The sequence below is a fragment of the Cyprinodon variegatus genome, unplaced genomic scaffold (genome assembly GCF_000732505.1).
Source record: "Cyprinodon variegatus isolate N-32 unplaced genomic scaffold, C_variegatus-1.0 Scaffold371, whole genome shotgun sequence".
Lineage (NCBI taxonomy): Eukaryota > Metazoa > Chordata > Actinopteri > Cyprinodontiformes > Cyprinodontidae > Cyprinodon > Cyprinodon variegatus.
In genome coordinates this window covers 332,766-390,892 of record NW_015150824.1, presented here as the reverse complement: position 1 = coordinate 390,892, position 58,127 = coordinate 332,766, and the positions used below count along the sequence as shown (strand labels likewise).

General features: G+C 36.5%; 5 protein-coding genes across 6 annotated transcripts in view; 1 reads left to right on the top strand and 4 right to left on the bottom strand.

The window, feature by feature from the left end:
• The window catches only part of creb3l1 (cAMP responsive element binding protein 3-like 1), a 47,989-nt gene extending 32,721 nt beyond the window's left edge, over positions 1-15,268 (bottom strand). For both annotated transcript variants that reach the window (XM_015386547.1, XM_015386548.1), the window contains exon 1: positions 14,906-15,268. In XM_015386547.1, coding sequence (XP_015242033.1) covers positions 14,906-15,016 — 111 coding nt within the window. In that variant the 5' untranslated portion in view covers positions 15,017-15,268. The remainder of the gene's footprint in view (positions 1-14,905) is intronic.
• Positions 15,269-25,880: 10,612 nt separating this feature from the next.
• Positions 25,881-30,693, bottom strand: LOC107092224 (ras-related and estrogen-regulated growth inhibitor-like). Its single transcript, XM_015386558.1, has 8 exons — positions 30,680-30,693; positions 30,046-30,104; positions 28,778-28,834; positions 28,622-28,695; positions 27,687-27,822; positions 27,302-27,395; positions 27,147-27,218; positions 25,881-25,989 (listed from the first exon to the last, which is right to left on the bottom strand). The coding sequence occupies exons 1-8, from the start codon at positions 30,691-30,693 to the stop codon at positions 25,881-25,883; spliced, it is 615 nt and encodes a 204-aa protein (XP_015242044.1).
• A 1,411-nt stretch (positions 30,694-32,104) lies between these two features.
• Positions 32,105-37,933, bottom strand: LOC107092218 (NADH-ubiquinone oxidoreductase 75 kDa subunit, mitochondrial-like). Its single transcript, XM_015386551.1, has 19 exons — positions 37,837-37,933; positions 36,762-36,838; positions 36,465-36,556; positions 35,732-35,839; positions 35,570-35,646; positions 35,410-35,491; positions 35,181-35,311; positions 34,916-35,101; positions 34,708-34,842; positions 34,512-34,626; positions 34,283-34,428; positions 34,068-34,196; positions 33,545-33,674; positions 33,306-33,466; positions 33,077-33,231; positions 32,821-32,996; positions 32,612-32,746; positions 32,457-32,529; positions 32,105-32,382 (listed from the first exon to the last, which is right to left on the bottom strand). Exons 2-19 carry the CDS (start codon positions 36,832-36,834, stop codon positions 32,291-32,293), a joined length of 2,196 nt encoding a protein of 731 aa, XP_015242037.1. The 5' UTR covers positions 36,835-36,838; positions 37,837-37,933; the 3' UTR covers positions 32,105-32,290.
• Positions 37,934-39,982: 2,049 nt separating this feature from the next.
• Positions 39,983-48,433, top strand: unc50 (unc-50 homolog (C. elegans)). Its single transcript, XM_015386567.1, has 6 exons — positions 39,983-40,090; positions 42,314-42,586; positions 42,692-42,812; positions 42,908-43,047; positions 43,123-43,230; positions 46,802-48,433. Exons 2-6 carry the CDS (start codon positions 42,319-42,321, stop codon positions 46,936-46,938), a joined length of 774 nt encoding a protein of 257 aa, XP_015242053.1. The 5' UTR covers positions 39,983-40,090; positions 42,314-42,318; the 3' UTR covers positions 46,939-48,433.
• A 22-nt stretch (positions 48,434-48,455) lies between these two features.
• LOC107092229 (inosine-uridine preferring nucleoside hydrolase-like) lies at positions 48,456-54,637 on the bottom strand. Its single transcript, XM_015386566.1, has 8 exons — positions 54,510-54,637; positions 52,103-52,299; positions 51,852-52,031; positions 50,772-50,883; positions 50,528-50,664; positions 48,925-49,002; positions 48,708-48,824; positions 48,456-48,636 (listed from the first exon to the last, which is right to left on the bottom strand). Exons 2-8 carry the CDS (start codon positions 52,277-52,279, stop codon positions 48,484-48,486), a joined length of 954 nt encoding a protein of 317 aa, XP_015242052.1. The 5' UTR covers positions 52,280-52,299; positions 54,510-54,637; the 3' UTR covers positions 48,456-48,483.
• Positions 54,638-58,127: the final 3,490 nt, after the last annotated feature.

Here is a 58,127-nt window from a genome sequence, read left to right as displayed (position 1 = left end):
GGCCCTCTGACCACCATCAGTACACAATGCAAGTTAAGTGTCTTGCCCTAAGACACAACGACACTGACAGTCGGAGCCGGGGCTTGAACTTTAATATGTTGGCAGCCAGAAACATGAATAAAGTGTGTGCACCCAAGGCACATGACCTCTAAAATGGCATATCCTACCAACCCTAGCATCCAAGCAGTCCCCTGCGATTGTGATATTGCACACATTGGTATAGCATAAAGGGTAGTTATTCAGCACAATGCACACCACTATATTTCAATTCACTAAAACCTTATTTGTCTTCATAAAGTTGCAAACATGTTATAAAGAAAAGAAAACAAATACAACTAATTTGCCTAAAAAGTCCATCAGACAGCTACAGCTGATCCAAAATGCTGTTGCCCATGTTCTCAATATAACTAAGAAAGTAAAGCACATCAGCCTGGTTCTGGAGTCCTTATATTGGCTCCCTGTAGCTCCGAGAATAGTCTAAGTTCTAGTTCAAACCTACTCTGCACACCAAGAACTAGAACTATGCATGGAGAAGCAGCATTTAGTTCCTATGCTCCACTTATCTGGAACAAACTCACAGAAGACTGTAAAAGTGCTGAAAGCCTGAGTTCTTTTAAATCAAAGTTAAAAACCCATCTGTTTAGAGCTGCCTTTAGCTGTTGAGTTTAACTGACGTGTTATTGGTTTAAGGTCGTGGTCCAACTGTTTTATTTGCTTTACTACCTGCTTTTATCATGTTTTAATCTTTACTTTTTATTTTTACTTTTTATTTACTTTCTATTTTACTGTTTAATCGATGTAAAGCACTTTGAATTGTCTTTGTACTGAATTGTGCTACACAAATAAACTTGCCTTGCCTAATATTAATAGCTGATCAATGGGGATTCTTTAACACATATTGATATTTTTCATATACCATTGTTTTATTTTGTTATTCTACTATAATTTTAACCTGGATGTTAATGAATGCTCTCTACTTTCGAAAATCTGCATCACTGAGTTCAGGCAAGGCATTGTGCATTATTGCACCGCTGTGTTTTTGCAGTAAAAGTCTGGGACACATGCAGCTGCCTTAGAAAAACATATGGAGCCAGCTCAGGCAGAGGGGGAGAAAACATGTGCTTAGCAAAATAAGCACAACATGACCCCTAAAATCCAATTCAGGAACTAAGGAAGTAGTTTGCATGAAGTTGCTTGCATTTACACATTTAGCACGGGAAGAAAACCCACCCACATTAAAGAATAGTGCATTTATCCTGACAGAGGTGCCTTGTAATCCTGTTGCTCAGAATGCATAAAAAGGTGCATAACCTTAAGCTGTGCTCTGCTGGGAATATGGGTCACATTAGGAGCTGCTTGCACTAGAAAAAAAAAAAACAGTGGAAAGTTCCCTAATTGGTCCTATTATGGGAGAAATGCAGAATAGAGAAAAAGCAGAAGTTTCTCTAGCCTAAAGTTATTTGATCTAAAATTAGCTTAAAAGGCTGAATAAGTCCAAAAGCTAAAGCCCTTGTGCAGATCTCAAATGGCAGTTCTCATATTTGTAGCTGCACTAGATTAATGCTACTTAGCAGCATTTGCAGCTCTTAATATTGAAAACATCTAGCTTCAGCAATGACCCTGCTTTGCTGGTTCCATCTGGGTTCAAAAGGGCCTGTTATCCATCTGCTGATTTGCATATTTAAGTTCACCTGCAGCCAAGACTTCGCCTGTTCAGGCCTAGACATGTGCATGCGATTGCCCTGACATTTCTCTGAGCTTTAACCAAAAGACAGGCGCTGTCATAATAACTAATAAGCATTTTTTTCATTTTGCATTTTGCAAAATCACAACTTTAACCTTCAACTGTTTTACTTGGATCTTCTGTGATAGACCCAGGAAACAAGTTCCACTACAGCAAAAAAGAACGAAATGAAAGCATAACTTTTAAAGTAATGCATAGATTTTATAGATTACTCATGAGGTAGCATAGCAGCAGCATTAAAATGTCATATGGGTGATAAAACACACAGAAATCAAGAAAGAAAACCTGTTAATCTGGCAAAAAAGAACAAACAGACATTCAGAGCTGTCATGAAATAGTTTAGGGGAAATAATTCATGTATGCCTAAGCGTTTTGATCAAAGTCTAGATTTTAATTTAAGATGAGAACCTTGTGAGAAGTTTTGAACAAGTAAAAGGGTTACAAAAAGGTACTTCCAACCCTCCTTATCCATGTGAGGTCCTGAATTATCTGTGAGCCAACTGTTCTTGGGTGGATGAGGGTATACAGCCTCAACTGCAACCCTGATAGATGTGATTACAGGTCACGTTGTGGGAAAGAGGACATGCACCGTCACACTGCTGTAAAGCAATGGTTAAAAATGATCCCAACATTCCTTGGATCGTATAATTAGCACAGCAGCAAAAAGGCCTCCAGTATCATTTATCTGTTGGACTACTACGTGAGGCGTGTGAGCAAAAACATAACCTCTTCAAGCATGAATATTTTCTTTCAGGAGAGATTTGCTTTTTGAAGCACATCAAAAAGGTGAATTATTTGCTTTCATGACCCGCCAGTCAATACTACCACAAAAGGTCAACTTTTAAAAACTGGATTTCCCGGATGCTAATATGCATCATACCTGCAGGACCCGAATTTCACTGCTGGGAAATTCAACAGGAAGATAGTTTGATTTCTCCTAAGTGTCTTCCTTGTACCTGTTTACTTATCTGCAATGTAAACCCTTCTGAGAATAAACTGGTCGCACAGGAGGGGCAGCCTCAGTGAACCAGAGTGGCTTCTGCAGGAACAGCTGGAGTCAGTGTGAGCAGATGCTGTTAAACTGGACCCATTATTACCTGAAACACCTCCTCTCTCCGCTGGGGGAGGGAGAAAGAAGGGTGTTAAAAAGCAAACTGATGTTTCTTTGTAGCTTACTACAGCACGGGTGTGTCATTATAGGTGAAGGATGTGAAATGTTAAACCGCACAAAGAGAGCTGGGAAAGATATATGCATGAAATGGTTATAAATGCAGAGTGTGACTGTCATGCCTGTAATTAACAAAGTTTAGCCCCGACGGATTGCTTCGCTTCTTTTTATCTACTTGCTTTTTACTGGCTCAGGTAAAGATAAAAAAAAAAAAAAAAACTTTTTCAGTTTAGATTCATGAAGATTATCAAAAATGGGTGTAGCGTTCCTCCAGCTCATACAGTGAGGGCTTTAGATGCCACCAGATTTAGGGAAAAGATCTATAAGAAATACACTAGATTACCAAGACTAGTAAAGATGCACCAATCAGATTTCAAATCGATTTCCTGTTTGGTTTGGTGATGGACTATAACAGAAACAACAGAAATAGATGTGTCGTGTCATTCAAATAAATAAAGATTACCACCACTTTAAGCATTTAAAAAATCTGTTAAAACAAAGGAAACTCTTGTTTTTGATGCCTTAAGGATAATAAATTGAAAAAAAATCAAATTTGACCTGCGGATCATGTGGAATATTAGTCGATTATTCAAACTGATTGGTGCATCTTTAAAAACAAACTGTATCTGCCTTTAACATGTAATAAGAACATAGGATCCAGATTATCTTATAAAGGCTAATAAACTAATGCATCTAAAGTATTGATTACTCAAGACTGCGGGTAGTCCGGCACTGTGAAGCTTTCTTCCTTTTTCTAAGGAACACTTTTTTGTTATTGTGATATCTTTTCTGCTGCATCACTCTTAGCCACAATTTCAGCATAACCTTATTTCATCTTCAGAGGGGTTATTTATTTCAATTCAGTTTATGTATATAGCAGCAATTGACAACACATGTCATTTCAAGTCACTTTACAGAGACAATTCAAACAGATCACATAGTCCAAGTGGTTCATTTTTCAAAAAACACCTGAGTGCCTCGACAGCAATCCCTCACATTATATTATAATATGAATTAAAAACAGAAGCATATAAAATGTTGTATAATCTCTTTACTAATGTGTAAAATGTATTCAGACAAAAACAGCTACTGTGATTAATGTGAAACTATTTAGTCTAGAGTTCACGTAATATTTGAAATTTTGATAATGAAATTTCTTTAGTTTTATACCAAATTACCCAGGAGCAGGAGGTTTATAATAATTGGGTAGATCTGTGATAAATTTAATACATGTGTACAGGGTTCACTGGACAGAAAAACATTTTTCTTTTAAAAGTGCATGTGTCACGCTATTGGTAGAGCGCCCTAAGTGGATATCCAATTCCCCGCATTTCTTGAAGTCTGAAGCTGTTTTCCCACTAAAAACACGGGTTTTTCAAAACCGGATTGATACGCTAACAATCGGCTTTTGGCTCTTTGCCCATTTGACCGTAAAGCCGAGTCTGACCCCCTGCTGATAATCTGCGTGGCCACTGTTCCCACCACGGTGTGTCTGATGACAGCATCAGGCTGGGTGGGTGTTGATATTAGCATTGATGATGTTGACACTTCATCAGAAATAAGGGAAGTAAATAATGGTGAGCAACGTGGATGGGAGCGAGAGCGAAGTCAGTGTTCTTTATAATATCTGTCCGAATCCCTCTGCACCATGTTTACGCTTATGCTGGTGAAGTTTCTCAGTCATCCAGGTCATAGTCATTCAAAAAAAGTTAAAAAAAACAATCCACTGGACTTTGTTTCCAAGTTTGAAGATGTTTCGCTTCCCATCCAGGAAGCTTTTTCAATTCAAAATGTCAGAATTATTATTATCCAAGGGGATTTTAATGCGGGTTGCTTGTTGATTGGCCCGGGTTGATATGCGTCAGTGAGCTGTTCCCATTGTCACTAAAAGCCAATTGTTTCTGGGTTTAAATGCGTATAGCTTTGAGCCCCATAGAGAGCCAAGCTTAAGGTCTGCCTTAACTAATATATAACAAGAGCATTATTTATAGATCATCATATTAATGTGTAAAACTGGCCCAGTCAAAGTCCAGAGCTAAATCCAACGGAGAATAAAAAGATAAAAAAACAGATTTTTAAGCATATTGACCATCCAATCTGACTGCCTTTTTTTTAACAAACAATGGGCAAACATATCGGTGTCTGGATGTGGTCAATTGGTGGAGACTATTACAGCAGCCACCTTCAGTCACAGAAGCTCAGTAAAAACTGCATGCTCTATTTTCAACGTTTTTTTGTGAACATTTTGGAAACCGGGCATTAGTTTCTATGCAAACTAAGTTGGTCTGTCAGATATAAATCCCAATTAAATATAATAAAAACGTTGTGAAGAATGTAGAAGGAACACATTTTTAGTGAATGTGGAGAACAGATATGGTTCTTTGTCTACTTTGAATTCATTGACTCTATAGCAGAATGAGAATAAATGGCAAGATCCCATTTGTATGCATACTAGGATGGTAATTTCAGTTGAAATCCAACAATAAACTAGGGCGGGTTAATGATTCCCAATTATTATATTTGTTTTTAAGGGTAGATATTTGGCTTTTATCTGTTGCATTATGAAGTAAATCATTTAATTTTGGAGAGGTCATTGAGGCAAACTTCCTCTTTTACAAATTACTCCTAAAGTTTATTATTAGTAAGCCCTTTTAACCTGTAGCATGCCTTGCATTCTTTTGTCATTTTACTTTGAGATAAAAATATTTCTGACCAAAATAGAGTGCAGTGTTTTTTATAGTCAATAATATGTCTTCCACATGATTGCACTCAAACTGCAGGCCATATGAAATAAAAAAAATACTTTCTCTCATTTGAAATGTGCTTTTGCAACCTAAATCCCAAGAATAATATTTTTTTTTATCAAAAGTCTTGTCAATATTTGCGGTTTTGCCAGTTTCTAACAATATTGCAGCTTTTATATAACTAAAAACATGTTATCTGCAGAGATAAGACAAAATAGGCAAAGTTCTGGGCTGCATTTTGGCTTCCTGTGGAGGTGTGTGGCTGCAGCGGGTTGGCTGCCTTTGCCTTAACTTGAGCTACACGCTCTTAACTGTGTGTGTGACACAGGAGTGAACAGTTAAAGCTCCCAATAAAACAGCAGAAGGGTATTTTTCCTTCTCTCACACGCCGCTGCTGCAGGCCGGCACACATTCTTTCTGGCATTTGAGCGACCAATGGGATAAGGGTATGCAAACAAGGGGGGCGTGGCTCCCAACAGCTGGAGTGAAGGGTCTGAATGGAGAGTAGAATTAAATAAAATAGAAAATAAATAGAGCAGATATGGAAAATGAGAGAAAAAAATGGAGATTGAGGAAAACTAATGAGGTAAAGAGGGGTTAAGTGCAAAGTGGTGTGTGGCTCACTGTTAGAGAACACCAGCCCTGTATTCTTATGCAACTGTGAGCTATAGCAGAACGGTGTCTGCTTGACATCTTGAATCTCCTGCAGCTCCAGCTGACTAAAAACAGACATACATCATCACTTAAACACATATGAATTTCCAGTTTAAGGGTAATTATTCTCAACTGTCAGCTTCTCAAAGCATATTCGGCATAACTCTGACAAAACAAGAGAGCGTCAAGATTTTCTGGAAGTACCAGAAGTTTTGTCCTTAATTAAATGTTCATGCAAAGCAACACATTAAACCTCCACTAATGCAGCCACCAACAAGCTTCCACCCAGGAATTCATATGCTAGCCTGCTGAGGGTTGATTTATAAGGGCTTTATTAAATTCATGCGGGGATATTAGATGCTTTGACATAAATTAAGTTATTGTTAAAAATAGCTTATAAACTTTCATTCTCTGTATACCTTATACCACTTTTTTAACCATAATTAGCTTCCATGCATTTTCCCCCCCAAAAAGATTGCAACATAAATAAGACTGAAAATGCTTATATTTTAAACTCAATTTCTCTAAAATTAATATCCCTACTTTTGAAATTGAAAGTTTTTTGGGCTTCTTGCATATATATTCCCTCTGGGTATACAGGCACACCCTGTGCTAGAAAAAAGGTAAGAAAAACAGAGAGCAGGAAGTTTGCGACTCCAGGATACACTGCAACACAGAGCACACCTTTATTAACCTCTAAACTGGGATGCATTCAGTTTTAATAAATGACCTGAAAACTAGTATAATGGAAGAATTATTAACTTTATAAAGGTGTAGGCATCAGGCTATGAAGCAATGCCCAAAGGTGTAGAGTTTAGGTTTAAGTTTATATCATTGAATCAGACAATCTGTGGTCAGGTTAAATTATTAAAATATTTAACCATTATATGTTGTCCAATTCAAGTAATACCACAACATTGAGTGTCTTGAAAAGAAATGGCCCCTTTTGCATTTATTCTATCTTTATTTAATTTTATTTATTTCTCTTTTTTGCCATACTTAGATATTTAAGGTGAAACCGTAGATTTAAATGAGTCAAATATAAATACAAAAATCAGTTTTTAGATTATATTAAAATGCTGGTAACCCAACTTTTTTGAGAGAAAGCCCCACTATGATTACTGAAATAACTTGAATCAGACAAAAATAATAATGAATAAAAATTGAACAAATACAAGTTAGTAAGTGCTATAAAACCATGAATCAGCTGAAAAAATAAACCCATGAAACAAGCCTGGACTAAATTTATGGTAACTCCAGAAAAGACTGAAAACAAGGTCACCAAAGGGATGGGTTAAATCAAGGTGTATCCACTAATTAGCATCATAGGTGCTTACAATCTTAAAATCAGTCAGTAGGTCTATATATAGGGCTGCAGGTAGTCATTGTGCTGTTTGGTGACATGGTGTGTACCACACCCAACATGGACCAGAGGAAGTGTTCTCAGGAGATTAGACAGACAATTATAGACAAGCCTGGTAAAGGTAAAGACTATGAGACCAACTCCAACTGGCTTGATGTTGCCGTGACTACAGTTGCACATATTTTTTTAGAAATTTAAGATCCACAGGGACTTTAGCTAATCTTCTTGAATGTGGATATAAGGAAAATTGATGACCAAAAAAGAGAAAAAAAGAGACGAATAATATGAATAGTAACAAAAGAGCCCAGAAAAACTTCTAAAGGATTAATGGTGAACTAAAAGCTAAAGGAACATCAGTGTCAGACCGCGCCATCTGTCATTGATGGAGCCAAAGTGGAGTTAATGGGAGACGATCAAGGAGGAGACCATTGTTGCAAACAAATCATAAAAGTCAAACTGGAATTTGCCAAAATACGTTTTGACAAGCCACAAAGCTTCTGGAGGAATGAGACAAAATTTGAACCTTTTGCTCTGTTTACAGATGGAAAAAATAATGCATATCAAAAAAAACAAACAGTGTCTTTACTGTGAAACATGGAGAAGGCTCTGTTATGTTCTGGGGCTGAGTAATGTGCTGTCTGGTGTCAGAAAGCATGGTCTCACTTGGAGGTTATGGGTCTTCCAACAAAATAATGACCCAGAACACAAAGCTAAAAAAAAAAATGCATCCAAGCCAACCTGTTTCTTTGTTAAAAAAAAGCTGTCACCTTGTGTTATTGGTTCACTTTCACAGGTCAGCCATCTAACTCTCAGATCTGACAAGTCAACAGAGCCCCTAAATAAAACCTATCGGACAACAGGAGTGCCCATTCTAAAACATTTTTAAGAACACATAAAAAACAAGTTCATTTAAATACATCTTGAAATGAAATTTCTCATCTGAATTAAGAAAACATGGAACAGTGACAGCCCTTGCCAAAAATACTCCAAGAGAGCATCAGTGACTCATGCAGGAGGTCCCAAAAGGGCGTGCTCTGTGGACTGACGGGACAAGACACACAACCTCTTACTGTACATCTCTTGCAGATCTAATAACATTCTATAAAAATAATACCAGTTTTATTATGCTTCAGGACTCGAAGCTATTATTGTAGTTGATGGATCCATACATTCTGCTCTCTTCCAGTGAATTCTTAGGGAGAATGTATCTTTATTTTTAATCCAAGTGCATTGTCAGTAAATCCACTGCTAAATTGCTCAAAAAGCACAAATAAAATTGCTCTGGTCAAAGTCTGGACTTTTATCTAATTGAGGTGATGTAACATGACCCTAACAAAGATGTTAATTCCCTAAAAAAAAGACAAGTTTACATTGTGCTTAAAAACAAATTTTTATATAAAAACTGGTTTGGCATAAATGTACATAATGTACATAATCTGACAGGAGAGCTTAAGAAAAAAGCTTAACAAATCTAAAACGGGGCAAATACACTTGTGTAGCCCTGTATGATGTAGAAAACCAAGCTGATCAGTCAAGTGCTTACTACAGACATCACCAAAGTCGGTCCTCGAGGGCCGCTGTCCTGCAGGTTTTAGAGGTTTCCCTGCTCCAGCACAGCTGATTTACATTGATCGTTGATTAACAGGATTCTGTTGAACTGCAATCATCAGAATCAGCTGTTCTAAAGCAGAGAAACCTCTAAAACCTGCAGGACAGCGGCCCTCGAGGACCGACTTTGGGGACGCCTGGCTTACTAGAACACTCTTCAGTGTGGAGGTTATTACAGCAGTAAGCAGTTATTTTCAGAGGGAGTTATGACTTATAATATATTGAGGGGAAACAAAATTTAAAAAGGGAAATATACATTTAGGAAGTCTTAAACTATCCTGTTGAACCTTTAACATATGCCTTTTCATCAAAACTGCTCATTTGAAAATATTTTCACTTTGAAAAGTTCAGCCACAGAGAGAAATTTGAGGCACAGAAAAGTTTGAGCATACAGATGACGCAAAGCTGTAGGAGTTTCAAAAGGTGTTGTATTGCTTATTTCTTCTCCCATCGTTGGCATGGTAACACTGTGACATAATTAAAGAAGAGCATGATTTAAACCGCTAGCGCAGGAAAGATGAGACGGAGGTCCAAACAAACACAGCAGAGAACAAAATGTCTTTGTATAAAATCCACAACTTATTGAATAGCATCTGAAACACAACCTCAACTCTGAAGCAGCTTCTTTCATAGTTGGCTTTCTGATCCTAGAAGGACTGTATGGATTGCAAGTATATCCTCAATACATCAAAGCCTTTCCTCCCCTCAGTAAAAATGGTCAATGATCTTCAACGCATTTAATAAACAGAAAAAGAGGAAAAATATTGAATTATTTTCTGCCACCTGTGTTGCACAAGTATTTCCATTTCAAATTATGAGATATCCAGCTTTTTTTTTTATGTTTTTTTTTTTTTTTTTTTACAGCTATTATAGATTAATCAGAATTGGCCAAAGCTGATGCTGGCAGGGAAAAGCTTTATGAAAAAAGGAAAAAAAGAATTCAACCACAGACTTCAGATCAGTGTATTTAACAGGAAGTTGAGCTGTTTTAAAGTTACTCTACTAGTCAGAGGTTAAGAGTTCAGTGAAAGTACAGATACAGACCTTGACAGTTAATGAGGCTGAAGCACAAATTGACCAATAGAGGTTTTTTAAGGCTGATCCCAATTATTCTGAGATCAGTCCAAATGATCCCCCCAAATATGTGACGCTGTTTTTTGGAGGGACTGATTCTTGAAGTTATATCATTCTCAATCTCAAAGCGTCACATATTGGTGCTTGGTCAAAGTCCCATGTGCATCATATACTGAGGTGCAGGGGGTAGCAGACAGTGTATAACGGGAGCTACAAAGTCACTTTGGTAGCTTTAGAAGCGTATTGTAACATGTATACTACTATTTCTTTAGGTTTAGGGTAAGGGGAGGGTTAGTGGTATGTTTTGGGTTTTTTTTCACAGCTCATGGAAAAAATTTGGGAAGTTGCTGCTACAGCCTGCCATGAACCCTGTGCATCAGTTAGGGGTATCCCCATCGCATCAGTATCTGGGGACTTGACCAAACGTCAACATGTGAAGAGATGGAAGTGAGAATGAGTTGGATAGAAATTTCAGATTGATAATAAATGCAAACTCAATTTAATCAAAAATGGAACATTTATTAAGAAATTAAACAAAAGATTAACAGCGTTTAGCAAACAGAGGAAGTGGGAATGCGTGCCCTTCAAGTGGTCTAAAGGCAGGGCTGTTGAACGCATTAATGAATTCCGATAAAAGAAAAAAGCCAAAAATATCAGCTGGTCTTTGCCTCCTGACTTTGGCTAAAACTTTTCTTTTCACATATTTATTGCTAATATATCGATCTAGTCAGTTTGATCTCTGTTTTGTTGTGATATGCAAACTGCAGTAATAAAACAATATTAGCAATAAGGAGTAAACCACCTGAACAAAATCATTTCATTTTTTAACTCAATAACAGCAGGTGTTTTTCAATTAATAGAACTGATTGATTTGTTTATTGATCTTCCATCAGCTATTATATACTCTGTTCTTCCTGTGGTCAAGAACGCCATTGATCATAACTGCTTCATTAGTTTATTTGTAAAAAGAGTTTGGCCTGGGTTTTTATTGATGAATCATTTCCATTTTATTGGTTATTTACGGTAATAAATATCTTATAAATGGCTGCAGATCGAGATACAGTTATTAAATGCAGTAAAATAGTTATTTTCCAGCAAATGTGGGCTTCAGGTACGCAGCCTGATGAGCTTACAGGATAATTTGACTGAACACAGGAGAGAAAAAGAGAGCCTGAGACAGAAAGTCTGATAATGAGCCATCGTTTCCTATTTTCTCAATGGTAGAGCCCGGCCTAGTGGCTTCACAGCACAGAGGACAACTCTATTTAGAGTGGAGACAGGGGAGGTTTAAACCACAAGCAGACTGCAGGGCTGACTCACTGACTAGAATAGAAGTCCACCTAAAAAAAAACAAAAAACGTGCTGTTTAAAAAAGAAATGGCTAGGGAACACAATGTGGAAAAAGAGAGAGTGAGGAATTGGAAACCGAGACATTCCTGCTGACATTGACCTCTAAGAGTGGAGCAGTTCTCAGTCTTTCCACCTTAACGTCATTAATCAAGATCTTAAAGCCCAACCATGCATGGCATGTCCCGAAAAGCATGGGAATACAGAGCGGCAGGACAATCTCATATTATGGTACATTTGTTTAAAAAAAGCTTCACCACATCAAAACAGAAATCAAAAGCAAAAACATAAAAGATGGACTTGTTTTTATTCAGAAAAGGGAAAAAAATGGTGGAAACAAAAATAGGACATATTAATCATAGCAGTTACAATAATGTCCTTTAATTTATTTTCAAAAAAAATCTTGATTCTTTTGCAACTTAAAGTGCTTTTGCATCACTTTGCAGCAACAGGTGGGGGAGGGCCAGCAGTGCTTCATTTGTGCTCTTCTAAGGCAGATAAAACTGTCCACACTCATATTATCTGACACCTCATTAAACAATTTCCACAGAACATTTTGGGAAGGTTTTGAAACCATAACATAGAAAAAACATTTTTTATAATTCTATACTAAAAACCAGTGAATGATTCCAAATAAAGACCAGAGCAGACACCAAACCGGATAGAAAATAGTTAAATCGCAATGTCACAGTTTCGGGGTATTATCTGAGTTCAATCTGTGTGTAAGTTGCAAAAGAACAGCAGCGTTTTCGATTTATCAGCCAACATGTGGTGATTGTACTGATTAAAAAGCATGCATGTCTTAAAAACATCCTGTTCTGCTTTACAGTTTGTCAAAAGCACCAAAATGTTATACTCTAAATGCACCAGGGAGCATTATCACAGATCCTTCCTCACAGCAGCTGTGAGACTCTATAATTACCACTATTTCCAACAACCTCAATAAGTTGTAACTATTGCACAATTTCTACCTTCGTCAGTTAAATTAACATGCTGCTGTCATTTTGCACATCTCTGATGCTGCTGCTATTTTCAAATATCCATCACTGTAAAACTGTCCACAGCTGCATATTGGTTATTTATTCCCCAGATACACAGTATTTATATTGTTAAAACACTTTACAGTACAGTATTTTATTTGCTTATTTTTTAAACTCTTCACTATTATTTTATTCTTGTACACTTTTCTAAGGTCCACATTTGTGTGACCATTTTTTCTTTAATCTTTTTGCTGCTGTAACACCAGAATTTCCCCATTGTGGGACAAATAAATTGATTTTTTTATTCTATTCTAATAAGACATCTATAGAACATTACCTAAAGCTTCAATATAAAATAAAATAATAAAAAATAATTGAAGTGGTTGTATTTTAAAACAGCTAGTATGACTACTTTTACCATATAAACACTGCATGTGTTGTATAGTAAAGGTTCCAGCTCTAACACTGTGCTTAATGTGATTGGTCAACCTGCAAGGCAAGTCCACTTCAGGCTAATTATCTGGATAACAGCAGCATTAGCTGCAGCCACTGACCAGGGAGAGTAAAAGCCTGGGGATACCTTACTGTTGCTGCTTAAAGGAGCCAGATCTGGCCTCAGCATGAGCAGGGTATCCTGTTAAAACTGTTGCTTCAGGCAATACTTATTTCAAACAGAGGAGTAGCCAGAAAATTTTTATAATGGTGGCCAGGCAATAACCAATGTAGACTGAGGGGGGGCCAAAAGTAGATAGGTGCGAGAACCTCAGGGTCAATCTACACTGTTCCAACAGGAAAATTAACAAGCAAAACATCCATATTTTCTAAATAAAGACAAATTATACTTTCCCACAGTCTTTGCTAACAAATAAGCGAATATAGTCAAACATCTGTGCTTTCTAGATTAAAGGTATAGTGGATAAAATTCTTTCAGCTTTGAGTTTTGGGCGAACATCTTTTCCATTGTCATTACTTACCTACTTTTATCAGTAATCATTCTGCATAAAATTGATATTTACAAATACTAATATCTACATAAATTGATTATTTTAATAAGTTTTTATTAAAATAGTTATTTATTTCACTGAAGACTCCTAGATGACTTCCAGAGACACTTCATTTTCTCTTTACTTCATATAACACAAAATCCATTTCTGCTTGAATTCTGTACTTATCATCTTTAATGTTAATATATTGATGTGCATAATTAACCACATTGTTTTGTTGTCAAGTAATTAATATATGAAAAATTAAAAATGTTTTGGGTGGTCAATGATTGGCTAAGGTTGGCCCCTGGCCCCCCATCTAGCTCCGCCCCTGATTTCAAACAGTGCTAAGGAACTACACTTTAACTACACTTTAACATTAAAGTAAATCCACCTGTATATAAGCCATCTGGATTGTACATATTTTTATTTTTTATTTCTTATTTTTTTATTTTTTTATTTCTTATTTTTATTTTGTTCTTTCATTGTGTACGATACATGTACACTTGCACCTTAATCCTTATTTATCTTGATATGCTGTATATACCTGTATATACTGTATATATATTGTTTATTCTTAGTGCACCTTTTTCCTCCTTGTTTGCACCTTCTTTAACTTCTATGCCAAAATGTGATGAGTGAACTTCTCCGCTGTGAGATCAATAAAGCTCATCTTATCTTATCTTATCTGAAAAAGGAATTTTAACCAGATAGTTGGGAATTTACCCATTAATACAATGTGGAATATTTTTATTTTTTTTCCCCCTGATTTAAGAAATAGCTTAATCTGTGTCCATTTGGGGAAAAAAAAAAAAAATGTTGCACATGAAAATAGTTGTCTTTAGTTATTTTTTTTTTAGCTTGTATGCACATTTTATTTTTCTTTATAAGGGAAATGGATGCAAATATACTATTTTCTAAAATAAATGCTCATATCTGGGTGCAGAGTTTTGTTTATAAAGCTCCAAGATGCAAAAATATAATAATAAAATTAAATTGCACTGCAGGGGGGGAAAGGCAGCACCTGTTAATTGAACACGCGAGTTAACCAGTAACTCGCCAGCTTGACTTGGTGCCTGATTGCGCAATAAAACGCACACAGACGCACAAGGTCTGAACCCCGGATGTGTGCCAGGATCTCATAAATCCACCACCCCTCTGAGGTCCGGCTCCAGGCGGAACAGCTGGAGCTTGAATTCAAACACAGATGATTTCCAGCAGGAAGAAACACAAAACTCACCTCATTAGAGAGGAAATCTCCATCGCCGAGTTCCTCCAGGTCCAACAGGTTGGTTCCTGCGGAGGAATAGAGTTTCTCCGCTGTTAAACTGTCTAAGATAGACTCCATCATGACTGCCAGTGTCTGTCTGCTACTCCTCTAAGACAGATGGACAGAAGAAGTCTTCAAATCAACTCATTAATAAAATAATAATAATGACAGTGCGGTTTGTTTTCAGCGGGGATGCGCGCCTCCTTTTGTATGGAAGCCGGTGAGGATGAACGAAGTAACTTGTCTCTGTGTCAAACGTGGAGATGTGATGATTTACTCATCATCATTTTTTCTCCTGCTCTCCTCCTCGCTGCAGCAGAGCCGCTCCAGATCATCTGCGCTCCCCTATCGGCTCGCGTGCGCTCCCAGCCACGCGCCAATGAATATTCAATACAGCCCCGCCCCTTGACGTCAGTTAAGGAGGTTTTAGGGAAATCATAATAACCATAGGCCAAAAAATATTCCAATTAATAAAGTTGACTTCACATCTTTAAACAATTCATTCAAAATTGAATATTTTAAAAGAATCTTCTAAAAAAAAACCAACTCTATATGGAATGTAGTGACATTTTGAACAAAACAAAAAAAAAAAAAAAATAAAAAAAACTTAAGAATTATAGGTGATCAAAGCAAAAGATGAATTTAATTCAAATAGCCACCTGATGCAGTTCACAAAGATCAAAAAGGGTCAAAATCCAGTCCTTTGCTTGCTTTATTCACCGTACAGGAATATTTTACGGAGAAGAAAGCATGTATATTGTTAATGTATGTTCTTTCTTTTTTTTTGCAATAAAAAAAATAATAATAATAATAACAATAACCATAGGTTTGTTACTATTTTTTTCAAATATGAATTATTTTAAAATAATGTCTGAATATTATTTCAGGAAAGCGCAGATAATAATGAAGTGAATTATTAATATTGATTAAGTTTGATTTGAAGAAAGCATGTATTTTGATGTTTCAAAAGGAAAAACCAAAAAACAATGTTTGTTGAAGAATAAAATAAAATACGCAGGCAACCTCCACTATTGAGGTGTTGGAAGAAGAGGCTGCAAACTGCTAAGCTTTAACAACAGGAGAGTCTAAAGATAGAATAGAATAGAATAGAATAGAATAGAATAGAATAGAATAGAATAGAATAGAATAGAATAGAATAGAAATATATATGTATTGTCCCATATTGGGGAAAAGATTGGCAAAACAGACACAATAAAGCTTAAGGGTACATATAAGAATAAGTAATCTGAACAAGAACAGTTTTTAAAGATCAGATTTACAGCAGTAAAGAAGAAAAAAAAATAACAATTGGCAAAGGAAATTTCCAGGTAGAAAAATTGAAGATAAAAAAAAAATGGAACACAGCAGCCGGTTTAAAGAGAGCCAGAAAACTGTGCCAAAAGCATGATTGTAGCACAAACGCTTGCAGATCAGATGAAAAACTATGCAAATAGTAATGAGCACACTATTTTCTTCAACATCTGTAAAACATGTGTTGATTGTAATAAAAACATTATAAACAATTCTTTATCATACCCAAGAACCTGTGCATCCAGTAGCATGTTTATAAATGTTCACTGGGTCTGTTTGGAGAAGCACAGATTAGAAATTCCAAAAGGAGCTGGGGGAGGAGGGATCTGCGGAAGTGCTCCTTTATGCAGCTGGATGCAGTAATCTGTCACTGAATGTGCTGGACCTGAATTTATTATGTTATTTTCCTTAAAGTCATACAGTTGTGACTCACTGGTTTGGCTTTTGGTAGGGGGGGTATTCCTATTAGCCATTTCTGGTGGGAACAAACCATCTTTATATTTTGCTGATAATGAACACTTTTAGCTAATCAGTGATTAAAATTGTATAAAAAAAAAACACTTTCTAATAAACAATGGGTAAAAAAAATCCCAATTATGCTTGTCTAAATCTTAAAAATTGACGTCTTTGTTACATTTATAATTCAGGTTTGAGTTCCAGTTCATTACGCTCTGCGAATTTTCCCCTTTTTACACAATCTAAGCTGCAAATAAACAGACGCCTCCGCCTTGTCAACATTTCTGTTGGTGAATCACCTTAAAGGTCAAACACTGATCTGAAGCAACCTAGTCTTGTTTTCACTCTGATCTTTGCTAAAACTGACCACCTGTTACTCTTATCTTACTGCTTCCAAGATGCACAAAGCTGCTGTCTGCATAACGACTCACTGGAGCATATCGGCTCCCTCTGGATTAAATAACCAATAGATGTAATCAAAAAAAATTAGATATCTGCCAACAGGACATCTATAAGTCTTAAGTTTTTTGTTATTATTCTTTTCTTAAACGAGTGGTGAGAACCAGACGTTTTGTTCACCATAGAATAGTTTGAATCTAATGATTCGTTAGAAGGGACTAGTCAAAGTACAGGCCTAAAACCAAAAAAAAGAACCTGTGGCAAGTTTTTAAACATGTCACAAAATACTATGCAAGTCATTCTCCTGAAATGTGTTGTTTTTTAACCACTTTAGCCCAAACAATGGTTTGATTCTATCATTCAGGTTTCAGCCTTATGGGGTTACAGAGCAGACGGTATCCGATTTGGTGAGTGTCGATTGTTAAAGTTGAGCCTCTTCAGGCTAGTATCGCTAATCTCAGTCTCACATGACCCCTCTTTTTCCTTTATGATCCATTTTCTCCTTCTTCAACTGTGTCTTGTTTCACCCTCCTTGTATCATTTTACGAAGGTCTCTCTCCTCAAGGGACAAGGTGTCCTTATTTTTCCCAACACACCTCAGTGTTGTATAATTGTGTGACCTTTAACAATCTGCAGTAATTCTCACCAGAATGTAATAAATTCTTTAAAAAATAGGTTGTTAAGATGCAAAAACAACAGGTACAGACTGGTTTCAGATTATCTTTATTTTCTTAAGGGTTTTATTGTAGTTGGTTTTTTTTTTACATGTATTTCTGGGAAAATACGTTCAATGTTAAGTCTTTGTTTGGTGATTGAAACCTGTTTTTCAGCATGCTTTGTACATGAAACATAACCCAACAATCCCCGAATCCATCCTATTGCTGATTCTCCACTCTTAAAACGAACAAGCATCACTGTTCAATTAATATTCATGTTAAAAAGCAAGAATACAATAATGTGACGAAAATGACAAATTAATTAAAGAGATAAAAAGCAAAATCCCAAACAAAAAATGTTGCACACCAGGAGTACCTTCAGAAGATGAATGCTCTGTGTTCATCACCTTTGCAGTAATTTTTCCTTATTGCTGATTGGAGGTTGGCTTTTACAGCTGTTTTAAGAAAAACAGATGTGTGATTCTGTAGGACAGGAGGCTGATAAAAGGGCTTAAACACCAACTGTGCACTTAAAACTTTTCCTGTCTGCAGGATTCTTTGTTCGGCTCTTAAATCATCGTGTGAGGATGTTTCTAATGACTCACTGTTATTACTTGGCTTGTATTAGTTTTGAACAATAAGCTTAAAACCTGTTATACTTATGTATAACATATGTATGCTAACATATGAAATAATCAAATATATTCTATCAAAATATCCTAAATAAATACAAAAAAAAGTATTTGTTTGTGTCTTTTGTTTAATGTTTTAAAGGTAGTAGAAATGGATTGATTAGGGGAATTAAATCCTTTGATTTCCAGAGATAAATGAGCAGGTAGTAAAATGTTCTCATGTTCTTTATGCTTGTCATTCATGAAGTTGAAGGTATTGTTCGGCAGCAAAACTTGTTTATAGGCTATCAGTTTGCATTTTACCAGCAGATATTAACTGACTCTGAAGGCTGAGTGGCTTATTTGGCTTTTTTATTCCTTTTTGTTGGCTTTCCAGTGCTTTACTAAAAGCTTTAAAGGGGTCATAGAATGATTATATAGGGTATTTGGTGCTGGTCCTTAAGGTCTCTGAATAGGGTGTGTAACACTGGTTGGGCTAAAAGTGGCATATTTGCTGTTCTATATGCCCTAATGCAAGCCTGGTTAGCTGTGCGCTGATTGGTTGGTTTAAAACGAGCAAAGCTGCAGAGCAAAGACACATCATAGCAACAAGCACTCACTCACTGAAACATTGAAATTGTTGAAATGGTAGGGTGATAAGACGTCCTCTTTTTCCCTGACAAGTGCTATTTAACTGCAAAAAATAGAAACCTAAATAAGTTATTGTTTCTTAAAATAATTGCATTTTGTGTTAAACTGAGGAGGTAAGTGAGACACTTTGCCAATGGAACAAGACAATTGACATTTAAAATAAGAAAAAGTATCTGCACTGTCTTATTACAAGCGTGTATTATCTAATTATCTTATTTTAAGAGTAAACATGCTCAATCCATTGGCAAATCATCATGTTTACATAATAAAAGTAAAGGTAAACAAACTTGATTTAAGAAATTTTTACTTATTCATAGATCGTTTTTGCAGTGTTTCATACCTAAAAAAAAAAAAAAGTCCAGCGGGGAATTTCAAAATGGTCCAGGATTTTGGTCGACTACAGTGCAGCAGGTAGTCGAAACTAGTGTTGCACCGATACCGATACCAGTATCGGACGGGGCCCCGATACTGCCCTAAAATGGTGGTATCGGTATTGTCAAGTACCAACAAATAGGGCACCGATACCATTTTGAGAGCCATAAGTTTATTCAACTATTGTCACCCATTCCTGGTAGGCAATAAAAAGTTCTACTGGATTCACTTTGTATTAGATTTTTTCCTGCTTCACAAAGGTAGGCAGCAGCTTGACAAAGCCATGATGGCAATTATTTTACATTATTATGGTATCGGTATCGGCCGATACTGCAGAGCCAGGTATCTGGTATCGGTATCGGGGCCAAAAAATGGCATCGGCGCAACACTAGTCGAAACACAACGGGCACTGGAACCGAGCCGTCAGCTCCGGGGCTGTTCCAGGAACCCCAGCAGACAACAGCCCCTTGTTTCAGTAAAAGAAGTTTATTCAGCTGTCTTTACTGAAGGCAGCTGAGTAACCTGTCTTCGGTAAAATGCTTAGAGCAAATGAACAGTTGAGCATCAAACTTTGCAGGGATTTTCTCATACACGAAAATAATCCATGCTGAGTCTTCGGATCCTTGGGAAGACTGTGAAAAATGTCCCCTTTCTCGATGCAGCCTGGAACACTGTATTAATGCCTGTGGTTCTGGCTCATTTTCAAAGGAGAAACTGCCTGCTTTGTAGTTCTTGTAGAAGTAAACCCAACTGTAGGCTAAACAGCTAAACTGGTGTCTTACATCTACCTCTATTCATGTCCTTTGGCCAGTGAGCCAGTGGGCTGACCTGTACTGGTATGTTTATTTCGGGGCGTGACAAAAGTACATGCCAGAAGCAAATAAGGCAACATCCCCGAAGTGACGTCAATTTGGCGCTTCGTTTGGCTTCGCCCGTTTTATGGTGAAAGTTTAGAATTAGAGAAAGGAGGTGTTGAATAGGTTTGAACTTCTCTGTACGTCCATTTCACCCACTGAACTATGGTTATTCATCTATGACAACGTAAACTCGGTTTTGCATCCTATGTCCCCCTTAACACTTATTTTAATGCTCATTTTAATTAAATCTATGCTAATTGTTTCGATTTACAAGTGTCAACTTGTGTGTTAATGAAATATGGATAGAATTAAACATAAATAGTCCCTTTAGAAGTAGATTTTGACAGAATTATCTAATCTAGTATCTTTCAATCTACCTTCTATTGATGTAGTTAACTTTTTGGTAATCTCCATTTTTGTAATTTAATCCAGCCTAAAGATTAATGATGTTCATGTTTTGATGCCTGCCCTGACCCTCAGCCCCTGATTGGCTGTCTGTGTGATGATGCAGGTGTGACTCATCTTCTATTCTGAGCCAGAAAAATAGCTGACTCGGGGGTCTTGACCTTTTGTCTCCTTGGTGACTGCCCTGATGTCATCACCCCTCTCATCCCTCTCTGTTTCACTAATCTGTTTGGGTTTGTTGCACCTTATCCGATCGGGCCAGAAAACTACTGTGAGAGCTGGAGGATGTGCAGATTATGTGCCTGAGCTTCGGTCATTGACAGCCGCTGTTCTCCCTCACACTTTCCCTTCCAGACAATTACTATTAATACAACTGACCCTGTTAACAAGCTTAAGTAGATTCACAGTCGCACCAAATCGTGCTGCTGATTATAAATTTATACTTTGACTTTTTTTTTTTTTGCCAAAGAGCTAATTAGAATGGGAACAACCAACCCCACCCTGCCTCTGTAATGTCTTTAAATGTGTTAAATGATGGACAAAACTAGATTTGTTCCTAATTCTCAAGGTATACAGGAGAAGGGGAAAACTGAAAAAAGCAACTCAATGCAATGATATTTAATTGATCTCAAAATTAAATTTAATGTTGGAGTCTTAAAGGATTTTTTCCCCCAAAAAGTTGTGGTTGATAGCTGTCAGCAGAGAGGAGCTACTGTATTGGGGGGTCAGCACATTGAACCCCAGCTTCCTCTATCTCAGTCACTAGCCGTGTTCCAAATTGCGCAAATTGTAATTATGAAAACAAATTAGCTAAGAGGAAAAACTGCATATTTTACGCTTTGACGAGGTAGTTTTTCTTGTCATATTGCATTTTTCATATTTTGCAATTTTTTTATTTTCCGCATCAGGAGCTACGCGATCTGCAACTGGACTGGAAGGACGAAGAAGACTGGAAACAGTTGGAGGATGATGGCGCCCATTACAGCCTTGGTTGAAATATGTATATATGTCATGTGTTTACATCTGCTGCTATCATGTGGCAAAGGACCACAGGTTGAATTCGAACCCGGGTCAATTGCGTTGAGGACTAAGGCCTCTGTATATGGGTTGTGCACACTAACCATTGCACCACCTGCATGCCCGGCTGCCTCACTTCTGTCAGTATGCCCCAGAGCAGTGTACCACCATGAATATCTGCATGATTGGGTCAATGACTGGATGGAGTGTATTGCGCTTTGGACTCCTCTGACTTGAAACGGCATCTACCATTTTATGATGAATTCTTCGTTGTAACTCATCAGAGGCTATAGAAGAATTTCTAGAACAGTGCCAACCTTCTTTATCAGCTTGTTGAGTTTTTAAGTCATTTGCTCTGATGCTGTTACCCCAGCAGATGATGGCGGAATAGCTCAGTCTCCACAACAGAGTTATAGAAGGTCTGCAGCATGTCGTTGGAGTCACTGGAAGATTTAAGCTTCCTTAAGAAGTACAGTCTGCTCTGTCCATACTTTTAGACAACTCCAAGGTTTCGTCTCCAGCCAAGTGTGTTGTCCAGGTGAAGACCAAAGTATTTATGCTCCTCCATTTATTCTCCAGCTTATTCCCGTTTCTTGTTCACGTGCAGGATCAGATGATTGTTTCCACATTATGCATCAAATGGGTTCTCACCAGCTCCCTGTGCTCAGCTTCTTGTCCATCTTTAGTGTACCTGATGACTCAGAGTCATAGCGCTTTCTTGGCTGTGAACATACAAATAAAAAAAAAAGTAGAATATTGGTCAAAAATATTTCCCGGCCTACTGTATTTATATCTAATTGCGATTCAGTCTTGCCGGTTGCCTCCTCAATTGACTTTGACAGACGGACAGGTGGAAGAGGGAGGGAGCAGCACCATCTCCCAGTTTGGTTGTACCCAAATACATAGAAACAGGGGAGCACATTGCATTTAAGGTGTGAGATGGAAGATTTTGATCAAAAGAGGGTTTAGTTTGGTCTTGCACACCCTTCCTGAAGGCTCTTTTTTTCTTGTTTAACAGTTCCTGTAGATCACTGGTAATCTTGGGACGATTATTGGTGAAACAGTTCACTGTTCTGGAGGGGATGGTATTATCTACAGAGAAGTTTTATATGGACAGCTACATACATAGTGTGAGTCCTTATGGCTGGAACAGTGCATCCAAGTCTGAAGCCTCAAAATAATCATATTCCGCTTCTTGTGACAAGCTTTTTACAGTTCAATAAAACAGCATTGCAGGAATGAGATGATTAGACTATTTAAAGGACTGTATCCAATCTAACTAATGTGGAAAAAGTTGCACAACAGTAATAGAGTGCACTATAATTTCATTACCTAAAGTCATGCCTCTTTGATGCAGTATTCATGCTAAATAAGTCCCAAGCTCATATTCTTAATGCTCCCCATGGATATCTTTTTCTTTGGCCAAATCTTTCTGTTTTTTATTGGTGTTTTGTAATAAAACTTCCTGGAAACAGAATTTGTGTTTTCATGCACTATAGGACATTTTTTTTAAATGAGAAAAAAAATGCTTGAAATCCATCTGTATTCAATCTGTATGAGATTTACTGTTTGAATTTACTTAGTTAAACACTTTTTGATAATATCTTAATGTTTTACTTACAGCTGTAAAAAAAAAAAGCTAAAGAAATATGGTTTGATATAAAGAAAATTTAGCCGAAAGCTCAAATCTGCACATTTTTACCATGTGTGTTTACATATGCAACCAAGAGGCCATGTGGTTTGCTGGTTGGTGGTAACAGGGTGGAGTAACTGACGTATAATAAATGGCCATGGGGGAGGACAAATTTGTAGAGCAGCGGGTGAGCACACCTCCAATTTTCTATAACAAATAGTTAGAGGCTGTTCACTCATTGTGGTTTCAATAAAAAAAGATCAAACTTTGACAAAGAAACCTCTTTTTTCATTCTTTCTGTCTGCCTTTCACTGTCTTCCCTTTTCCTTTCTCGTCCTTTCTGTGTCCCTCTGTGATCATAAAGTTCAGAAGTTCAAGAAGCTTGCAGTGAAACAGAGAAGTTGACAAGGATTGCCAGGATGGTAATGAAAACCAGCTTCATTCTTTACATACTGTTGCATCTTCTTTGTTAAAGCAGCTATTTTCCTCACAGTTCTTCTGCTGAACTCTAGCAACAGGTTCACTGCATAGATTCTAAGCTTCTCGTGCTCCAATATTATCTAAAGGTACTAAGATAATGAAACTAACAGCATAAAAGCAAGTGATTTGTCATCATAATCTTATTCAAAAAAACCTAATAAAAAAATGTGAGGATTTCTAAGAAATCTATTTTACCAGGCAGAGGTATTTAAAGAGTTCGGGTCAGGTTGCTAAGTTTACTCCACACACCTTATGACTTAAAGCAGGGGTGCTCAAGTCCAGTCTTCATGAGCTACCATCCTGTAACTTTTAGATGCATCTCTTCTCTAGACAACTGCATTAAAAGGCTCATTCCCCTCATTTGGCCCAGCAGAGGCATGGTAATGAGCCACTCATTTGATTCAGGTGTGTTAAAAATGATGGTGCATCAAAAAGTTGCAGGATAGTAGGTCTTGAGAACTGGAATTGAGCACCCCTGACTTAAAGGATTCATCTGAGGAATTGACTTGATTCTGCTGCCCTCTATTGGAAGAAAAATCATATAACAATAAGTAAGTTTGTACAAGCAAATACTACAATGCAGAGATGACAAAAGTATTAATGTTTATTACTCAAGTAGAAGAATAAATCTCACTGTTTAAAAACACTTTTTTTTAGAAGTTAGAGTATCAACTTATCAACAGCTTTTAACTACTAAAAGTACTATTTTTAAAACTACTTAAAGTATAAAAGTAAAAGTAATGAACCCTACCGTATTAAAGGAATATTTTTGTACAGTTCTGGAGAATAATTTCCTTATACTTAATTTTTTTAGTTTTATAACTAATATTTTACTTATGTAGAAGTTAGAGTATCAACTTTTCAACACATGAGGTTAAATGAAACAAAACGTCTATAAAAGTCTATATTTAAAATATAAATAGTAGAAAGTAGAGATAATTGCAAATATATATATATATATATATACTGTATATATATATATATTTCAAGAGTAAAAGTAAAAAGTTGTCTAAAAAGTATTTACTCCAGTAAAGTACAGATACCCAAAATTTCTACATAAGTAAGGTAACAAAGTATTTGTACTTTGTTACTTGACACTTCTGCTTCGGTGTTAATAAAATAATTAATTTATCCCTTTATAGGGCACTCAGTGAAATCCTTTGAAAAATCCCCATTTTCAGCCAATGGTGTTATTGGAATCCAGGACAAGACCTTATTACCTTTGGAACATTTTGATGAAAAAAAAAATTAATGTCAATGTAACAAGAAATGCCAACTTGCCTGATAATATATTCAGACAAATAACAAAAATAAGAGCTTCTATAAGAAATTCATGAAAACACTCTGAGAGTGAAAGAAACACATAGTTTTTTTGCTACAACATAACCTAAGGGGCATTAATGCTGATACTGGCACTTAGATGTTTAGTTTATAAACCTAAATATAATTCTTAACTAGGCTTATTAACTTTTTAACTTATTAACTTTTCAGTTAGCTTTTTACCTTTTTTTTTTTTTTTTTTACTTCTTTATTAGCATGTTACCTTTTTTCCTTGACTTTAAACATTTCAATTAGCTTTGTACCTTTTTTCTTTGACTTTTTAATTAACAATTTTACCTTTTTTTTACTTTTTAGTTAGCTTTTTTACCTTTTTTTCTTGACTTTTACCTTTTTTAACTTTTTCTATTAACTTTTTACCCTTTTTCTTGACTTTTTATCTTTTTAATTAACTTTTTACCTTTTTTTCTTCAACTTAATTTACAGTAGGCAATATATCATTCAAGGGCTCATCTATTTGGTCAAATGCCAAAATAAGATGTAGGCCTACAGCCATGTAGCTGTATCTTTGCTGAACGGCTATATATAGATTTTGTGTTTCTAGATCGCACTGAGGGACGGGGGGGACTCCATTTGTAAGGTGTATGCAAGTGATCTTGCCCTATAAAGGGTTAAAAAGACTCAAAGAAAAAAAACAACAACTTTTACTTGTTTTTACCCTTACAGCACAAACCTATCATGCTTTTCTTAGTGAATCTTTATACAAATTTATTATGAAATGACGCAAAAATTCTGTTCCAGCTGAACTGTTTGCCGCTGTCACCACTGCATGGTCTTTGAGCGCGTCAGCTTCCTGGTCAGAGCATGGCGGACTGTCAGCATGTAGGACCGCCTGTCAGGCAGGGGGCGCTGCTGATCCAACACCAGCCTGTCACACATCAGACAAACCAGAAGAGTGCTTACAATCTGACATAAAATGAAGAAGCAAAAACTAGGTTATAAAGATTCTTAGTTATAGAGGGGGAAAAAAACTAAAAAAAAAAAAAAAAAAAGCTTTAGGGATATATTTTATTTAGGTAATTTAAAGTATTTTCTCAACTGTTCACATGAGGTTCTTTTTCATCTATTTTGATTTTAAGCTGCGTATAAATATCACCCGGATGATTGACAATTAGATGTACCACTTATTTAGATGATCCACCCGGAAATAAAAGTCCTCTCGCTGTAAATCATCCTCTGTAACTTTAAATGCAAATGTTTCTATATTTTGCTATAATTACTGATCTAAGTGGGTCGCTCTGTAAACTAAAGGCATGTTTTACAGTCTCTATACCCCAGTCAACAATTAATTGATTACTAAAATAGTTGAATCCTATTTCAATAATAGATAAATCCGAGTAATTATTTCAGCCCTAGTTTAGATGTTGTTCTTTATTCGTTTGTGACCTCCTGAATACATTGTTGATGCGCTCTTAGAGCAATTTTGGTAAGTCTTGAAAAGGTTCACCACAGTTGCAATTGTTTTGTTTTTTTGTTTTTTCCATTTGGCTCTAACTGAGATTCTCTTCAAATGGATTGATCTTAATGAGCAGATAGAGTTCAGTTAATTTTGTCAATTAATTTACTTTAAATGACAATACCTGTGGAATTATTTAGTTTATTTTTTTTTTTTTTGTTTTAGGGTTTGGTTTGTTAAATTAATCTCAACTCTTCAAAAAATAATGGTGTGGGTTCTTTCACATAGAGACCACTTGGTATAGATAGGTTTATTCTTTTAATAAACTGATTATATGACTAAGGTAAATAAAATAAACAGCTAAAATTAGACAAGTTTTCTTAAGCAAATGTAGCTATTGTTTCAGAATATTCCATATTTTTCAAAGGGACAATAAACATATTACATTATGAATCTTAAATTTTAAGACAGGTTAATTGCAAGCTGGTTTTAATGAAATTGGTCAGAAATAGAAACTAAAATAAAGATTTCTAACCTCAAAACAAAGTTTCTATTGCATCATTACTGGTTAAGTGTCAAAAAGCAGCTTTGTGTAAAAAACAAAAGTGAATAAAAGTGCATAAACAAACCTGATGAGTTGTAAAACTGCCGCCTCCACTGATAACGCTGCATCAGCCACAGACAGTTCTCTGAAACCACATCTACACACGTTTAGGCACAGTAAGACAAGCTGCGGGGCATTTTAAAATGTTTGTATTGGCTAAAAATCATAAGCATACAAAACCCTAAATCTTTAGCGAGTCTCTGTCCCTCCTCTGTGGTCACCTTCCTGCCGATTTCCAGATCTGCCTTGTTGGCTACCAGCACTGTAGGAAAAGCTGACAAGCACAATAAAATTGTAATAAAGCAACAGTAAGCAGTATGATTCCTTGGCATGCAGTCTGCCTACAGAGCACGAGGTGGACGACCAAACAAGGAATCAGTGGGAGCTCCAGCTGCTCATGTGTGAAGGTGACAATAGACAGATGTCAGGCAGGGAGCAGATTCTCACTGGAGGGCAACATGATGAACACAGAGCGGTCAAGAGTTCAGCAGCTAAATAAGGCACATCACCTGTGAGGCTCCACGTAGCACAGATAGAACAACTTTTGATCAAGAGTAATCTTTACCTAGACTTTGTTTAGTTTTGTCAATGAGCGTCTTAAGTCGAGGGATCTCCAGGAAGCTGGAACGCTGAGTGATGGAGTAGAGCAGGAGGAAACCGTCAGCCCAGCGAATGGAGGCCTCAACAGAAGCCACAGAGCTCTGGAGCAGAATAAAACAATTAAACCAATGCTAACTTAGCCCAAATTTAATGGTGCATAATTAACATACCTTAATACAACAGCAATAACTTGTGCGATGTATAATTTGCAATTACTATTTGATACCCCATGCAATAACCTGCTTCTCTACAGTATATTTTGCCCCCAGTGCAATAACTATATACATTTCCATCTATATAAATACCTGTACAATGAACCTAAAAAACTGTCATATGTGGATGCACTGTATATACTGTACATATCCCATGCACCTTTTTCTTCCTTTGGCACCTTCTTCTTCTTCTTTGACTATTTGAGCTGATGTAACGAGAACATTTCTCCACTGTGAGGTCAATAAAGTCAATCAATCAATCAATCTTAAGTCTGTATGCTGGGTTTGAAGTTACCCTAACTTAGTTTAAAGGTTCCCCAAATAGCTCATAACTAGTTTTTTTTTTTTTATTATTTAGATTTTTACCCATTACTCAGTCAATGAGACTTAGAGGCTAATGAAAGCAGGTTTGCTTTTTTTTTTTTTTTAACATAGTTTTAGTTTGATTTTATATAGTACTTCGGTGCATGTTATGCGAGCTAAAATGCTTAAACTCTGTGAAGGCACTTTAGGTTTTTAGATATTATCATTTTAACTACATACAATTGGGTTTAATAAGAGATTCCTTGTATTCTAACTTACTCAAAGGAAATCTTTCTTTTTTTTTCAACTGTGCAACATGAAAGTTCAATTTCTCTTTTCAATAGAGATCTAATTGTTTCTTTGCTGACAAAAACTGAAAACATACCTTACAAGGCAAATCTAAGATCTCCACATCAACAGTTTCCTGGTCCACAGTTCGGCTACATCTGTATGTCACCTCTGTAGAAATACCTTAGTTATTACCGTATGCTCCAGCTATGTATCCATGTTAGGGAGGAAATAATATGTACTGGAAACTCACCCTTTTTATGGTCGTATTCTCCTATAAAACGCTTTGTTATAAAGCGAACACATAGGGCTGGTGACAGAAAACAGATATTATCACTGTTGAGTACCTTGCCTGAAATGTGACACATGTTGAAAGATGTTTGGTGTGAATATAAAGAATGAAAATTATAAATCCTGCAAATGAAATAAATTCAGGAGCAAAACTGCTTCAAATTTGCTTAATGACACAGATAGAAAAAGTTGAAACAAAAATGAGATACAAAATTAATATCAATAAACCATAGTTGATCTAAAATGAATAAATGTTTAGCAGGTTAATTAAATAATAAAAAAAAAAACAGTAAATAGTAAGACATTGTAAGCCAGGGCAATGCAGACCAAAATAACCAAGTTCTATTAAAGAAATACTTTTGAGAGGAGTGCTTTACTCAACATGGTGTAAAAGTGAGTGAAATAACAGAAATCCACCTAAATTAGCCTAAAATATCCATGAATTTCATATAGATCTTAATGTTTCATGGTTTTGTTTGCAATAAATCAAATTGAAGTAGTGTATAATTGTGAAATTGGAGAAAATATTCAATGGTTTAAATGTGTTTAAGCCTGAGATTAAATGGAACTCTTTGGGCAGCTTTCAAAACGATTATTAATTCAATAAAAACAAAACGAGACAAGAAAAAACCTTGGAGATTATCCTGAACACACTGCAGTCAAACATGGTGGTGAAAGCATCATGTTGTGTGTGTGTTTTTATGAGAATGAACAAAAAAGCTAATCAATAATGCAAATCAATAAGGCACATCATGTTGGCCTAATGCATAAAACCCTACGAAAATACGTTGAGGTTTGTGGCAATATGACAAAATGTAAAGGATCTTATTTTGCAAGGCAATGAAGGTAGAAGAAAGAAACAGGGACACACAAAAAACAGTTAAACAGATGTAGCATCTTGACATAAAATAGAAAATAGATGGAAGCATCCATGCATTTTCAATATAAACCAAAATATTAAAACCCGTTTAAAGAAATAGATTAAAAAATAACTTACTTTGCCACTTTTACTAATTTAGAGTTGAAACATACCCATGTTGTTACATCTTACAGGTACATTATAACCTGTCCATGCTCACTAACCTGATCTAATCTAGGCCAAGTTTCTAATCGTCTCAGTCTTTTAAAGAAATCACGACCAGAACCTTTCCCTAAACTTATCCTTTTAGAATATCTGTTATTCCAACCCCCTTTCTATTCCCCTTTAACGTCTTAAACTGGCTCCATTACCTGTTTTTCCAGTGTTCTGAACCCCCAGTATGAGGAGTTTAACAGGAACCATTTTCTTTCTATTTGTACACTGCCTTCCCATACAAGAAACTCCTAAAAGGGAAGCAAAATAAAGCTACACATCACCCTTGAGAATTACAAGCATCCAAAAATAATTGAATGTTTGCACACAAATGTTATGAAGCATCAACTTACAAGACGTTGAGGTAGAAAAACTATCAAATAATCCAGAGGAGTAAAAGAAAAACAGCCCGCTTCCCAGGCTGAGACAATAAACAGACCAGAGGCAAAGAGATGCGACTGTCTTCTCTCCTCCTGTGTGTCTGTGTGACTCTGCACTTGTGTTTGGATATAAGAGGTTTTTCTCTGTGAGCAGGATATGACAGGAGCCATCCGTCTAAAGGCACTGTGTCCAAGTTCAAACACTAATCTTATTTTGGCTCCATGACAGAAACATGTATACCTTTACAGTGAATTAGAACCATCCAGAACCTCTGTCTCATATAATTATGAACTTTTGAAGTTTCGGCTTTGCAGAAAACACACCAAACAGCCTGTTATTATTCTTGTTCTTTCTCTGTTTCTCTTTTTGGTTGTTTTTTTACTAGTTTTGTCAAATGTGTCCTTTAAGTACAAAGTTTCATCCATAAAGAGATGCACATATCTGTAGGCATCTCTGGCTTAAATTATTTCTCTTGGGGCAAATCCTCTGGTAGCAAGGCCACAAAACAACTATCCTGGTTGCTGAGCTGCTACGCTGTAGGCTGGAGTACACAAAGGAAAAGATTTTCAAATTGCTGGACAAAGAACAGATGGTTTGATAATGAACGGATGGTTGGATAATAGACAGATGGTTTAATGATGGACAAATGCTTGGATAAGGAATAGATAGACAGTAAACAAATGATTGGATGAAGGATATAGCTGGATAATTAACAAATGGTTAGATGATGGAGAAATTGTTGGATAATGGATGGATGGTTGGTTGGATGAAGGACAAATAGTTGGGGGGAAAAACAAATGGTTGGATGAAGGACAAATAGTTGGATAAGGAATAGATGGACAGTAAACAAATGATTGGATGAAGGATATAGCTGGATAATAAACAAATGGTTAGATGATGGAGGAATAGTTGGATAATGGATGGATGAAGGATAAATAGTTGGATAATGAGTGGATGGTTAGATGGTGGAGAAAATGTTGGATAATGGAGGGATTTTTGGATGAAGAACAAATAGTTGGACGATAAACAAAAGGTTGGATGGAAAAATGGTTAGATCATAAACAAATGGTTGATGGACAAATAGTTGGACAATAAACAAATGGCTGGATGAAGGACAAATAGTTGGACAATAAACAAATGGTTATATGATGGAGAAATAGTTAAATAATGGCTGGATGATGAGTTTTTCCTCTCCACTGTCGCTACAAGCATTCCTAGTGTGAGGGACTGCCTTCTGAGTGAATTAAATCCACTGGTTTTCCTTAGATTGAAAACTTTGAATCTTTTGACTGAATGATCTGGTGGACTGTAAAGTGCCTTGAGATGACATTTGAGTCGACGCTATATAAATAAACTAAATTAAATTCAAGGATGGACAAATAGTTGGATAATAAACAAATGGTTATATGATGGAGAAATTGTTGAATGAATGGGTAGATGAAGGACAAATGGTTTAATTATGGATAGATGTTTGGATATTGGACCGGTGGCCTGAAAATGGATGGATTGAACATGGACATGGTGCATTTCAGATCCACCTAACCTGAAGGATCATACTTCTAAAGGATTTTTCTCTAAATTCTCCTTAGATGTGAGTGTGTGCATAAATGGTTGTCCTGTTTCTCTCTGTGTGCCCCTGCGATGGACTGGCGACCTGTCCAGGCTGTAATTGCCCCTCGCCTAACAGCTGGAGATATGCACCAGCAACTCTCGCGACCCCGCTTGGGATAAGCGTGACGGAAATGGACATTTAAACATTAGTTCCTATTGCTGGATGGGTTTAATTAAATCCAATAAAGCTACATTACTACACATAAACAACACTTAGGATTGGGTAATTTGGGAATTCTTAAGATTTTATTTATCCTTTTCAGCAATATTCAACAAAGCTGCTTCGCAGAGTGAAACAATTCAAAGTATACAAGAAGCAACAGGAACAGTTTAAATTATAGAGCAATGAGTTCATTCCGAGACTCGCGTTGTGTTTGAGGACAGCTGGAGGAGTTGTTACTGTCGGGCTCTTTAGCAAACAGACGGTTCGTCAACGGCAGCAGCTCCCTCTGTGAGAGCTTTGACACACTTAGCCATGGTTTGGGAAGCTCTGCTGATGGAGTCTGGAAAAAAAAGCAGGATCATTTGTTGGTTTCAGTAGATTTTTTTCTTTTATGGTCTTTGTGCACTAAATTACCGGTCATGTAGAAGTCCTTGGCGGTGATTTGAGGCGGGACAAGAGGAGCAGCAATGAGGCCTTGATTTACAGTCTGACAAAGAGAAAAGGACAAAAATCATTTGTTTATGAGATCAGTAGGAAGAGGGACATAAAGGACAACAACCATTTCCAACCTGTGCGAGTTCATTGGCCTGTTTGAAGTAGTTTGCCTCCTCTACATCATCGTAACGAACCAGGTTAGGAGAGACCTCTGCCAGCCTTGATCGGACCTCATCCAGTGAGTCGTAGGGCAGCGTTACACCTGCCAACTGCAATCACGTCAAACATGAATAAGAATATTGCTAGAAAAAAACTAAAGCTACAAATTTGGTCAAACTCTGACCTCAGATACAGCTCTGATGATCTTCCAATCATCTCTGGCCATCCCTGGTGGAGTGACAGCCAGCCTGGTGTGCTGGCTCCTGCCCTCAGTGTTGACGTAGGTACCGTTTTTCTCCGTGTATGCAGCACCGGGTAGGATGATGTCTGCCATAGGGGCTCCCATGTCCCCATGATGACCTAGCGAGGTAAAAACTTGTCTAAACAAATTTCCAGGGATGCCTAATTCATGCGCTTCAAGTGATTCTTTGTGCGTTTACCTTGGTAGATGACGAGGCAGTCCTTAGGCAGGTCGGCTCTGGTGATGCAGCCAGCATCAGCTCCGAGCAGCAACAGGACTTTGGGTGGATTCTTCCTGATTGCTTCAACGCCGGCCTTGTAGCCTAGATCTAAGGCAGCTACCTGACTAGCCACTCTGCACGCAAACATGCAAACATTTAGTCTCATGTGCCCTATTCCACAGAGACGTAGAGCTACGCAAAGCCGTACCTGTGCAGGACATTGAGAACCTTCCAACCGTCCTCCACCCCACTGCTGGTTCTGGCGTTCTGAGCGATGGTGGAGACGGCGCTCAGGATGGCCGCTCCGTCTTCTCTCTGCAGCGCGCTGCTTCCAACAACCACCACAGGACGCTTTGCAGCTGCAAGGACCTGCAGACAGCAAAGGAAAAATAAGACCAGGGACAGGACATGTCCAAAATGATCAAAGTAAGCTTGCGCGTCGCTCACCTGGTTGAAAGGATGCGTGCCATTGGCCAGCTCCTTCAGCACTGAACTCTCCTCTCCCAGGTGCTCATATGTGTACGTCAGATCAACCTGGTGACCCACCATGGCGACACGCAGCTCATTGTGAAGCCAGCTGGGTAAAAGAGAAAAGAAAATCAAAAGAAGTATTAATACTAATGAAGTTTTCAACAATTTCTGTCACGACTCCAACCTTCCATGTATTTAATAAAACACTAGATGATTGACCAACAAATTAGAGTCTTAGATCCATCTTTAAGGGTCGCACCCTTTTTATTTCAACCCCCTGTGAGAACTTGAACATGAAGACTTCTGTGCGAAGTTTCAATCTGCTTTCGACATCCAGAAACTGAAGATGTTGCCAATTATTTTCTAAGAAAAAACTTAGATTTATTTTATTTAAACAGACTTTTCATCCCCCTTCCTTTACACAATTAAACACTACTTTGTGTTGCTTTGCCCTGATGAAGATCAATCATATCAACAGCTGGAGTTTGTCAATGCTGACCTCTTGCGGATCCTGGCGTTGAACAGCGGAGCCTCATAACGGGGGTTTGTTCCTACGAGCAGAAGGAGATCACACTCTTCGATGCCGGCGATGCGGGTGTTTAGCAAGTAGTTGGAACGCAAGTCGGTCCTGAATCGGAGGAGAAAAAAATTCAACGTTGCTAGAAAAATAAGTACAAACAGAGACTGATGATGTCAACGTAGAGCGTCCCTCACCCTGCACCTGCCATGGGGAAAACCTCTTCAGTGCAGAGGTTCTCCGAATTGAGTCTGTTGAGGAGATCTTTGAGGGAAACCAAAGCTTCTGCGTCGGCCATCCCCCCTACGATGGCTGCGACATCGTTGCCCTGCACGCTCTGGAGCTGAAGAGACATTAACGTCAGATCAGAGCATGTAACAAAACAAAAAAGAACATAAAACTACTAAATACCAATGATATACTCACAGCTCCTGCAACACGGGTGAGAGCATCCTCCCAGCTGGTTGGTGTTAGCTGACCTGATTCATCCTTCACCATTGGTTGGGTCAGCCGCTGCCTCTTTAACCCATCGTAAGCAAACCTGTGAAGCACATTTTAGTCAGGAAGGTCTAAATAAACCAAATGAAACATCAAAAGTGAAGGAAATGTATTCCTTCATCACCTGGTCTTATCAGAGATCCATTCTTCATTAATATCTTCATGCAGTCTGGGCATTACCCTCATCACCTCCCCTCCTCTAGTGCTCACCACAATATTGCTGCCCACAGCGTCTAACACGTCGATTGACTCGGTTTTCCTGTAACCACAACAGAATATTAAGGTGATAGAAAACCTTTTAACATAGTTTTAAGGATAAAAGCCTGGCCTACCTGGTTTCCCACGGTCTGGCGGTGAACGCGTAGGGTTTGGAAGTGAGCGCCCCAACGGGACACACGTCTATGACGTTTCCTGACAGCTCTGACATAAACATCTTCTCTACATAAGTCCCGATCTGGAGGTCGTTTCCTCTTCCTGTCGTGCCCAGGTCTTCGACTCCTGCGATCTCGCTGGCAAAACTGGAAAACAATTTAGATTTAATGGGAATTTAATTCTCCACTGGCTAAAAAACACCAGACAGATGTACAGCTGACTGACCGGACGCAGCGTGTGCACTGGATACAGCGCGTCATGATGGTCTTGATAAGAGGTCCGATGTTTTTGTCTTCCACTGCTCTCTTTCCTTCTGTGAAGCGGCTGCGATCCGAACCAAACTGCATGGACTGGTCCTGAGAACAGAATTGTTTCCAGTTAGACCGTCCGATCAGCCACGGGTGGTTGGATCCAATCTCTTGCTTTAGATCCTTTGACCCAGGGTCGGTTTTACCTGAAGGTCACACTCTCCACCCTGATCACAAATGGGGCAGTCCAGTGGATGGTTTGCCAGCAGAAACTCCATCACTCCCTCTCTGATAACACAAGGTCACAGCATTTATTTACTGCGTCCTAAAAGAATCTCCGCTCTAAATCACAGCTGTATCTGGTACCTGGCTTTGCGTGTTTTTTCCGAGTTTGTAAGGATGTTCCAACCTTTCATGACAGGCATGGCACAGGCTGCCACTGGCTGTAGAGAGCACACAGGGACATATGTCAGAGGGTTTGTAATAAACCACCTTTGGGTAGGCTTAAAAAAAAAAAAAGAAAAATACCTTTGGGGCTTTCTCAATCTCCACAAGACACATCCGACAGTTTCCCGCAACTGAGAGACGCTCATGGTAACAGAACCTCGGGATCTGAACTCCTGCTTTCTCACAAGCCTGGGGAGAATCCAGACTTTCTATTAATTACAAATCACATTACTTTTAAAATGTCAGGTTGTCATTTAGAGAAGGGAGCTTTTTGCCACAACTGATGTGACTTATCCTGTAAAATCTAAATGAAATAAAAAAATATGATTGGAAAGGAAAATACACATTTGAAATAATCCCTAAATAAACGTTTTTTTTTTTTATTTTAACATGAGGTCTAGTACCGCTGGAAAGAGTTTATAATGCTTCACTCAGACCATAAACCAGAATTGGTTATAATCAGTTATTACCTAATCAAATACTGAAAAACCTGACATTCTTTTTTATATTAATTAAATGAAATACATCTTAGAACTATATATAGACAATTCAATGACAGCTCCTATGTCTGGTAGCGGCAGCTGCCTGGTCTTTCCTGTATCTTTAACATAGCAGCACATCAACTGTGCTGCGCTGTTTAACTCTCTGATTGTTCTGCCTTAAGTTCCTCCTTCTTGCTTGTTTTCTAGTCTGTATGTGTTCGCATGTGCTTCATATTATTGACATTATATGACCATTTAAATCATCCTCAGCTATTACGCAACACGACATACAGCTGTTTTTGTTTGCATCATATTCATCTGATGTATCTTACCTGCAGCACTGTGGTTCCAGGCTCCACCTCTAAAGGTTTCCCATCCACAAACACTTCCACCATGTTGCTGGCAGCCCGTACAGGAGTGCGCACTAGAGATGCACACAAAAAAGGAAGGCTTAGCTGAAAATGCTACAACCTGTCTATCAAATACATAGAGAAACAATCGGGACAGCAGAAATTAAATACTTTCCCTTTTTGTTAGGTGTTTTTTTTCTCCTTCCAATATACAACAATGCCATGTTACATAATAATAATGCTAAGTCACAGTGAAACTCAAGCAATAATTGTTTTTACCAGGTGCTGAAGGAGTCAGGCTGCTCTTTGCAGCTCCGGATAGAGCTCGACCGACGGCTGGCAGTCGCAACATGATGCTGTGAGACAAAATTTATTGATTATTACGCTATATAGCGAAAAGCATGCACTGTATGGAGAAATGCAAAATGAGGTAAAGTCCTAAAACAACTTTACAGAGGAAGCTGCTGTATCCAAATACGATCATTGAAAGTTACATGAGAGGAAGAAGTTTGTTAAGATCCACAACCAACTATAGCCTAAAACGATTGCAATACAAAGCTCATCCAAGAGTTTCCCAAACTATAAACAGGTCGTCTGTAGATGTTTGTCCTCTGTGCTTCATTAAATTATACAATTTATTTTCAAGAATCAATCAAGAATCTTTATTGACTTTATGGAAAGATTGCAAACTGGTTTTAAATTGAAGCATATTTTGAGAAACCAAGTTTTTGGTGTGAACATACTGCTTAAAATGCACACCTGTTCTTATATTAATCAATAAAAAAACAGTTTTTCCTTTCCTGAAAGAATATTAATGCTTCATCGATGAAAAGGGACAAACTGGGAGACTTTTTTGTAATAATATGAACCAAAAGATATGCTTTAGGTGTTTAAAATGTAGCTAAACAGCTGCACAATGTGTAGTAAGACATTAATGATGATGGTTAAAGTTAAAATCACCGTGTTTCAGCAGCTGGTAACCGAAAAAATGTGATTAATCTGGATGAGTAGCTACCTCCTGTCAACAATAACAACTGTTTTTGTCCTCAATGCGAAGTTTATGACCTTTCACAGACACCTTGAATGTAACATTGTGAAATAAATATGCAAATATATAATTTTAAATCGCTTATTATTAGGGTTTAAAGTGTTTACCTAAAGCAAATCAAAGAGGCAGCTTGAATCTGTCATGGAGCTAATAACGTTAGCTAACACCATTCAAGGACACGGGCAGTTAGGGCTGTTATGGAAGCAGAATAAACGCGCTAAAACAATGATTTTCTCGTTCATTTTCTAACTGGATGTTATGCATTTGTGAGACTGTATTCGTGTAAATCGTGCAGCTGGTTCTCACCTTTTGCTATTTGGCCTTCTCGACCAGAACAGCGGCGAAGTTAGTTACCTCACAGGAGAAGCGGCTATGGCGTAGAAAGCGCTACGCAGTCTACTTCCGCTACAAAAATAAAGGCTGCCTCTTCACAATAAAAGTCTTCTTCTTCTTCTTTTCTATTATGGCAGATCGCAAGCAATTTTAAGGTGCATACCGCCACCTACTGTACATGGGTGTGTAGCAACATTACCTTACACCAAATTAAATTTTTTTAATTTTGTATACTGTAGATAAATAAATAATGCTTTCCTTAATCTGTTAATACCCTTATATATTTCCTTAATTTCTCATTATTCCTTTAAGACTCCACTCTTGGCCTGTCCTTTCAACCATTTTTTCCTAATTTCTTCCTTTCATGTTCATAAGTTTTACAGTTCATCAGTACATGTTCTAATTTTTCTTTTTCTCCGCATCCTTCACATTTATCATTATTTTTTCTCCCTATTAAATATAAATTGTCATTTAAATAGGTATGACTTACTCTTAATCTGATTGTTATTACTTCTTCCCTTCTGTTTCTTTTAATAATTATTCTAGTTAATAGTGATTTTTGTACCTTATATAATCCTCTTCCTTTCTTATCTTCATTCTACCTCTTTTGTAATTTTTCCATTTCTTTACTCTTAAACTGCTACGCTGCTCTACGTCCTCTTCACAATAAATGTCTCTGCACCTTCAACGTTTCATAAGGCCCTGATTTCATCTGAACAAATTAGAGAAATATATCTAAACACTTCATGCATAATAGATTTTTTTTTTACCTATACATTCATCAGTAGCTATATTACATGTTTAATTTAATATTATTATCCATCAAACCTGCACAAGTTGTTGTACAATAGAAATTCTTAAATAATCTATGGCTATTTAGGCAGCTGTTGCAAGATAGAATATTCAAACATGATTAAGTTAGGAATCCAGATGTAAGCAAACTCTTATCATAGATGACTGGATGTTAAAATTAAATCAAACAAGGGTTCAACAAAGTACAATTTTAATGCTGAATACAGGGATCCAATGATTGCATTGCACCTTTTTTCTTTCTATATATTCCCCATGATGGGTTACATTAGTGTTAAAGATGGATGGTATAGTATAAATTATAGAAAAGATGAGAAAATTATTTTATTTTGGTTCATCCTATTTGATAAAACCGGTTTCAAATGAAGATTGTAAATTTCTTCCAAATAATTTATTTAACAATCCTTATGCTAATCCTATCCAAAGGTGTCCAGTATACTTGCTAGGTATAAATATTTAGTTACTAAGTATTACCTTTTTTGGTATTAATTCTGATTATTTTTATATTTACTCACTTCATTTAACAACAAATATCTGTGTTTTCTACTCCTCATTTAATTACTTTCTCAGTAGCTTGTTACATATTTATGGCAACATGACAACATCTGCCAGCAAAAATAGAGGGATGATAAAGAGAATGTATAGAGAATCTGTCTACTTCGAGCATTTTCTTTAAAAACAACCCACTGATAGTGACATGGAAGAACTAAGGAAAAACACAGCAGATAATTTATTTTATTCTTAGATTCAAGGATTTCCCATCCATTCCTCATTTATTATATTTTCAATGTACATATTGAGTTTCTATTTCAATTATATTTGCAATTTAAATCCTGTGATTATTTGATCTCTTAAAGCAATAATCTGCTTATGCAGCACTACTATTCATTTCAATCTATATTATTGTTACCTAAATTTTAATTCAGAACAAAACTAGAAAAAATTATTTTTGATTTTCTCTCTACCAAAACGATCAACAAAAGATAATAAAAAATGGTTGCGCATTTATGTTTTTAAATAATACAGTAGAATAAAGTTGTTTTAAGGCAATAACTTCATTTTACAATGTACTCTACCTTTTTACTTTTACTTTGGTAAAGAAGTTCAGTCGGTAATTTTGCTTTTAGCTGTCTTTTCTTATAAAATGAATCTGTACTTCAACTGAAATAAATATTGTGAGTATTTTTGACACGTCTGACCCCACGCAGATGGCCACGTAATAGTTTTTATTACATATCTCTATTTTCGCCCTTTAGCAACCAGGGTTTTTGGACTACTTTTCCCATTAAGCATCGCGGGAAGTTACCGGAAGTTTCTACGTGTGCACTTTCGCGACAATCCAGGAAGCGTTTTACTAACAGTTACAGAGACGAAAGGCAAAGCTGTTCTGTTTCGAGAGGGATTCAAACAATATCAGGTAATAATTTGTTTACAAAACATTTATTTTTATTCAGTTAACTGTTAGAGTTGGCCCTGTCTCGAACAAAACTAAGACAGAGCCTCTCCAACTTTTAGAGTTTTTAGCAACATGCTAACTAGCTAGTGTTTTTGAGAAAACAAGGTGAAATAAAAACAAAATGCGACATTTAATGGGTTGTTCTCGACGGTATTTGATGTGAACAATGAATATATGTGTTGCAAACACCATACATGTTTATTTTCAGTTTTTTTTTTAAAGTACAGTACATGTAGCAGTTTTAGCTTACATTACCTCCCTGTTTTCCTGTTTACATATTACTACAAGTACCAGGTATTTATATTTTTATGGCAAAAAGCAGCAAGACGATTCAAAGTAAAAAAAGCAATAAATACATTTCAGATTTATTTTAAAACGATAAACAATTTAAATGCATTTTAATCAAATGTTTAGCATGACATTCCATAATTAAAGTTAACCATGAAAGTTATATGTGACCTTAAATGGTAAACAGGTCTCTGATGGGATCTAGATGATTGCGACCTGATAAGCCGAACACAGCTATATTTAGGCCCAATATGATTTGATGCATTTCATATCAGGTATATCAGGAGTTTATCATTTTAGTCAGGATTCATGCAAAGACATTTTTAGTAAACTACAGCTACTTAAATCTTGCTATTTTCCCTTTAAGGAGTGATAAATGCCATAGTAATCTAGTTGTAAATTAATAACAACCTAGGTCAGTCGATTAGGTGCACACTCATTCATTTTCAGTTAAAACACAAAACAATACTATTAAGTGTCTCTGAAATAAATCCTGTGATCCCAATGTGCAAAATCCCCCCAAAATTTGTCTCTTTAGTAATCAGTGAGTCAAAGGAAATGCAACCAGTACTGTGCTGACTGAGTATGAGTAAAAAAGGGGCTAAACTACTAAAAATAAAAGCTAAGTGTCCATTTTTCACAGGAATATTCTCTTGCAAAACACTTTTAATAATTACTTTATCTAGAATTATAATTTAGGTCCAAGATCTTAAACCTGCATAGTTTTTCTTTCTGCATCTTATTGTATTTTTGGTCTCTTTCCTGTCTTTTGTCTTTTAGGGCCCAAAAAAATTACTTCTGTCTTCTCTAAATTATTTTTGGGTTTAACGTTCGAATGCTATGACACACTTATCCAAACCCTTTATGGTGAATCGCTCCAACCTTTAAAAATTAAAAGAGTCATTTTGCCCAGGGTCCTGTTAGTGAAAGTCATTTAAAGCTGCAAATAATATATAACCTTTTAATAAAACACAACTTGTTGTTTTTGTTAAATATCTAATATCTTAAAATGGTTTATTTATATTTTTTAGCTTTAAGGTAAGGAAAAACATTAAAATGTTTCATAAAGATTGAACAAGAATTTTCTTTGATAGGATATTTTATGTGAAAAAACATAATAAAAATCTGAGCCAATGGCAAGAAAAACAATGCTAAAAACATGTTTCTGGTTATTTTAGTGTCACTTTCTTTAGTGATAATTTATCAAATATTCTTAAAACACATAAGCTTCTAAGAATGGTATTTTTTAATTATACTGCATTAGTTGGTTCCTTATATCTATATAAGCCACTATAAATAGCCTTTTAAGGGTCCAAACTTGTGGCTCCAGAGCTGCAGGTTGAATACCCTTGCTTTAAAGAATTAAAGTCATGTGGTGACTACGGTTGTCAAGAGTTGATACTAACATTTTACACTTAAAACTGGCAAAATGTGCATAACAAAATTAGACAAAATGTTAAGGTTATTTGAGGCATTATTCTTTTAATGTGAAAATAATCGGAAATTAACAAAAAATATGAAAACAACGCTTGTGTTTATTATCAATACCACAGCAAATTACTGTTAGTATTTGCACCCAGCATTTGAGTATTGATAATTTTAAAAAACCTTAGTGGTGACACAAACATTATAAGTTGTGTATCATCAGCGTAGATGTATTGTATTGTTGTACTCCTTACTCTGAACTAGGGTGATCATTCAGATTAGGAATAAAATTTTGTCAAAAAAGTTTCTTGGATTGAAAAATAGAGTCCAGCAATGAAGCTCAGTAATAAATAAAAAATTACCAATCAGTATTTAAGTATTAAAAACAAGAAGGAGGTGTTTGTAGATAACTTTTAAACCACATGTCAACTGAAAACTTTACTCATATAATATGTTTTGATTTAAATTCAGGCACCATGCTGCCGACCACCCTGCCACACATTAACGGCGACCCGAGCGACAGGGACGCTGCACGTCACACAGCAGGCGCCAAGCGCTACAAATACCTGCGGCGACTGCTCCATTTCAGACATATGGATTTTGAGTTCGCCATCTGGCAGATGCTTTACCTGTTCACGTCGCCGCAGAGGGTCTACCGCAACTTCCACTACAGGAAACAGACCAAGGACCAGTGGGCCAGAGATGATCCTGCATTTCTGGTCCTTCTCAGCATCTGGCTGTGTGGTAAGCTAAAACTTGCTGTTTCCGATTTTTGAGTTAAAACTACAAAAAATGGGATAAGTTAGCTCTTTGTAGCATTTTAATGTGTTGCTTTCTTTTGCTTTTCAGTCTCAACGATAGGCTTTGGTCTTGTTCTGGACATGGGGGTAGTGGATACCCTGAAACTGCTGCTGTGGGTGGTCTTTGTTGACTGCATAGGTGTTGGTCTGCTCATATCAACCCTCATGTGGTGAGTTACACTGTTGATAAAGATACCAAAATGAACGAGTGACAGATTGACAATTTTTAAATTAATATATATTTTTCTTTGATTTTCTTATCCAGGGTTATCAGCAACAAATACCTGCTGAAACACCCAAGCAAAAACTTTGACGTCGAGTGGGGCTATGCATTCGATGTTCATCTAAATGCTTTCTACCCACTTCTGGTCATCCTGCATTTTCTGCAGCTTTTCTTTATCAACCGTAAGTATTTTGCACGTTTTAGGCCTGCAAACAAAACGCTTCATGCAGTAATGTGTGTGTTTTTTTTCCCCACAGATGTTGTGGTAATAAACTCAGATTGGTTCGTGGGTTACTTTGTTGGAAACACTTTGTGGCTCATTGCCATCAGTTATTACCTCTACATAACCTTCCTGGGTTACAACGGTGAGTCTTATCTGCCCTGTTTTTTTTTTTCCTGACTTGCAGGAAACAAATGTTTTTTTTGTTTTTCTGCATAAATGTTGTTGCATCATCTTATTTTAAAGGGTGTAAAGGAGAGAGTTAAATGTCAATAACAGGTTTAGATATCATGCATTTGTGTGTGCCACATTAACCCTTAATGCCCGAAATTATACCCAGCATTTATTTAAAAAATAATGTATAATTTTTGTTATTGCTGTAAATCAGGTGTTGGATTAAATAGAATAGTTATTCATTTTAACATTAAACTTATAACTAGTGTAAATTTATGTATGAAGCTAATTAGTGATGCGAGGCATCTAGGGAACAAAAACATTTCAAAGTATGTTAACTATTAATGCTCTTTTACTCATACAAACCTTTAGCATTACTTATTTATCATCATAGCATTTCAAATTAGAAATGGATCTATAACATGTATTTGAAAAATTAGTCTTTAATTATTCAAATGTTTCAAATTAAGCTAAATACAGTAGTGATGGATTCATGAGGCATCATGAAGCGTTTCAACATATTTGCAAACTGTATTGATTCTGTGTCACTGAATACTGACACCTGCTGGACATTTAAAATCACTACAGGCAGCCTCTTTGACAGACTAAACTGACACTGATTTGATGACCTATGATATTGTATTATTTCACATATATTGAATATCATGTAGTTTGAGTTGAAAATATGTTTTAGATGCATCCATAAACATACAACGGGAAAATTTAAGTGAAAGTAGGAAGCATAGGGAAGTGTTGGCCTAGTGGTTAGAGGAGCGTGCTTGCGCTCTGAGAAGGTTGCAAGTGCCTGGTTCGATCCCCATGGACTGATACTCTGGGACCCTGAGCAAGACCCTTAACCCCACACTGTTTCCTGAGCGTCGAACAATGGCAGCCCACCTTTTCCCAAAGGGATAGGTTAAATGCAGAGAGTTCATTTTGTTGCTCTGTACTTGTGACAGTGTAAATACAATAAAAAAGCTAAAAAGAAAAATAGTGAATAAGGATGTTTGTGAACTAGGATTTCTTTATTAATATAAAATAATAACTACGGTGAGAACAGCATACAGAGTATTGGAGTCTGAGTTTGGATTCAGATATGTTGAGTGATAACTGAGAGGAACAAGATGACACAACAAGAAAATTAAAACAAACATGAGATAAAAATTATCCCACTCGACTGAAACTTCTCTTTGCCTTGAGGCTGCTCCATATTTGTTGATTAATTTGATGATGAACAACAAAAGATCAACGATTTTTCTTTTTTTGGTAGAAGCTTTGCGTTGTCGGTCAGTTCGAAGCAGCTACTGACTTAGAGACTTAGACAGACTTTATTGTAATTTTGTACACACAGAGTGTATACAAAAATACATTTTGTTCAGTACAGCTCTCAGGACATTTTTTTTTAAGTGCAACCGTGATAAAGGTAAGCAACAGTAATACTGTAAACATATGAATTTACATTACTTACAGTTAATTGCAGTTTCCTGCAATGATACCAACACTGACAAACGTATAACATATATAAGATGAGGGGAGTGTTGGCCTAGTGGGTTAGAGCAGTGCGCTTGTGCTCTGCGAAGGTTGCAAGTATCTGGTTCGATCCCCACCTCCTCCACTCTGAGTTCCTGAGCAAGACCCTTAACCCCTGATTGCTCCCAGGGCACCTCACAGTGGCGGCCCACTGCTTCCCAGGGAGATTGATTAAATGCAGGGTTTAATTTCCTCAATTTAAGATCAATAAAGTTCAATCATTATCAAAGGGTTTTGATGTTGGAGCTTGACACATGCACTTGCCCCCATCACTACTGTATACTTTGCTGCGCCTTTCCAATTACCTTTTATTTTGTAATAACAAATAAGTATTAGAGATGCAATCAAAACATTAGTTTTCTTGACAACCGTTGCTTTAATTCACCCAACGTTCCAAGGAGTTTTTAACTCATTGTTTAATTTACCAATGTTTTATCATTGTGTGAAATTATAATATTAATCATTAATTCATCATGACCGTTTTCTTTAAGTTTTATTAGATTAATTTTTGGATTATAGAAATAAACACATTTAAAAGGTACTTTTCTAGTCTCATTTTTCAATTAGGGCTGGGCAATATGAAGAAATTCTATATCGTGCTGTTGCTATATCTCTATACACTATATATATTACTATATTGTTAAAAAAACAATTGAGTGCATAAAATTGCTCTGATATAATCATTCAAACTTTTGGTTCCAAATTTAAAACATTTCTGCCCAGCAACCGAACAGGAAACCAAGCAAAAACCCAATACTAAATAAAATGCAAGATAAAAAAGGACCTTTGTGCATAATAAAAAAAAAGGAATGGAAAAAAATGTACCTCAAATTACAAAAACAAAATTGGAAGTCCAAAAATTGGAGCGTTATCGGAGAATCCCCAAACTATTTGCATTGATCTTTACCTGCTGGGAATTTTAAATAAGCACAAATAGTTGTAAAATTCAGAACATTGCCAAGTTTAGAAAACTCATTTAAATATCGCAATAAATAGCGTCTGTGATTCCCCTCCATCTCTTCCTTTTTCTCTCATATGGGATCGCTTTTTCAAACGACGAGGCCAACGTCATCGGCTTCACAGCTGATTTGTTTAATGTTTTAATTGGTGTGCGGGGAGAAGCTGACATGTGGAGTTTACAACATTCTTCATTTTGCAGCAGATTACTTTTTAGGTGGTGGAATAAATTTGTACTGCTACCATTTGCAGCAATAGTTTTTGCGGGACGTCATACAAATTGGCGCCTTTTGCTCGACGTCCTCGGCATGAAATCCAAACCACTGCCATATATTGTTATTTGAAACATATGCTGTCACCATTATTCGTTTGCCGGTTGCTGTATTGTGCGATAAAATAATCCTGTTTGGAGGAGGGGTTTATGATGCATTAAAGGCATGTGGGAAAAATTAAACTCTCACTGAAATAGATGCAGATGGCTTAATGTCGTCATGCGATTTCTACTCAATGGTCGCGATAGTCGTTTTAAATATCATGCGTGGGAAAACTCAAGCTACATCGAGTATATTCTATATATCGCCCACCCCTAATTGCAATTATAAATATGACTAATTTTACTCATCTCTATTCCTTGTTGACTGGTGAAACTAAAAAGCTTCCAACTAAAAATCCCAAATAAGTTTGGGAACCTTTGGTCAGAAATGGTCTATTCTTCAGTTGTAAAAGACATCAATACATCAATAAATTATTTTACAACCTAATTCAGATGTAGGTTATCAGCTGAATTCCACAAAGTGTATCCTTGCTCTTACATGGATCATGTTTTGGTCACACTACCAAATGCTAAATTATATAAAAATCCCATTTTATGGTATCCTAAGTGCCAGAGGCTTGGATATTAACCAACAATTGTATAATGTATAAACCATCTTTGCTGTATTTAGACTGGAAATTTTCTAAAGCCAATTAGCATCACCCCTCCATAAAGGGTTAAACTGATCATTAGTTCAGTTTCAGGACAGTAAAGTTTAACAGTTGTCTTTCGGTAATTTCAGCTCTACCCTTCCTGACGAACACCGTGGTGCTCCTCTACCCCTTCGCTCTGCTCGGCCTCATCTACATCCTCTCTTTATCTCTGGGCTGGAACTTCACCTACGGCCTCTGCTGGTTTTATAAATACAGAGTCAAATAGGAGGCTTTTTAATTTGAAATCGGATGCTAGCTGGCTCCGGCGCAGACTTGAACACAAAAATAAAAAGACTTCCACTTTCATCTGTGTGATGAAGAATCTGTTTCAAGCCGAATGTGGTTGAGAAGGACATCTGGCTGACTTGGAGAACTTGGACTCTGGCCTGATTGATGCTGAGCTGGTTCCCTGAGGTCCTGTCAGCTCTTCTGTTGAGCTCCAGCCAATGGACAGTGATGTGGTTGGATTATCCGGGAGGAAAAAGGAAAAAAATTCAGATGCGCCTTTTGTCAATGCCCTCCTTGTTTTTGAGTTACTTCTAATTCACAGGTTGTGACCTAACAACCAAAACCGTCTATTGAAAGAAACGACTGTTGACTTTTAGTTGTTTAAAATCTTCTTGTTCTTTAAGTGGAGACAAATGGGATTCAGTTGTCTTTTGTTTATTTTTCTCCTTAAAGTGTACATTCCAAAGTACTTTCAATGAAGGGTTTTGTTAGTGTTGTAGTGAAGACCACACCAACCAAGACCAAGGAGTACCGAGATAAGGCCAAGACCTTCAGAGACCTCCAAAGGTCTTGGCCTTGTCTCTGTCTCTAAAGGTCTTGGCCTTGTCTCTGTCTCTGAAGGTCTTAGCCTTGTCTCTGTCTCAGCCTCTAAAGGTCTTGCCCTTGGTGGTCTCTAAAGGTCTTGGTCTTGTCTTGGCCTCTAAAGGTCTTGGTCTTGTCTCCGTCTCAACCTCTAAAGGTATTAACCTTGACTTGGTCTCGGGCTCTAAAGGTCTAGCCCTTATTTGTCTCTATAGGTCTTGACCTTGTCTCGGTCTCTAAAGGCCTCGGCCATGTCTTGACCCTGTCTTGTTCTCGGGCTCTAAAGTTCTAGCCTTGTTGGTCTCTAAAGGACTTGACCTTGTCTCTGTCTCTAGAGTTCTTGGCCTTGTTCTGGGCTCGGCCTCTCTAGGTCCTGGACTTGCCTCTGTTTTTATTTTTTCTTCTAAAGGTCCTGGTCTTGGTTTCAGCCTCTAAAGATCTTGGCCTTGTCTCGGCCTCTGATGGTCTTGACCTTGTCTTGGTCTCAGGCTCTAAAAGTCAACCCCTTTTTGGTCTTTAAAGATCTCCACCTTGTCTTGGTCTCTAAAGGCCTTGGCCTTGCTTTGTCTTGGCCTCTTTAGGTCTTGGCCTTGTCTCTGTTTTTTTTCCCTTTAACGGTCTTAGTTTCGGCCTCTAAAGGTCTTGGCCTTGTCTCAGCCTTGGCCTCTAAAGATGTAGACCTTTTTGATCTCTTAAGGTCATGACCTAGTCTCAATCTCTAAAGGTCTTGGCCTTGTCATGGTGTCGGCCTCTTTAGGTCTTGGTCTTGTCTCTGTACTCCTTGGTCTTGGTTTCTGTGGTCTTAACTTCAACACAGGTTGACACAGAATTAGGTATTAAAGTGTACTTTGAAAGAAAAACAAAGAAATAAAGCTATATCAAAGCTCTTTATGTGTTGATGCCCATTTTATTTCCATTCAGGTAATACTTATCACGATGAACATGCCAAATGGTAATATTTCTATTGTACTGCTCTAAACAACATTTTCTTCAGCTTCTCCAAGTCAACACTCTTAATGATGACAGCCTTGTGGTCCTTCTTCAGTTGCTCCATGTAGTCCATTACCATCATGCCTCGGGTGTTTCTCCCATCCAGTTCTACTGTCACTGCCACCTGTGGGAGAAAGCACTTTTAAACTGAACTCCGCCTTCAAGCTGACGCTATTGACAATAAAGAAAGCTCACCTCTTCACTCTCAGTTATGAATCCATCATCAACCGCAGCAGCAAGCGCAAAGACGTCACACGGATTGAAGCCTTTTCCAGCTACGACTTCCTTCTGGTACTCTGCTGAACGAGCTTTCTGCACACATCGTAAACCGGAGTCTTGGTGCATGTTTTACAAAACATTAAGAGGCTGGAAATTTTTCTAGGAGTAAAAATACATTAGATTATGAACTTACCTTCATTGAAAGAGTTGATATCTTCTTGATGAAGGCAGCCTTCTTTGTATTTGTAGACAGCCACTCGTCCCAGAAAGACTGAAAGGTAAAATGTAAGAAAAATTCATATTTGATTACATTGAAACTTTTCTACGTCAGAGTACAATACGCTAATTTTTAGCTTTCAAACATTTTACTTAATGCTGTTATTTAAATGTTATTTTTTTTATAATCTTTATTTTGACACAAATAGCTATTGTTAGGTCAGGTTGTGTGTTTTTGATTCATTTTTCTTTCTTTTAAGCTTTCTCTCTTTTAAGCTTTCATTGCACTAGATCCACTACTGCTGCAAATTGATATCTAGTTTTAAATGTTCCTCATTTCCTCTTTTTGAAATGCTTCCTTTCAGAATTTTAGTTCTTAATGTTTTCCAGTAGGTAGAGACATTTTGTAGGTACTGTAAATCTAAATGGGACAAAGAAACAAAATCTGTTGAAGTATATTTTAACTGATAAAAAAAATGTTTGTGCTCTCAGAGGCTCAGATAACGACCACTTACCAAGAATTAAATCCCAATGGCGCTGTTGTTAAACGGTAGCAGAATTTATTTCCTTCTTGGACACTTTTAAGACAATATAAGTAATTATATGAAATATTTTTTATTTATTGTTGCTGTTTGGTGGAAGCCATACTGGTTATACACATCTAGCATGGTTTGCTCTTTTAAAAGCTAAAATTTATGCACATTCTCTATAAAGTGGCTATAAAATAGGAAATATGGCAGGTAATAGGAACTACAGTACAACACATACAGGGGAGGAGAAAACATTTATTATGTCTAAAGAAGAAGAATTTACTCAGGAAATAAGTTAATGAATCTAGAAATAATCAAATTGAACCCCATAATTAATTGCATAGCTTATAGTATTTTTTTTTTCAAATATTAAACCAATGCAGACATTTTTAAAATCACCATTTAATGCTTTCGACAAAGCCCTTAAGATATATTTGCCAATCATCCCAAAATATCTGGACGTCTCTAAGGCCCCGAAGTTTTATGAATTGCTGTCTGTTTGCTAATATAAAAAAAAATAAACAGAAAATATCAGGGAATAAGTCTCAAAAACGGTAATACTCAGCTTGAAACATAATATAATTTCTATTAAATTAAAAATAGGAATCATTTTGTTTTTTTTTAATGAACTGGCTGCATGTTTTCTTAAGTCGCATCTGATTGGCCAATACCCTGCAGATTTCTGGCATCTGATATTAACATACAGAGACATGAGACCAGAAAAGCAACTAAAAACCACCAGATTTGGTTCTAGAACAAGTTAATGCGTTTGTTTAATGTTGATGGAGATTGTCCACAAGGTTAAGTTTTTCTTCCACACTTCTGATGTTTTTAAGCATCACTAAGGGATCAGATCTTTGTTTTTTGTTTTTTATTTGTTTTATTCCTCCCTCATCCCAAAGTGAAAATTCTTGCCAGTTAAACCCCCTTAAACTCCAAAAAGAGCAGTGAGCATCTGGTAAAAAACATTTGAGATATTTTATCAATATGTGTATTAACAATGATCAGTGAAGCCTGTACGTCTTGTTCTGTTTGCTATTTAGTCCTCACCCATGAGATACTGCTCCTGCAGCAGAACTCCCACGCAGCGATGTAGGTGGGACAGGTGTAGCGGTCCAACACGATGTAAGCCGCTTCAGGGTCTGCCACAAAGTTGAACTCGCCACACACGGTGGTGTTACCCCGAGCTACAAACACATACACAGCAGACAGGAAAACGTCAACAATATCACTTTAATCATTGGAATAAAAAACAAAAAACACTACAGCCTGAATAAAAAGTAAATCCACCCACAATCAGTGTTTCCTCCCATGATGTAGAGGGCCTTCAGTTTTTTTGGAAAGGAAGGGTCCAACTGAACAGCCACTGCAAGGTTAGTTAGCGGTGCAGTAGCCACAAGAGTCACCTGAAAGACAGTAATACCAGAGTAATACACTTCATTTATTATAAATATGCTTGTATGAGTAGATTTTATAAGCTGAGCGTTTGCTTTAAAAAGCAAAAAATAAACTTTCTTGCAATTATGAACAGTAAGTCATAAAGATGAGATCTAAGATAGATTTTGTTCTATGATTGGGTCAATAATGAGGAAGAAAGCATAATTTTCTGTTCTCCTATTTAAAGCAGCTTCGTGTCAGCGCTACTGCTAATTAACTCTGCCAACTGTAAATCTTGCTGCCTTCCCGCTAAACAGAAAACCCTTTCTCTGTGATTGATTTACATTTATTCTTTTAGCAGCGAATAATATCCGTTTTGAATAAAAATGCCTTTTTTTTTGGAAAATGACAGCTGTATGACTCAGAATGTTATAGAAATGTTTTTCTATTTCAGCTCCAATTGCATTACAGAGTGATTAAAATTTGAGATGTCTTCTGCTCCTTTTGTTGACCAAAAATGATTTTACTGTCATGAAAAATCATGAATTTTACTTAAAACTGACAATAATTGAATAGTCTTTGCTTCATATTTATCTCAAGGTTCATGCTCCTATCTCTGTTTTTCTTCCACCTAATTTTCCTGTTACATTTATAAAGCACTCTTCGAACAGCCAGCTTTTTTTTTTTTCTTTGCAATAACTGTATTTGCTTATTCCTCTGAGGGGTTTCAATGTTGTTGAATTATTGTACCTATGTTTTTGAATTATTGTACCTATGTTTGTGTGGCTTGTAACACGTCTCACTTTACATTTCTACATTAAAAATCTAGTTGTTTATGTCATAGATTTTTGAGGAGATGGAAAAGTTTAGACTCAAAAAAATGTTTTTATAACATAATTTTATCAAGTTGTCAGAGCTTTGTCTTATTCAGAATATTATTTTCCTTCCTTCATAGCGGGCATATAATTGTTTGTCTTTTAGAAACATTCTTTCCTACCTCTCCAGGGTTTTCCCTTGCAATTTTAAGCATCGCCTGTGCAGCTTTCTTCTTCTTCAGCAGATCCAGACCTGGAGCATCTGGATCTGGAACGTCCCCCAATCCATCTTTCCCGTGGTAATCAGACGCATGCTGTTTGCTGGCCAGCAGAGGCCTTGAGAAACCCTTATAGACTGGAATCTGTGAAACAGAGCGTCTGTAAGCAAAATATCCAGTATTGTGAATAAACCCACACAAGGGAACTGACTTACATCCAGCCGGTTGCAGACTTGCAGGACACGCAGGGTGTTCTTGAGGACATTGTCCAAAGAAGTGTTGCCGTGGCAGCAGGTGATCCCCAGAATCTCTACATCTGGAGCAGTGACGGCAATCATGAGGGCCTGAGCATCATCAACTCCGATGTCAACGTCGAGAATCAGCTTCTTCATCCTGCAGTAAAAAAAATGGGCTGTTTGGAAAACAAAAAAGAAAATATGCATAGAATTGATTAAATGACACGAAAATGACAGATTACTGACCAAGAGTTTTAAAAATGCAGCCATTAGCAGCTTTACCTTGTGAGTCAACCATACATTTTTTATGCACCTTTTGATTACTTACTACCTTTAAGTTACACAGTTTATGTCAGAACATCTGACTGTGAGGATCTATTTAGTGGATTTTTCCAGGTCAAAATAAGAACTTCAAACTTTTATTGAAAGTAACTGTTATTCAAGATCAGGAAAACAATATTATATATTATACCAATATTATATATATTTCTTTAATGAAAAATTTATAAAAATGTGTACCTTTGCACTTAAATATTGCAACTGTTCACTTACAAATTTAACTGAAAATGTTCACTGAAATTTTGATTTTATTGAACCTCATATTCAAATTGAGACCCTAAGTTAATCCTCCTTCTGAAAAGTTGAAAATGTCCATATTTAATGCATTTCTGCATGACTGACAGAAAGGGGAACTTTTTATCTGCATAGTTTGATGACTTCATGTTAAAAATTGTTCAGGAAAGCAAATTTAAATCAAATTTTTTTTTAGTCCAAGTTTCATATGAGGAATCTCCAGATTGGCGTGTAGAGTTGAAATGCGAATCAGTAATTTGATTTGAACAATATTTAAGTTAAAATTTGCATCAAACTGTTGAAATACAATTACTAAGTCTTCTGCACATTTGCTTAGTGAGTTCCATTTCTTTTTTTGTTGCCAAGTACCTCCTGTTGCTTCTTGTTTCCTCTCTACAGTGTCATCTTTTGGTCAATAAAATACAGCAATGATTGTCAATTACAGGTGTAAACAATTAAAGAAACACATGCTGGTGGAGGGAACTTAAAAGGTACAAAGAAGAAAGAGAACAACAGTGGACTAAATGAAAAGAGATCAGATGTGACCAATCTTCCTCTGTGTATCATCCATGCATATCTTATAACTCATCTCATAACTAAGGCTAAACCCTTGTTGGAAAACTCTCAGAAAAGTAGAGTTCTACTATAGATTGCAACTTTGTAAGGCAGTGGGAGTTTAGTGCATTGGAACAAGGGGAAAAAAGGCCAACCAGACAATATGAAGACCAAGATTCATGGAGATCATGGATACATCTTCAGCTGGAAAAGTTGCAGCCTACTCAGACTGGAGGCCACTTTGCAGGTAGGATGATTTGCAACAAAAACATTGTCAAGTTAATATTCTGGTCTTTAAGTAAAAAAAAAATACCATACAGTAATTATACCTCACAGGCCTGTCAAGGCAGGAGATAATATCACCTGTACCTGCAATTTATTTGTTCTTAGAAAGCCAATGAATGCTGGAAATGGATATTGGCCAACTCTTGTGCAAACATGACCCAGTTACACAGGTTAAATAGGTACATCTACAAAAAAGGGAAGGCGTAGCCAGGTTGTCTGCACCAAGAGAAGAAACTACAGAGGATCTATTGTGAGATGCTTTTGGCAAGATCCTCAAAACATTTAACTAAATTCATAAATATTGAAAGCTAATTTGAATGATAAAACAACATATTTAAATTTTGAAGAAAGCCTCCTCATTGTTGTTCTGGATTTTTTATTTTTATTTTTTTTTTTACTAATTCTATGCATGTAGATGCAGAGCAAGTTTATATTGGCATCCAACACCTATAAAAAGTCTTGCAATCAAAGGAAAAAGGAAAAAAAGAAAAAACATTAAAACTGCTAAAATTAAGAAGTTATTCTACTAAACATAGGGAAAAAAAAAAAAGTATATAAAAATAACCAACAGTAAAGGAAGAGAAATCTGGAAGTCACGCGTCGTAAAGCGTAAAGTGAGTCTGCTTGATGGGAACAATCTGTCCCTCCTTTGAGCGAGTGGCAAAAAACTCACTGAACTCATCTCCAACACCCCCTCATTCTATTCTAATAGGGCTCATTAAGTAACACTTAAAAATTGCATTGCATCAGTTTTGCACAATTTAAGCATACAAAATTATTTAATCCTTTTTTGAAAGCAAACTTTTTCAGTGTTTATCTCTTTTAAAGATGCAAGAATCTGTCTAAAAACAACAAGCACATGCATTTGGTACATTCTGTACTTTTCATAACAAATAAATTAAGATGTTACTGTCATAAATGTTTATGCCTATTAAAGTTTGTAAAAAAAAAAAGTATTCAAGAAGAATTTCACCTGCTGAGGTTGCGAAGAGATCAGATGAGGAGTGAGGAATGGGATATAAGCAGCAGCTGAGCGTATGTTTTATAAAGAACAACCCAACCCTGAGGACAGTGTAAGGTGAAACCCAGATGTTACAAACCCTTCCTTCATTTAGTGTTTCGTAACTATGGCAGGCCTTGCCTCTTTGTGGAATTCACCATATGTATTCGTCAAAATCTGCTGTGTTTTAAGAGAAGAGGATGTGGCCTGTTTTCTGTTGTGTTGGTAAAAACATGCAGCTGAACAGTTTTTCTTTAGCTGCAACAATATGCAATTTACTGACAAGGGTTCAATGGAACATGTTTACTGGGTTATGCAGCATTTCTTTTCTGAAAACTGCTGCGCAATAAGAAATGTGCTGTATTCTAACTCACTTGCAGGAACGCAGGCTTTGATTAAGTTGGGATCCGCAATGCTGTGATGTAGAAATAGTTTGTCCCACCTTCCAAAATCGCCCGTTTTAATTACACTTAAACTCTTTATTTTTATATCAGAAAAAGATGATTTGATAAAAATCTAATTTCTGTTTTCAAATTACTTCATTTATTATGCCTTTGTATTTGTTTAAGCCTCATTGGAAGATTTTTCCACCATGGACAGCTCCTTTTATGGTCCTGCGAAAATATTTTAAATACATCTGGGCTTTGAATAGGCCACTTGCTTACTAGTGCATCTGTGCTTAATACTAATAACTGAATATTCCCCTTAATATTCTGGTTGAGAGTAGAGTTGATGGCTCAGTCATTCACACAGTTCGACTTTAGATCATTTAGTTTCGCTTCATGTTTTGAGACGGGTTATTTCAACAATTTCCTTAGTTAAATTAAGTCAAAACCTGAATATGATTCCTTTTATTTCCTCATGTTTTTTTTTATATACATTTGATCTGAAATTAATCAAGTATATTTAACCGTTAAATCTCCATATATTTGACAGTATTTCTATTTTCTTCATTAGTGCTAATATGTCATTTCCAGTATTTTAACATACTCTATGATTAAAGTATTTCTCGCTGACTTTTATTTTGGGTTTTATTTAGTTCTTTGTGTTTTTAGTTTCTAAAAGCAAATATTTCTCAAATTAATTATTAGACTTTCTTTGAACATAGCAAAAATATAGTCATAAGTTTTCTAAAGGTTTTTATCATGGGGGATTGTTGCCATTATTTCTGAGGCTTTTATTCTATTCATATTGATATCAATGTTAAAGCTTATTTTTACCGAGCAGCCTGCAGGTCCCCATAGATGTAGCGACAGCTTCTATGTTTTTTTTTTTTTTTTTTTTTTTTTTTTTACTGCAGACCCTGTCAGAGTTTGAGGTTTGAACCGTGCCTTAAAGCTTTTGTCATATTTTTAGGGTGAAAAACACCCAAATCAATCTACGTTCATGTTTAGGGGACAGAATGTACAAAAGGTTGTTTTTCTTTTTTTGGAGTTCAACATGTGTTAATGAGCAGTCTATGCGTAAAAAAATGTGAGCTTTCTGCTTTGAAAAACCTGTTTGAACCTGTACCTAAAAGGTGCAACCTGTAAAGGCAGAAATCAGAGAAGTCTAGCCTCTCTAAATGTTTTCCTTCTTTTGCCAGTAAATGTTGATCAAAATAAATACCAATGCCTCTAAGTACACCATGTCCACAGATGAGTCAAATATACATAGAGGACAAGATAGAACCTGCTGGTTCAGTTCTGTTCACTGTCAGAATTTTATGTTTAATTGCTTCACAAATTAAGCCTCCAAGGCCTTAAAAATTGGCAGACAATCACTTTCCTGTCTAATAAATTTAATTTCTACTTTTTGCAAAGGTTAAATCTTAAAATTTTTGTTTTATAGTTGTAGCCTTGTAGATATCAATAAGTAATATAAACAAATCAGGACTAAATTAGAACCATGATAATGATATTTTAAGATATTTAAAGCTTTATACAGACTTATACAGCTTTATACACACTTGCGTTAATATGATCCTTAATTTGTATCTCATTCAGTTTTTAGTGATTCTTGAGCAATCTTGAAGTCATGGCCAATGTTTTGAGCTTTTCCAAATTTAGCTTCTGAACTCTAGGTATTAAAAAAAGCTTAAGTTTAAACTACAGTTGGTTGAGAATTAAGTTTCAAAACTGCTTGTGAATTTACTTGGAGACATTCCTATGCGATTTAACTTAAAGCCATTCTTATCTTCCAATCTTCGTCTTTTGTAGTGATTGAAATTCTAGCATTCTGGTTTGTCAGCAACCACCACCAGAAAATGTTATTTTTTTATACTCCATTTACGTCCAAGTTTCAGATGTGAGTTTCAGTTTCTCCCTTCTTCATATTTTTCAATGTTAATAAATGTCTACTGCTAGTATCATAACAATTGCAATGACAAAAACTTTGTTCAATGTGATATTTGGGGCATATAAGCAATGTTGAATTGTTTTATCTTAAAAATGGTGAAAAGTAACTGACTAAATGTATGAATAATAAAGAATATGTAAGATTTACAACAGTTGGATAAACCACCTTGAACGTTTGTGTTTTCATGACCTTAATTTGTTTCCAGACCTAATTTTGGTGGGACTTCATTGTAATGTAAATAAAGTGCCAACTTCTACTCGCCTGTATGGCTTTGCACCCAAGCTGCAACTCTCTTTTCATTTCCTGGTGGCGACAAAGCCACTTTAAGCCACCAAAATGGAGTGCAGCTGTGATTTGAAATTGAATTTGATTGCACATATAGCCCGTCCACTGTAGATGGCACTTTAGCAGATATTTTGGCTCCCAACAGGGCACTGTAGCTTAGATTTTTATAAAGGTTATTTTGTTTCAAAAATATTTGTGCATTGTAAGAGTGAATTTGAAGTTGTAGAGAGAGTTACATTTCAAGTTTTGTATTTGTAGAATTAAAAAAAAGGAAAGAAAAAAAAATCACAGGTACAAATTATTTTTACACCTGTTCAAATTTTAAGTACAAGTACACAAACTCTGTTCTACAAGTTGCACATCAAAAACCTCTTACATTCTCAGTTTTGCTTCAGATAGTTCAGAACTATTGTTGCAAAATGATTTGTGCATTGTAACTTTGGTGTTTTGTAACTGTAGTTTTTTTTTATCTGTCACAATTACAAAAAAGTTACACCTCTTCAAATTCTTGAGTACAAGTACATAAATTGTGTTATGTGAGTTGCACATCAAAAATGTCCTCCATTCAGTTTTGCTACAGTTGATCTAAAACAAATGGTGCAAAACAAATTCAAACAAACAAAAAAAATATATATATTATATATCCTTCACACAAATACAAATCAGTGAATACATTTGCACAAATCTGCTGCATTTTACTTGTATAAAATGTAGAGACATCCTTTTTATCGTTTTTCTGGAATAAAAATCCACATCTTTGGGAAATGTTCCCTTTTCAATGAAAAACTGCAGGTCACAAAAGGTTGCAAATGAATCCATTGTGTGATCAGTGCTGTTGCACTGAAAATCAAAAATGTTAACTAATTTAAATGTATACAGTGTGTGACATATTTGCATCTTCAGAGCAGTCAAAGTAATGATTGAAAGGCGATTGTAAAATTCGTGTTTTTTTTTCCTTTTAGAATATGC

Bases quoted from the DNA above. Each gene is read 5' to 3' on its own strand.
- LOC107092218 (XM_015386551.1), bottom strand. From the start codon at position 36,834: ATGTTGCGACTGCCAGCCGTCGGTCGAGCTCTATCCGGAGCTGCAAAG. The intron at 34,843-34,915 runs GTAGGCCAGGCT...TTGTGGTTACAG, and splicing joins GCCAGACCGTGGGAAACCAG to GAAAACCGAGTCAATCGACG. The intron at 34,197-34,282 runs GTGAGGGACGCT...CCTCCGATTCAG, and splicing joins TTCCCCATGGCAGGTGCAGG to GACCGACTTGCGTTCCAACT.
- LOC107092224 (XM_015386558.1), bottom strand. The intron at 28,696-28,777 runs GTGAGTTTCCAG...GTATTTCTACAG, and splicing joins AGAATACGACCATAAAAAGG to AGGTGACATACAGATGTAGC. The intron at 27,219-27,301 runs GTTTTGTATGCT...AAACGTGTGTAG, and splicing joins AGACTCGCTAAAGATTTAGG to ATGTGGTTTCAGAGAACTGT.
- unc50 (XM_015386567.1), top strand. From the start codon at position 42,319: ATGCTGCCGACCACCCTGCCACACATTAACGGCGACCCGAGCGACAGG. The intron at 42,813-42,907 runs GTGAGTTACACT...TTTCTTATCCAG, and splicing joins CTCATATCAACCCTCATGTG to GGTTATCAGCAACAAATACC. The intron at 43,048-43,122 runs GTAAGTATTTTG...TTTTCCCCACAG, and splicing joins GCAGCTTTTCTTTATCAACC to ATGTTGTGGTAATAAACTCA.
- LOC107092229 (XM_015386566.1), bottom strand. From the start codon at position 52,279: ATGAAGAAGCTGATTCTCGACGTTGACATCGGAGTTGATGATGCTCAG. The intron at 52,032-52,102 runs GTAAGTCAGTTC...TCTGTTTCACAG, and splicing joins AAGTCTGCAACCGGCTGGAT to ATTCCAGTCTATAAGGGTTT. The intron at 50,665-50,771 runs GTGGGTGGATTT...ATGTGTTTGTAG, and splicing joins CATGGGAGGAAACACTGATT to CTCGGGGTAACACCACCGTG.